The sequence below is a fragment of the Camellia sinensis genome, chromosome 8 (genome assembly GCF_055761805.1).
Source record: "Camellia sinensis isolate YWXY chromosome 8, ASM5576180v1, whole genome shotgun sequence".
NCBI classification, from domain to species: Eukaryota; Viridiplantae; Streptophyta; class Magnoliopsida; order Ericales; family Theaceae; genus Camellia; species Camellia sinensis.
The window spans coordinates 175,225,984-175,298,072 of record NC_138968.1 but is presented as its reverse complement, the minus strand read 5'-3'; the positions used below and the strand labels follow the sequence as shown (position 1 = coordinate 175,298,072).

General features: G+C 36.4%; 3 protein-coding genes across 4 annotated transcripts; 2 read left to right on the top strand and 1 right to left on the bottom strand.

The window, feature by feature from the left end:
* Positions 1-22,966: 22,966 nt before the first annotated feature.
* BEH4 (BES1/BZR1 homolog 4) lies at positions 22,967-27,439 on the top strand. The gene is made up of 3 exons (XM_028247064.2): positions 22,967-23,857; positions 26,245-27,023; positions 27,107-27,439. Exons 1-3 carry the CDS (start codon positions 23,642-23,644, stop codon positions 27,108-27,110), a joined length of 999 nt encoding a protein of 332 aa, XP_028102865.1. The 5' UTR covers positions 22,967-23,641; the 3' UTR covers positions 27,111-27,439.
* Positions 27,440-30,906: 3,467 nt separating this feature from the next.
* On the top strand, positions 30,907-37,571 carry LOC114302097 (uncharacterized). Its single transcript, XM_028247067.2, has 7 exons — positions 30,907-32,833; positions 33,156-33,395; positions 33,875-33,964; positions 35,436-35,585; positions 35,677-35,801; positions 36,744-36,873; positions 37,311-37,571. The coding sequence occupies exons 1-7, from the start codon at positions 32,288-32,290 to the stop codon at positions 37,440-37,442; spliced, it is 1,413 nt and encodes a 470-aa protein (XP_028102868.1). The 5' UTR covers positions 30,907-32,287; the 3' UTR covers positions 37,443-37,571.
* A 4,022-nt stretch (positions 37,572-41,593) lies between these two features.
* LOC114302094 (putative LRR receptor-like serine/threonine-protein kinase At1g53440) lies at positions 41,594-66,356 on the bottom strand. 2 transcript variants are annotated; one of them, XM_082884168.1, is made up of 25 exons: positions 65,847-66,313; positions 59,436-59,595; positions 55,571-55,683; positions 51,146-51,217; positions 49,865-49,936; positions 49,712-49,783; positions 49,561-49,632; positions 48,597-48,668; positions 48,452-48,523; positions 48,253-48,324; positions 48,032-48,103; positions 47,855-47,926; positions 46,925-46,999; positions 46,714-46,779; positions 46,501-46,569; positions 46,371-46,409; positions 46,222-46,271; positions 45,731-46,098; positions 45,360-45,555; positions 45,151-45,285; positions 44,326-44,444; positions 43,956-44,166; positions 43,633-43,870; positions 42,810-42,960; positions 41,594-42,296 (listed from the first exon to the last, which is right to left on the bottom strand). In XM_082884168.1, exons 3-25 carry the CDS (start codon positions 55,675-55,677, stop codon positions 41,868-41,870), a joined length of 2,901 nt encoding a protein of 966 aa, XP_082740294.1. In that variant the 5' UTR covers positions 55,678-55,683; positions 59,436-59,595; positions 65,847-66,313; the 3' UTR covers positions 41,594-41,867. The 2 variants fall into 2 exon arrangements, with proteins under 2 accessions (XP_082740294.1, XP_082740293.1); XM_082884167.1 differs by lacking the exon at positions 55,571-55,683 and having other exon boundaries at positions 65,847-66,356.
* Positions 66,357-72,089: the final 5,733 nt, after the last annotated feature.

Sequence of the window (72,089 nt, the reverse complement as noted above, 5' to 3'; positions counted from 1 at the left end):
ATATCATACCTGTAAAAAATCAAGTTGATCGGATATCAGAAAGTATGTGTTTGAAAAATTGAACTAAACACTATTTTTTAAAGAATTTAATAAACAGTTTTCCGAACATATGCTTTCTGATATCCGATCAACTTGATTTTTTACAGGTATGATATACTAAATAAATTATAAAATATGAACGGTTCGGATTATCAAAATTGGGCCTAAAAGTAGACCCGAAGGCCTGCAAGGACGGACGCAAGCACCGAGGCTGCAAGGAGAGGATCCTCACTCCCAACGTTCCCCCACTGTCCCTACCAGTGGTCCCCACTTCGACTCCATATAGGCCCTTATTAACGTGAAGAATGCCACTCTGTTATTGTCTATGAACTGCCCAATATGTCCTCCATATACAATTATTTCATTCGAAATTTTGACTCAGTTTATTTATTTATTTTTAAAAAAACTCTTGTAAAAAATATTTTTTCTACATTTACACTTTTTTGAGAATTAATTACAAGACTAATTTATTGTCTAAAAATAAGTATGTAAAAACATTTTTTTTGACAAAAAATGATTTTTTCAAATGAAAGTTTTTTTGGATAACAAAGAAGTTCACTTTTAATTACAATCAAATGAAATCTTAATTGAGATGTTAAAATTAATGTACAATAATGGTGTGGATGGGGTCGTCATGGCGGCAAGAGGGATGACGATGATGATGGTAAGAATGACAACAATAGTAGTAATATTTTTAAGATTTTAATTTGGAAAAATGTTTTACTCTCTCTAAGGTCTCATTTAGGAATAAGTTATTTTAATAATTTTTTAATTTTTTAATAAAAAGATTTGTAGAAAAGTAGAGAGAGTGATATGATAATTTGTAGATATTTTTTGACTAAAATATATAATTAACAAACGAGACCTAAAAGTATAAAATGTTTTTTACTTAAATTAATCATGAAAATTTTTTTATTTCGACATTCAGTCCAAAAGTCTAAATTTCAATTTTGTTTGTCAAAAGGTCCAAGCGCTTTAATAGTTTGTCCAAAAGGACAAACTCAAGTCAAATGACCAAAAAAACCCTTACTTATATATATATATATATATATATATATATATATCATATACACCACTAGGGGTGTGCGTAGTGCAAGTCGGTGTGGTTTAGAAGAAAAATAGAAACTGTACGGCGGGTGGCGGATTGATAAAAGTGTCATTAGAAATTGTCATTTTTCTAATCAAAAACTGGCAGTCGGTTGGCAAATAATGGTGGATTTGGCTTGATGGTTTAGATAGATTGGCGGTTTATAAAAAATATAATTCAAATTACAAAACTTAAATCAAAGAGTAAAAAGATCTAATTTATAAATTAACTAAAAGAGTCAAAATTAAAATATTCATCTAATATAACATTAAACATTAATAAACTAGTAAACTAAAAATCGAACAATCCAAACAAATTATACAATAACAGTTTAACAAGGCAATAAATACTAAAAAAAATAGTATCATCCAACATCCAACATAATTTTGAAAAAAGTTCTCAAAAGTTAATCTAGTCATCAAAGTCCACAAACAATTCAAAAGTTGAAAAATTAATCTAATCATCAAACTCCACAATAACTTCAATCATTTACAATTGCTTCAACCAAACTTCAAAAACTTCATTAATTTGTAGACATAAGCAAAGAAAACAAAAATAAATAACAAAAAAACTATCATCAAAATCATTATTAAAAAAAAAAAACAATATAACAAAATAATAGTCAAGAATAAGAATTAAGTCTAATATCAAGAACTTTAAAACCAATCTAACTTGGAGACAAATTAGTCTTCAACAATAGTTGCTTCTTGTGTAGTAGATGATGCAAAAAATTCTAAAAAATAAAAAATATTTTAATGTTATTCAAAATTACATGAAAACCAAAATCAATATTGAATAATTAACTTAAAATAAACATAAGTCAAAAAAGTTACCTGACTCAATTTCTTCATATTGTTCAACATCATCCATACATTCTCTACGGTTGATTGGAATTGATGAAGACTGTAACCAAACAAATTAGAACCTTCACCATCTTCGACGTCAAAGAAATCCTAAATGGGTCAAGCACACGCCCACTAGTACTAAAAGCTTACTCAAAGGCCACTGTAGAAACTGGGACAGCCAGCATATCTCTTGCTATTAGAGAAAGAACTTTATACTTATTGTCATTAACCTTCCACCAATTCAAAATATCAAAGTTTGGAACTCTTGGGTCTACACAATCATGGGATCTTCATCTTCCTCTTCATCAATTTCCATCACTTGAGGGGATATACTTGCATTTGAAGGTGCAACATTAGCAACATTGTTCTTTTTAACATAATGATCAAACAAACGCTCCAATGTTGCCTTCACGCTCGCCGCTAAAATTTCTACCTTATCATTTTCATACACTTTACTGAATGAAAACTTAAGATATGTTAACTTGTAGCGAGAGTCTAACACAATGGCAATTAGCAAAATTTTCCTAATATTTGTCGTATTTCAATTTCATGTTGTCATCCATATTACTCAACACTGCATCTCCAATTTTACTCAATTGAACTAATTTAGTTGCACCGATACAAGTTGATGAAAAAAAACATTAGATGTCACATGCAAAGACCCTGAAAGTTGCAAAGTCACATTATAAAAAAGTCTTAAAAATTTCACAAAGACTCTAGCTACCTTTGAATCTTCTTCTTTAGGATATGAAATGAATCTTTTTCCTTTCCTTTTGCCTCTTCCACTATCATTCTCATTTACATTCTCATTTTCATCATCATTCTCCATGAAAAATAACTTGAATCGTGGATCGCCCTCTTCTAAACACTCAAATGCTTTTTGGAATTTCTCGGCTACCTCCAATATCAAATAGGTGGAATTCCACCTTGTTTGAATATCAAGGCATAGCAAACTTTTACAATTAATCTTTTTATGCTCCACACAATTTTTAAAAGTTTGTAGCCTAGCTGGAGATGACTTTACATATTTCATAACTTTTCGAATCTTGGCAATTGAGTGATATTGTTCTTTTAAATCATCACAAATAATTAAATTCACTATGTGTGCACAACATCTCATATGTAAAAACTTATTTACCAAGATAGTGAAATGCCAATCTTTGGTTCTTCTCTTCAAAAATGCAATAGCGCCATCATTATAGCTTGCATTATCAACTGTAGTAGTGAAAATCTTATTAATCCCCCAGTCTTGCAAGCATTTGTCTAATTGTTTACCAATTGTCTCATCCTTATGATTAGGAACTATACAAAAACTAAAAATTCTTTTGTGCAAATTCCAATCTGTAACGCCCCAAAAATACACAATAGATGCAACCCAAAACATATATTAATAATCACATAAATCAGAGTAAATAGTCCTTTCATTACATGAAGTTAACAATACAAAAGAGTTTGACAAAAAAATATGCCCTATTAGCTTACACTTTTCCAAGCCTTGACTTGGTTGTAGCAAAAGTGAGCTTAGCTCATTACATCTTAAGCCCTTGAATTTACAAAAATATATAATCAAAATAAGAAGCTCTTACTCCTGAAAATCTCTTCCATGCTATTGCCTTGGTGGAGGCATTCCATCAGTACCTGAAAATGTTTTTCCCAAATCGGGTGAGCCACAGCCCAGTAGGAATCATCTAACACAATATATGAGGTTTAACAGAGATATAAGTAAAAAGTGCATAAACAATGCTTGAGATAAAACTTTCACGAATGTATATACTCATAAGATATCAAATTCAAGTCTTTATCCATTTTTTTTCAATTCATATGCCGATCACTTATCTTTCACAATTCATGAGTCAATTTCATTATTTCTCAACAACCAAACTGAAGTTACAACTCAATGGTTTTCAAATCATACAACACATACACATAAACACTTCAAACTTCCATTTTATAGATATTTCGTCTGCGCGCAGTCGTCAAACGGGATCCATGTAAACGTAGACTATACAAGCACTAAAATTGCCATTTTACGGATATTTTGTCCGCGGGCTAGGCACCCGTGTATAATTTTGAGACTTTCACCCAAGACACTCCCGCCAACTTAATTATAATGGAGTCTATCCCCTTTCTCCTCCCAAACAATCATTCATACATATGCAATGTATATAAACACAAAATCAAACAATAGACTACATCCCCTTTCCACTCCCAAATAATCATACATGTACAATTGTAGATACCCCATTTTTGACCGACCTTGAGACTCAGACGTCACCAGTTGAGCGCTCGGTGATATTGCATATAGTGCTCGTTCAGAAGTTTCAGAGTCTTGGCTGCGAGCCTTGCCTCCGGACTTCCGAACTCTTTCATGCTTTGCCTCGGTTTGCGAACCAAGCCCTGTTTTCTCTGTTTTCTCTTCCCGAAGGGAGGGAGAGGTCTCGTAGATCATCTCTCAGTGGCCGTAGGCTACGTTTCGTGGTCGTAGGCCATTTTACCCGTTTGGAGTCTGGTTTCCGGTTTTTCGGAGCCGTTGGCCGTGTGCCTCGGTTCGGGACTGCTAAACCACCTTCGTTTGCTCCGATTTTCGGCACGCATCTTATTTGCTCCCTTTTGAGGGACACTATGGCTCGAGAGACCAACTTCGTGGTCGAGCACCACTTCTGGTGCCTAACAGTCAGTTTTCAAGGCCTCGGGCTGCGCGTTTCGGCCCCCGAACCTTCATTTTGCATCGGCTTGAGTTCATTTTTGGCAGGGACCTCTGTTTCATTGTTAGGAAGGTCGTAGAAGGGTGGGAGGCCAGTAATTGTTCTGACAACCAGTTTTATTCCTCCATCGCCCTCCGTCGCCCGTTTTTCCCTACTTGAAAGCCAATGTTGACCACCCTAAGGCCACTTTTTCCAGCCTTGTGTTGTACACACCTGGGAGGCCACCAATATCACATGGCCGGCCAGTAATTGTGTGTGACCCTTTTGAACCCCTCCTAAAAGTAGCCTTTTCTCTCTCCTGGTTTATCCTCTCCAATTTTTGACCACATGGTTGTGTTGTGCACACATGGGAGGCCACCAATCTGGGGTGGCCGGCCACTAATGCTTCTTGGGCCTTTTGACCCTTGGTCGGCCGGCCATGAGGAAGGCCGACCGGCCACCTGCAACTCCAATACCTGGCCGGCCATGATCCCCTCCACTGGTACATTACAAATATGTATTTTGTTTCCCCCTAGATTGTGTATCCAGGGGGCTGCACTTTTGGGGAGAAATTTGAAATCCATTCCCCCCCCCCCTTTTTCCCCCCTCTTTTGCCTATATATCAGGCCCTCCAGCTCCCATTACAGGGGTGACAAAAAATTGTTTTAGGCTCTTGCATTACATCTCTCTCCCTCTCTACTCCAAACACCAAAATCCTTCAAATCCTACACCATTTTACACTACACCTCATAGCACAAGGCCTCCATACTCCATACCAGCAACTTGAGGCTGTCTTTCAGAGCTTAGGAGCACCCAAACTTGGTCCAAAGGCTGTCAAAGATTGGTTCTACAAGGGTGAGTCTTCATTCTCCTCTTTTTGGCTCTATTTTTGCATACAATCTAAGCTATACTTGCTTGCATATTTGGGCTCCGACCCTAACTGAAAATACCATTATTTTGAGCTCCTTTTCATGTTTGTTTAAGGGCCTCTCCCTGTTTGAGGCTTCCTTTTAACACTTGCTTCTTTACCTCTCTTGTATGCCTCTATCTTGCATAGTATTTTAGGCCTATTTGTAAACTGTTTTGAGCTTGGTTATAAACTGTAAAGTGGCTTATTTTGAGCCCCTATTCAAAATTGTTGAAGGGATCTTCACTGTTTGAGGCTTCCTTTTGTTACTTGCCTCTTTATCCCTCTTTTGGCCTCATTTTTGCATGTTTTGTTATCCCCTTGTGCTTGTATTTTTAGGCTCTGGTCCGAACTGTAAATAGCCTTATTTTGACCCCCTCTTCATGTTTGATCAAGGGTATTTTGCTGTTTGAGGCTCCCCTTTTACACTTTGTGTTTAAACCTCTTTTTAGGCCTTATTTTGCATAGTATTTTAGGCTTGCATGTGCACTGTTTTGGGTTTGGTCACTAACTTTAAAATACCATTTTTTTGGCCCCTCTTCAACTTTGTTGAAGGGACCTCCTCTTTTTGAGGCCAGAAACCATCACTTGCTTCTTTGTCTCCCTTTTGGCCCATTTCTTGCACATTATTTTAGGCCTGTTTTTGTTTAGATCCGTGGCTTGTTGTAAACTTTAAAGTGCTTCATTTTGAGACCCTCTTCAACTTTGTTGAAGGGCTCTTGGCCATTTAGGGCCAGCAGCTGCTACTTGCTTCATTACCTCTCTTATGGGGCCATTTTTGCATGCTAGCTTAGTCCTATTTGTGTCCATTGTTTGACCTTTCTTAAAACTATAAATATGCTTGTTTTGGGACTGTCTTGATTCTGTCTTCACACTTCATGTTCAAATAATGCATGCTTTGCATAGCCATAGGTCATTCCATGTACCTAATTTCATGTTTCAGGGCCATTCCATGCATCGGGTGCCATATTGCCATGCTTCGGGACTGTTTTGCATCATATTTTGCTACTGAAATTTGCATTTTTTCATACCATGTTTCATTCCTTGCCATGCCTTGTTAGAGTGGCATTTGTGCCTTAGGTTCGGTCCTCAGTTTGCGTGCATGTGTGCGCGCATTTCGAGTGTCTCATTTTCATCTCATGGCCTCTTATGTGAGTGTGGCTGAGGTCTACTCATGTTGGTGTAAGTCCCTTGTGCATTGTGTATGCCATTTCATTTCATAGCATTGTGTATGCTAGGTTGTATGTTAGAGCATCGTGTATGCCATGTTACATCGCGCATTGTATATGTCATTTCATAGCATTGCGTATGCTAGGTTGCATGTTAAAATTGCATTCATGCATGTCATGCATATTGCATTGTGTTTGGGATATGCGTTAGCCCGAGCACGGGAAACGAGGTACGTTTCGTACTTTAAGTGACGGAACGTGTCTCAATTCCTAGTCACCGACACTCCGGATTACCCATGATGGAGTTTAGGTTTTGTTGTGTTTATATGTGCATTCATTTCATATTGAGTCGTGCAATTCGACTCTTCGGCCATCATGCATCGAGATGCATGATTGGTGGCACGAGGATCGAAGCATGCATACATTTGTGAAAATACATTGCCATGCCCCTTTTCTTCTCTTTGTTGCAGCAAATCAAGAATCAGCAGTCTTCCGGGGCTTGGCGCGCTTTCCAAAAAATTATTGCAAAACAAAGGCTAATTGGGGCATCACAGTGGATTTCCGTGCAAAGGCAACCCAGATATGCATTATTCATCATCTGAAGAAGAGTCAAGACAGTCCCTGGCTTGCATGCCAGTTTATTGTTTTCTTAGTTAATTTGGTAATTAATTAGGATTTTTGTACATATTTGGACTGTATTATTTATTTGGACTGTACTATTTATTTGGGACTGTATATTATTTTATTCAGACCCTCTGCGCGAGGGCAATGTTGTAATAAGTGTGCGTGTGTGTGATGTATGTCTTCCAACCCCACGTCTTTCTCCCTTTTATTTACCAGCTTATGATGGTTAGATTAGGGCATGTTTCAATTAGCATACAGTATGATAGCATGTTTGCATTCATTCATCTGTTTTGCATGCACCGGGCTTGGCGCATCATACTAACTGCATTGTATTTTCAATTCCAAGTTGAATACATGTTAGCTATAGCATTTCATATGCCATGTTCAGAATAGCCGAGCCTGCTATAGTTGCATTTTTGCATGTGTTGCATTAGGCATTTCTGTATAGTTAGGATCATGCATGGATTTCTAATTAGCTTCTGTTTTGGCTTGGAGTACTCGGTAAGTTTTATGCTTTAGCATCCTTGCATGCGTGTGAGTGACTGCCATGAATAGCATGCTTACTATGAGGCTAATTGCTTATGTGATATAACTGCCTGAATGCCTGTGGGTGGAGGTTGGGTTATTTGGATTGGAACAATTCATCAAATGTGTGTTTTAAGCCCACTAGATAGTGGCAAAATCATGTTTTCTAAGCCCACCTAAGGGTGGCAAATCCACATCTTAGCCTACTTGCGAGTAGCACCATCAAACCATTTTCAAACAAACAAACATGAAATGTTTTGTTCCAATTCAGACGATCCAGTCTATACTTGTATGTTGTGCGCATCACATAGTAATCTAGGCTAATAACCGGAATAAGAACGCATAATGTTTTCAAAAATAGATATCATGGTTAGTAGAGGTCGATCTTTGATCGGGCGAGCGGGGGTGCTCACGAAGTGACCTTCCCCAGTCGTACCCAAGTTCCCAAGCCAAGGCCACTTTGATGATGACGAACACGTGGCCTTAGGCAAACGAGTCAGGGTTTCCTAAATTTTCCCAAAATAAAATATTTAGGTGGCGACTATGTATCTGGCAAAGTAGTCCATGTTTGGCACTTCTTTCAAAATCTGTTTTCTCAATACGATTTGCTGGATTTGGACTCTTTGGTTCAGACTTAGAACCGTGACAATTTGAGAGTCCTGAGCTATAGTGAGCCCAATATCGAACGGAACGGGGGGGACTCGTTCCTTCCGGGGCGTTCGGGGGACGTCTACAACAATGTATATAGACATGGCCATATTCAATGACAACCATCGAAAGATTAGTTGCAATTCGCCTAATCCACATGCCAATTCTACAACAATCAAAGCTATCCTTTACCAATAGCCCAATACAGTTATATCTAAATAGATATTCAATCTCAAACTGATAATTTATTCTAGACATCCAAAGGTGTGAAATAATATATGTTCTATTCCACTATTTATATAAAGATCATCTAATTTCACATTTTCAATATCAATTTCAATCATTTATACAAAATAACAATTTGATTCAATTAGGGGAAAAAACCCCGTTTTCCTAAATACCAACCCAAGTACCAAAATCCACCACTTTGACACAACATGAACATATTTTCAGCCTCCAAACTCATTTATTCTATAATCACCAAAAACCCTCTTTTCCACTTCACTTCCAAACCCTAAGTTTGATCAAACTACTCCCAAATCCCACCATAGTTAGACAATAACAAATAACTAAGCTAAAAACCATATGAGAGTGTAGAAAAACCCCTACCTCAAAGGAAAAAGATGAGCCAAGCAAGAGTGAGACTCCAAGAACGATGAAACCCACTTTTAATCGGATCAAAATGAAGATCTTGATGCACTCTACCTTTTTCTCAAAGGCACTAGGGTGGAAATCCCAACGAATCTAGATGAAATCTTAAAGAAAATGTGAGTTTTAGTGAGAGAATGTGTAGATCTAGGTTTTTGGAAAGTTTTAGAGAGAGAGAGAGAAGAAAAAGTGATTCAAAATGTCATCTTCACGGATTGATATACACGCAACCCGCTCAAGCGCCAGACACAAAGGTCCGCTCGAGCGCAAGAAGCGAAGCTCGAGCGTAGAATACACAATTCCAGAAGTTTTGCAGACGAAGGACCCTGCTCGAGCGTGAGACTGGACGCTCGAGCGTCCAATGCACTCTCCCAGTATTTGCAGAACTGCAAAAATACTAAAAATTGGCAAATCCCATTCGAGAGCAAGAATGCTTGCTCGAACGGAGAAGCCAAAATCTGGACAACAAAGGTTTAGAAAAACAAGAAACCAACATGTTCCAAACGCACAACTACAACCCGATAACCAAAATATAGGGGAAATAAGGAAAACAAGATATGAATAACTATTCTAAATCATACCAACCTAAGTTTGGAATACAATAGATAACGGATCAAAACCGGGATCACTATAACCTCCCACCTTAAGAAATTTCGTCCCCGAAATTACAAATCAAGTTCGAAACCAACATTAGACCATTCACAACAATGTCATTCCCACAAATTTAATACCATGACCCATTCTCCGGTCATCCACTATCATCGACTCGATGTATAAGTCCCACATAAACATGAAATTTACAATTTCCCAAAACGTTTACAATGTTAATCAAAATTTGAGTTTTTTTTTTTTTTTTTTTTCAAAATTTTCACAACATATACAATGCGTCCAAAAGTGATACAATAACCACAATATTTCATATTTCCAAAACATATACAATATTTACATTGAATTCATATTTCCCAAATGCCCATAACATATACAATGCTCTTATAATCTAATACATATACAATGCTTATACTTTTCATCATCATAATCAAAATCTCGTTACATGTTTAGATATCAACAAACAAGTCCGGATAGTTCTCTCGAACTTCGAATTCACGCTCCCAAGTCGTCTCCTCAACTACGTGATGTTTCCACAATACTTTTACTAAGGGAATTGTCTTGCCTCGCAAGACTTGGTCCCGCCTATCCAAGACACTCACCAGTCTCTCCTCATACGAGGCATCCTCATCTACCTCCAAGTCGATCCAATCCAACACGTATGACAGATCCGGCTCATACTTTCGAAGCATACTGATGTGAAACACGTCATGTACTCTGAAAAGTTGTGGCGGCAACGCCAACCGATAAGCAATCTCTCCGATCCACTCAAGGATCTCAAAAGGCCCAATGAACCGAGGGGCCAACTTCCCACTCCTTCCGAATCTCATCAAACCTCTCTTAGGTCATATTTTCAAAAACACATGATCTCTCACCTCAAAAGACAAGGGCCTCTTCCTACGGTCGGCATAGCTCTTTTGGCGACTCTGAGCTGTAGCTAATCTCTTATGAACAAGTGCTACATTCTTCATCGTTTCCCGAACTAACTCTGGGCCCAACAAAAGTGCATCACCCACCTCGCCCCAACACACCGGAGATCTACACGGTTGGCCATACAAGGCCTCAAACGGTGCCATACCAATACTCGATTGGAAGTTGTTATTATAGGAACTCCACTAAGGGCAAGTGCCTCTTCCACGAACCCTTGAAGTTAAGGACACAACCCCGAAGCATATTCTCAAGGATCTAGATAGTATACTCGGATTGCCCGTCAATCTAAGGATGAGACACAGTACTAAAGGTCAACCTAGTGCCCAAGGCGCTCTGCAAGCTCTGCCACAACCAAGCTGTAAAGCGCGAATCTCTATCCGAAACTATTGTCACAGGGACTCTATATAACCTCACTATGTCCCTAATGCAAAGGTGAGCAAGGTGGTTGTACGGGAAATCCCATATCGGTCTGTGAGGGACTACTTTCCCACCTTATAAGCAGACTGGCTCCTCTTACCTTGCATAGGCCTTTTCTCCCAGTGGGGGAGGAACAAAACCATGCGGTCGGAATACCAAAGCAGACAATATGTGCAAGGCACGGGGACCGGTGGCTTTATTTGGCGCCGTCTGTGGGAACTCCCTCCGAGGTGACCGGAGCCAGCGCGGCTGGGGGCTAATGTGCGGGAAAGCCCACATCAGTCTGTGAGGGACTACTTTCCCACCTTATAAGAAGGTTGGCTCCTCTTACCTTGCATAGGCATTTTCCCCCAGTAGGAGAGGAACAAAACCGTGCGGTCGGAATGCCAAAGCGGACAATATGTGCAAGGCACGGGGACCGGTGGCTTTATTTTGCCTTGCACATATTGTCTGCTTTGGCATTCCGATCGCACGATTTTGTTCCTCCCCCACTGGGGGAAAAGGCCTATGCAAGGTAAGAGGAGCCAGCCTGCTTATAAGGTGGGAAAGTAGTCCCTCACAGACCGATGTGGGATTTCCCGCACATTAGCCCCCAGCCGCGCTGGCTCCGGTCACCTCGAAGGGAGTTTCCACAGACGGCGCCAAATAAAGCCACCGGTCCCCGTGCCTTGCACATATTGTCCGCTTTGCCATTCCGACCGCATGGTTTTGTTCCTCCCCTACTAGGGAAAAAGGCCTATGCAAGGTAGGAGGAGCCAGCCTGCTTATAAGGTGGAAAAGTAGTTCCTCACAGACCGATGTGGGATTTTCTGCACATTAGCCCCCAGCCGCGCTGGCTCCGGTCACCTTGGAGGGAGTTCCCACAAACGGCGCCAAATAAAGCCACCGGTCCCCGTGCCTTGCACATATTGTCCGCTTTGACATTCCAACCGCACGGTTTTGTTCCTCCCCCACTGGGGGAAAAGGCCTATGTAAGGTAAGAGGAGCTAGCCTGCTTATAAGGTGGGAAAGTAGTCCCTCACAGACCGATGTGGGATTTCCCGCACAGTGGTCTACTGAATCGTTTGCACGCATAGCTATAAAGTGCGCCAACTTGGTCAACCGATCAACTACTACCCAAATGTCATCACTACCCTGTTGAGTTCTTGGAAGAACCACAATAAAATCCATCATGATATGCTCATGCTTCCACTCGGCAATAGACAAGGGTTGCAACAAACCCGCTGGCCTCTGATGCTCAGCCTTTACTTGTTGACAAGTAAGGCACTTCGATATGAATACAACGACATCATTCTTCATATCCCTCCACCAAAACTGGTGGCTAACGTTGTGATACATCTTTGTGCCTTCTGGATGTACCGCAAGGCGTGAATGATGAAACTCTCGGAGCACTTCCTCTTAACAAGAGTCTAGCACGAACAAACGTTCACGGTATCTCACACTCTGGTCAGGATACACAGTCAAGCCTTTTTCTACCTTCCCACTGCAAATCTTCTCTCGAAGGGTTTCTGCCTTGTGGTCACCCCTCTGTGCCTCTAACACTCGGTTCACAAGTGTAGGTTGAGCAACTACTGAAAATAAGGATGTAGACTTGACAGACTCGCCAAGATGTAAGTCAAACTCACCAAGAGTATCGAACATCTTCCACTCTCGGATGGCAATATACGCTATGCTGCTAATGGATTTCTTACTCAAGGCATCAGCCACCACATTGGCCTTTCCCAGATGATAGTGCAACTCAAAATCATAATCCTCAATGAATTTCATCCACCTTCTCTGCCTCAAGTTCAAGTCCTTCTATGTAAACAGATATTTCAGACTCTTATGATCAAAAAATACCTCTAATTTCTTACCATACAAATAGTGTCTCCAAATCTTTAAGGCAAAAATCACTGCTGCTAGTTCTAGGTCATGGGTAGGGTAATTTCTCTCATGAGTTTTCAACTGCCGTGAGCCATAGGCTACTACCCTCCCTTCTTGCATTAATACTAGGGGTGAGAAGCGGATATACCGATCCACTAAAACCGACCGAACCGAACCGATCCGCCGCATTTTGGACGGATGCGTGATAACGAGTGGACGGTTGTGGATTGATTTTCTCTAATCCGCCAATCTGGCGGACGGATGGCGGATTTGAGATTCCTTTGGCGGCAACTGAACCGCCGAACTGCCAAACCGAGAGCATCTCTAGTAATTTATAAGATTTTGTGTTTTCAGTTTGTTTAAATATTTAGTTTGTGTTTTCAATTAATAAAGAGTTTAAATATTCTGTTGAAAAAAAGTTTTCAACTTAAATATCTTTTTTGAATTTAAAAAAAAAAAACGTATTATTTATTTATGCTTTTTGGTTTTTAAATCTATCTCTAAAAATAATAAATAAAAAATATGATATATGCAGGTTGGTTTTTGTTTTCAAAAACAAATATAGATGTAACAATACAGAGACATACAATCTCTACTACTGTTATGTTCATGGTTTTGGTGGCTTGAATTGCTTTTATATTTTAAGAACCACAGATTGTAATACTTTATATGGATAAGGTATGCTGTAATTGTAGTATATGGATGAGGCATGCAATGATTGTGATATTCTAAAGTTTCAAACTTTCTTACTTTGGATGAGGCATGCAGTGATTGTAATATTTTTTTAAGTCATTGACTGTAATACTTTCTTTTTTTTTTTTTTGAGGTAGTACACAAGTTGAATTATGTTGAAAATTTATAAAATTTTAAACCGCCAAACCGATTCGCATCCATTCGCCAAACCGTCAATCCACTCAATCCACATCCGCCGGATTGGTGGACGGATGCGGATTGATTTTCTCCAATCCGCCAATCTAGCAGACGGATGGCAGATTGGAGGTTCCGTGGCCGCAACTGACCCGCGCCCACCCCTAATCAATACACAACCCAGACCTTCCCGTAAGGCATCACAATAAACTGAATAACCTAAACCCCTCTTTGAAATAATCAAGACTGAAGCGGTGGTAAGTCTAACCTTAAGCTCTTGGAATGATTTCTCACAAGTCTCGTTCCACACAAATTTAACTCCCTTCCTCGTTAGTCTAGTCAGAAGTGAAGCTAGTTTGGAGAAATCCTTCACGAACTGATAGTAATACCCGGCCAACCCCAAGAAACTACAGATCTCGAAAGCGTTCTTAAGTTATGCCCAATCTTGCACTGCCTCTATTTTGGATGAATCTACAGTCACCCCTTTTCCAGATACTACATGGCCTAAGAATTTACCCTCTTTTAGTCAGAACTCACGCTTCCCAAACTTAGCATACAACTTATGGGCTCTAAGCAACTCAAGCACTACTCGCAAATGCTCTTCGTGTTCCTCCTCAGAGGGTGAATAAATCAAGATGTCGTCCATAAAGACGACTACAAAACGATCTAGGAACTCATAGAAGATCCGGTTCATCAAATTCATAAACACTGCTGGAGCATTGGTCAGCCCAAAAGGCATCACTAGGAACTCATAATGGCCATACCACATACGGAATGTTGTCTTCGGAATGTCCTCCTCTTTTACCCTCAGCTGATGATAGCCCAACCTTAGGTCTATCTTAGAGAAACAACAAGATCCCTTCAATTGATCAAACAAATCATTTATACGAGGCATTGGATACTTGTTCTTAACAGTAACCCAGTTCAACTTCTAATAATCAATACAAAGTCGTAAGGCTCCATCTTTCTTTTTAGCAAAGAGAGCCGTTGCTTCCCAAGGTGATGTACTAAGGCGAATAAAATGTTTACCTAACAATTCCTGGAGTTGAACCTTCAATTCACTCAACTCAGTAGGTGCAAACCGATACGGTGCCATAGAAATCGGTGTCGTGCTAGGCACTAAATCAATAAAGAACTCAATCTCTTGATGAGGTGGTAAACTAACAAGATTCTTGGGAAAGACATCCGGGTAGTCAGAAACTACCCTTGGCAACTTAACCCAGACTTCCTCACAGTCACCACTCAAGAAGCTAGCAAGGAGACAACCGAGTTCACTCCGCCCACGTGGATCATATACCGGTGATAAAACTCTATCCACCCAGTCCCCCAAGAAATAAAAGTGATCATCACTCAAGGTACATACAATAACTCTCTGATGGTAGCAATCTATAACAGCCCAATATGACGATAATCAGTCCATACCCAAGATGACATCAAAATTAGACATATCAAGCAAAACAAATGCAAATGGAAGTCGACGACCAGCGATCTCAACGTCACAACCCCAATACCCCTGTTTCAGGATAACTTCACCACCAATAGGTGACTCTACGCAAATAGGAGATGCAAACCGTGCCAACTCCAAACTCAAAACCGATGCAAATACAGATGAAATAAAAGAATGGGATGCACCCATATCAATTAACACATTGGCAACTGAATTGCAAAACAAAAAGGTACCTCTCACTATAGATGGAGTCGTTACAAGATCTAGCACGGTAACAGCATACACACGCCCTGTAGGTCTCTGTTCAACCTGTTCACCCCTCGGAGCATACGCCTGATGCACTGACTGAGGCGAAAAGGCTCCCTGATTGGCCCTTGAGGCCTGTGCAAACTGTGCTAGCTGGTAACTCTACGTCTGCCTCGAACTAGACGCACCAGATGTGCCACCCAACTATGGGCAAGACCTCTTCAGGTGCCCTGCCTAGCCACACTAATAACAAGTGGGCGGTTATCCTCTACCCTGACTCTGGCCCTATGAACGAGCCAAAGACGAAGTTGCTTGCTGCCCTCTTCTTCTCTGCGGACAAGCTGAAGACTTGTGGCCCAACTGACCACATTTGAAACAAGTCATATCCTCCTGCCAATCTCTCCTAGAACCTGAACTTGACACTAGAAAGGTAGACCTCGACTGCACTCCCTAGGACTGCTGAGAGTTAGAACTCCTCTGCCTCTTACCGTCCCCCTGACTATCCTGACTCCTTTTGAAGCCCCTTATCCTCTCATCCTCAACCTGCATGATAATCTCGAGATGGGCCGCCACCAACACAAGGCATCCATAGTCTCTAATCATAGATCTGGTCACTCTGACTATGAGCCCGGTCCTCAGCCTCTTCTCAAACTCTAGACATCGGCACTCCTCAGTTACCACTAACTTAGGTGCAAACCTAGAGAGGCCAGTGAATGTGGCTTCAAACTCAGCCGCTGGTGTGTTCAACTGTTTGAGCTGAGAAAACTGATCCATCAACTTCTCCCTAACTATAGAAGGCAAAAACTTCTCCTGGAAAGGGTCAACGAACGCCTCCCAAGTTCCTCTAATGCGTCCCCGCGCATATTTCCACCACTGACCCGCGTCTCCCTTAAATTGGAAAGACGCCAAAGTCACTCTTAAACCTCCATCTTCGATGCCAAGCATCTTAAATATCTTCACTATCTGTTCTAGCCACTCATCAGCCTTCAGTGGCTCCTTTGGTTCACCCACAAACTCGTCCGGATTCGACCGGAAGAACTCTCTCTTCAGAAAAGATGGCCCTACGTCAGCTATTTGGGCCTGGACCTGATTCTTAGCCTTGAGAATGTCCATGGACTCTTGCAAAGCTCCGGTCATTTCACGGGCTAAAGCACTCCTGGCCTGCTGACCTACTGGCTCGGCCACATTGGCCTGAGTAACCCCTTTTTCCTGTGCCAAAATTTTATCCAATATGGGCACTTCGTGCTTTCTAGGCCTACCACGCTTGCCACCACGATCACATCCTGACATCCTAATAAAGGTAACACAAGAAATTAGCACATTCACAAATGTGCCGAAACTAACTCACTCGCGTCCTAATACGTTGGACAATAGTAATCCACTCCACATAAGCAAATAATCATGTAAACACATACGAATTTCCTTCCTGGATAATGATTGTCTCGTGGCGTTACTAAAGTTTTAATTAAAAACAACAGTGATCAAGTGCTCTTCTAATAGGACCTCCAGGAATCCGTAGACCCAATTAGTATCTTATGAACTAAATCTCATAACCACATAATCACATAAGCATGTTGTCATATAAGCGCATACTGTTTATACTTAAGTCTTTAACAAACGAGACAAACCCATTGTGGTACTAATCACTTCTCACGTACCCAAAGTGTTCAAACCCGGTACGCTCTGATACCAAGTTGTAACGCCCAAAAAATATACAATAGATACAACCCAAAACATATATTGATAATCGCATAAATCAGAGTAAATAGTCCTTTCATTATATGAAGTTAATGATACAAAAGAGTTTGACAAAAATATATGCCCTATTGGCTTACACTTTTCCAAGCCTTGACTTGGTTACAGCAAAAGTGAGCTTAGCTCATTACATCTTAAGCCATTGGCTTTACAAAAATATATAATCAAAATAAGAAACTCTTGTTCCCGAAAATCTCTCTCATGCTATTGCCTTGGTGGAGGCATTCCATCATTACTTGAAAATATTTTTCCCAAATCAGGTGAGCCACAGCCCAATAGGAATCATCTAACACAATATATGAGATTTAACAGAGATATAAGTACAAAGTGCATAAACAATGCTTGAGATAAAACTTTCATGAATGTATATACTCATAAGATATCAACTTCAAGTCTTAATCCATTTTCTTTCAAATCATATGCCAATCACTTATCTTTTTCAATTCATGAGTCAATTTCATTATTTCTCAACAACTAAACTGAAGTCATAACTCAATGGTTTTCAAATCATACAACACATACACATAAACACTTCAAACTTCCATTTCACGGATATTTTGTCCACGGGCAACCGTCAAACGGAACCCATGTAAACGTAGGCTATACAAGTACTACAATTGCCATTTTATAGATATTTTGTCTACGGGCAGCTGTCAAACGGGATCCATGTAAACGTAGGCTATACAAGCACTACAATTGCTATTTTACAGATATTTTATCCTCGGGCTAGGCACCCATGTATAATTTTGGGACTTTCACCCAGGACACTCCGACCAACTTGATTATAATAGAGTCTATCCCCTTTTTCCTCCCAAACAATCATTCATACATATGCAATGTATATAAACACAAAATCAAACAATGGAGTACATCCCCTTTCCACTCCCAAATAATCATACATGTACAATGTATATAGACATGGCCATATTCAATGACAACCATCACAAGATTAGTTTCAATTCGCCTAATCCACATGCCATTTCTACAACAATCAAAGCTATCCTCCACCAATAACCCAATACAGTTATATCTAAACAGATATTCAATCTCAAACTGATAGTTTATTCCAGACATCCAAAGGTGTGAAATAATACATGTTCCATTCCACCATTTATATCAAAGATCATCCAATTTCACATTATCAATATCAATTTCAATCATTTATACAAAATAACAATTTGATTCAATTAGGGCAAAACCCCCTCATTTTCCTAAACACCAACCCAAGTACCAAAATCCACCATTTTGACACAACATAAACATATTTTTAGCCTCCAAACTCATTTATTCCATATTCACCAAAAACCCCTCTTTTTCACTTCACTCCCAAACCTTAGGTTTGATCAAATTATTCCCAAATCTCACTATTGTTACACAATAACAAATAACTAAGCTAAAAACCATATGAGAGTGTAGAAAAACCCCTACCTCAAAGGAAAAAGATGAGCCAAGCAAGAGTGAGGTTCCAAGAACGACGAAACCCACTTTTAATCAAATTAGAATGAAGATCTTGATGCACTCTACCTTTTTCTCAAAGGCACTAGGGTGGAAATCCCAACGGATCTAGATGAAATCTTAGAGAGAATGTGTAGATCTAGGTTTTCGAGAAGTTTTAGAAAGAGAGAGAGAGAAGAAAAAGTGATTCAAAATGTCATCTTCACGGATTAATATATACGCAGTCCGCTCGAGCATGGAAAGTGACGCTCGAGCGTCAGGCACAAAGGTCTGCTCAAGCACAAGAAGCGAAGCTCGAGCGTAGAATACATAATTCCAAAAGTTTTGCAGATGAAGGACCCCGCTTGAGCGTGAGACTGGACGCTCGAGTATCTAATGCACTCTCCCAGTATTTGTAGAACTGCAAAAATACTGAAAATTGACAAATCCCGCTCAAGCAGAGGAACCAAAATATTGGCAACAAAGGTTTGGAAAAACAAGCAACCAACCTGTTCCAAACGCACAACTACAACCCGATAACCAAAATATGGGGGGAAATAAGGGAAGCCAGATATGAATAACTATTCTAAATCATACCAACTCGAGTTTGGAATACAATAGATAACGGGTCAAAATCGGGATCGTTATACAATCATTATCAATCCAATGGTCGGTGACACACATATAATTTAGATTTTGAATTGATGTCTAAGTGTTAGTGGTTAAGCATACTCATTGCTTCCTTAGAACTTTCTTCAAATTTTTCTTTTTATCAAGAAATAATTTCAAACAATCACCCATAACAGTAGTGCGAGAAAGGACACAAAACTTAGGTTGCATAACTAGACAAAAAATTTTAAACCCTTCCTTCTCCACACACCTAAAAGGTAATTCATCAATTATAATCATCTTTGTTAGTGCTTCCCTACAAAGTTTTTCATCATATCCTACTGTTTTGAGAGATCCAATCCTCCGACTATCATGTTCCTTCTCCTCTCTTTTTTTTTTTTAACAAAAGAAAGAGTTTTTTTGTTTTTTGTCCACTTCCTTAATAGGAGACTTTATACATTGATGCTTAAGGTGGTTCCACGTATTACTAGTCCCATTTTATTTTCGACAAGCACCATAATCCTTACCACAATAATTACAACCAACCCAAGATTTATTAGGCTTACAATCATCAAGTAAGGTGAAGTGTTTCCAAACCTTAGATTTCTTTTTATCTAAATTAATACTAGAGCATGGACGATTTTTACCAGAATTTTTGACAGGCAGTGTAGTAGTGGTAGAACTGGCAACAGTAGTTGATTCTTCAGGTGGTGTAGGAGGGTTTCCACTATCAAAGCAGCCATCATTTGTATTTCCTTCGTCCATTCTTTGATGATAAGTAAATAAATAAAAATTATCAATATTAGTTTTAAATAAAAAAAATTAAAAAAAATGAATGAAAACCACTCTGCTTTGAAACAAAACAAGGCTATACAGTGAGTGGTGAGTTGTTATATATATATATAGAGAGAGAGAGAGAGAGAAAGAAATAGAGAGAAAGAAAGAGAGAGAGGGAGAGAGAGAGCAGAGCAGAGCAGAGCAGAGCAGAGAGAGGGGGAGAAAGGGAGAAAGGAAATAATAAAGAACAGAGAGAGAGAGAAAGGAAATAACAGAGAACAGAGAGAGCAGCGAGAGAAAATAGCAGAGAGAGCAGTGAGAAAGAGAGAGAGCCACGTAACGACAAGTAGGCAGCACCGATTGGCAAGGTAAGGAGAAGGCAGTAAGGGCGAGGCTAACGACGGTGATAGAAAGGCTACCAATAAGTAGGTAACGCCGATCGGCAAGGTAAGGAAGAGGAATGAAATGAGATGTTGTGCATAGCCCTAGCAAGGATGAATCGATGATCAATAAGATGAAATGTTTGAGTGTCTATTAGGTTTAATTGAGAAATAATTATGTGTGAGTGAGTATATGTATGATAGATGTAATCTAATGGCTGGAATTATTCTTGCTGGATGTGTATTTAACAGTAGGAATGTCGGGTCAGTTTATATGGCGGGTTAGAAATTTCCAACCGCCACCCATGCCGACCCACCGCTCCTGGGACTCCAACCCGCTCGCCAACCAGAATTGAAAAACTGTGCGGTTCAGAGTGATTTGGTGCGATTTTGGCGGTATTATGCACAACGCTATACACCACCATTCAAACCCTTTTAATCAGATCTGTCTCTCTCTTCTTCTTATGCCGATGGTCCTAACCCCTTTCTCTCCTTGTTAGTCTCTCATCTTCTCCATTGTCGCCCGTCGGCATCTCGTCGTCGCTGCCTACTCATTTCCGTCACTGTCCCATCATCATCATCGCTACCAAATGAGGCCGTTGCAGAAGCCAAATCTGCCATCGCTTAGTCACCTCCATGCCACTGGTGGTTCATTTTCCACTCTGGTGGTTCGCTGCTGTGTCATCATTGACTCAGTACTTTTGTCGGAGCCATCATCGCAGAGAAAAAGAGAGATGCTCGAAGAGAGAGAGAGAGAGAGAGAGATTGGTCACCGACGACCCCAAGATCTATAGAACCGCTAACCCTAACCCTAGATCTAGACCACTACTGACTTCATTCTTGTTCTCTCTCTTTTCTTTTTTTTTTCTCTCTCTCTTCTCTGTATCCGTTGATCTAGACTCTTCTTGCCCTTTGAGGCTTTGTCACCGACCACACATTTCTCTCTCTGTCTCTCTCTGTCTCTCTCTCTCTCCTTTTTCTCCAATCTCAACAAGGCTTCGACGAGTTGACTCAGTCTCCGCCGCCGTGAGCTTTGACGAGTTTCAGAGACAAACCTCTCTAATGACGAGCTGTACTTTGCTATGGAAAGAGCTCCCTAATCACTTTTCATCACTCGAAAAAAGCATCCAAAGGTTTTATATGTATGCATTTATATAGGAATGGTGAAATCAATAGAACTAGTAAGATATCTATATATATATATATATATATATGTATACATGAGTGTGTGGTGAAATCAACATAACTAGTTAGACATGCATATATATATGTATGTTTATATCTGTGTATTTTTTTTTTTTATCAGATAGCATTTTTGTTCTCTCTCTTTTTTTGGTAGTTGATTATTGTTGTTGATAATGATAATGAATGTTGTTGATGAAGAAACAGATTTGAAATAGACAGATATTGCAACAGACATGGAGAGGGAGCGATAAAAGAAAGATTTGAACAAATAGGGGTTTTGTATTTCAATAAATAGGGAAACAAATGAACAGATATGTTGTTGATGATGGTGAAACATATTGCAACAAATAAGGAAAGGGAGAGAGAAAAGAAAGATTTGAATATATAGGGGCTTGGTATTTCAATAGATAGGGAAAAAATGAACAGATAATAAAATTTGAAAAGATGTTTGAATAGATAAAGGAAAAAAATTGAACAGATAAGAAAAAATTGAACAAATAGATATAAATTTCAACAGATAGGTAAAATTTTAAACAGATAATAATTTTTTTGAACAAATAGAAAAAAATTTGCTCAGATAGTCAATGAATAAAAAAAAGTCAACAGATAAATTAAAGGATAAAATTAAAAACAAAATATCCTTCAAAATAAGAAAAATGTCTTCTCATCAAATTATTTCACAAATGGTAGACCTCTCACTAATAAAAAAATATTCACTAGACTTCATGCTTTACAACCTCTTTAGATTGGATTTATCACCCATTTACTTTCTTTTTTTTCTTCATTTTTCATCATGTTAAAAAAGAGAAATTTAAAAAAAAAATTAAAAGAAAAATAATTTTGATAGAAAACAAATAGAATGTTTAGGTAGTGTTTGGTTTACTTTTCAAAACTCAATTCTGTTTTTAAATAATGATTTGGATGAAAAATGTTAACCAAACATATTTTTAAAATATAACTCAAAATTACTTTCAAAACTCATTACTTCTCTTTATTATTATTATTTGTTATTATTCAATTAATGATTTTTTTTCTCTCCTCTCTCTTTTCTCTTTTCACATTCTCACATTTTATGCATTAATTAATCAAAAAAAAATACAAATTATTTAAAAATTATTTTCAACACTCATAATTATAAAAAAAAAAATTCAAATTATAATTTAAAATTTTAAAATTTAAAATATAACTTCACACGCAAATCATAATTCTTAAATTAAACAAAACGAATGGATTTCGCGAGCATAGCAACGATCAGGAGGTCACTTTTGTCATTCACTCTATACAATTCTGGACTCGGCTGAACGGGTGCAGTCCTAGCAGTGGTAGCTTCGTAAATTAACAAATCATGCATGGACAATTATTAGCCCTCAATGTATTTAGCTCACCAGGTACCACCTCCTCTCCTCCAATACGCCTCCATATCCCACAAACCAAGTCTTGGTTTCTCTTCCACTTTTTCCTTCCTTGTTTTCTCACAAAACCACTAATCGCTTTCCGAGCGATTTTCCGATCTCTTCCTAAATTCCACTCCATTCTATCCAGAAACCCGATCTATGTCCATCGATTTCTCGAGCTGTTCCAGCCGCTGAAATTCAACAACTTTTTTGTTTGATTTAATTTTTTTTCCATATTATGCTAATTTCTAGCTGAATTTGGTTTGAATTTTTGTTTCTTAAATTAGTTGTTTTTGCTAGATGAGAATTAGGAGCATTTATGGTTGAATTTCTCTGTTTCAATTCAATTCAATTCAGCAGCTTCATTATTTACTTTTTCTTCAAGAAAAACAGCGCAGTCTGATGCATATTTATTGATCCAGAAGTCGAAACCAGTCCAGTCCAGTCTGATCAAGTTCTTGTTTGAGTTTTTCTCAGTTCAATTTCTCTAAATTCTCATTTGAAAGATAGAGTATAAATACAAATATATATATAGATAGAGGGGGAGAGAGAGTGATGACGTCGGGGACGAGGCTGCCGTCATGGAAGGAGAGAGAGAACAACAAGAGGAGAGAGAGGAGGCGAAGAGCGATCGCGGCGAAGATCTTCGCCGGACTGAGGATGTACGGGAACTACAAGCTGCCCAAGCACTGCGACAACAACGAGGTCCTCAAAGCCCTCTGCGACGAGGCCGGTTGGACAGTCGAGCTTGACGGCACCACCTACCGCAAGGTACACGTCACCACTCTCTCTCTCTCTCTCTCTCATCAAAGTCGAACCGTCATTCCTTCAATTATTATAGCTCCGCTCTGTGGGTGCTTAACTACTTGTTTGTTTGTTTCGCGGCGCATTTTAGCACCTCAGACCAGTCGCCCGAGCTCGGCGCATTTTAAGTAATTTGCTCTTGAGCGAGAGTGCGAGACAAGATATTTCGAGTCGATCCGTCTTTCAATTATAGCTTCTGGCGCATTTTAACTGATCTCGGCGCAGGTTAGCTGTTCGGACGTCCGGCACGGACCCGTCGCGCCATTTCGCGGTTGCGTTCTTTGCTAACGTGCGCCGGGCGCCGGCTCAGTTTGTTTATAAAATTTTCTAATGTAGTGGTTCATTTTAGCAATTTGTTGTGGAGCCGAGATTGCGAGACGAGATACGCTTCCGTAATTTGTGTCCGTTCTATGATGAGGAGATAACAGGTGTTTGTTAAGATTATATGTTTTCCGGGCCAGAGAGGGATTAGATTCTTTTACGCTGCTTTTTATACCATCACCGGCGTACGTTAGATCTGGTTGGGACTGTGAAAATATGTTTTTCTGTTTCCCTTTTTCTTTTTTATTGTCTTTGTTTGCTTCCGTGGATCCGTGAAGCTCAAGATTCCCTCGTTCAAACGCTCTCGATGACTGTGAGACTCGGTTAAGCCTGAGAGAACCTTGAAACTACTTGCATCATGATAAGACGATAATGCCCTTGCTGATTAACCCAAATGGTTGCTTAAACTTCCTTTTAAGACTCAAAAGACCTAGATTTATGATGGGTACTTTTGGTACACAGTATTAACACTTTCTTTTTCTTTCTCTATCTTTCTGGATTTGGGGCAACATCTTTTGGTGAACCCTTTACTTTGTTTACTGCAACTGCCCCTTTTTAATTGCCTAAAAATAACAGATCCCTTTTTCAGTTCTGTTTATATCCAATTTGGTGATCCATCTCTATCCCTTGCTGTTCTGATGAAAAACAGTTTCATTGTTCAGGTTCAATAATTCATAGTACACTAAATCAACCAAGCCTCTAAATACAAGTATTGAGGGTTTTTTGGTCCTCATATATATTGACTGGCAAATGGGATTTTACAATTATTAGCTCCCTTTTTATTATGTTTTTCTCCATGTGACATGTTTTAGCACACTAGTAATAACCTTATTTATCAATGGAATATTAGTTATCTAATAGACTGAGTGAAAATACTAATCTCCATGTGACATGTTTTATAACCCTGTTTATCAATGGTATATTAGCACACTGTATTGAAAAACAAACTTCTAAAATGGACCTTGACATCTTTTTATTACTGATGGAGGAAAGGAAACATAGATAGGTGGATTGGTTTTAGGTAATTGTTCTTTGTTGACAAGTCCGCGGGACTACATAATGAGAAAAAAGTTGCGTCCTTCAATTTCCCTGCTGGTAGTTACATAAATATGGTTGACATTCAGTAGAATTACAGCGATTTTTTTAGATAACTCCAATACGTAATAAGATGAATTTACTTTTCTATGGAGAGTGCCTAAACTGTAATGTGTTTAATAAATAATGTTCTTGCCCCACTTTCCATGTATGTTTTGACTAGAATTTGAGCTTGGCAGGCATATTGTATCTTCCTATTTTATCTCCTAAGCATACATGGTGCCAGTTTTTTCTCGTTAAGATATTTCTGAACCTGTTCTAAAAATTAGGAATATGCCCAACATTGTAATATAACCAAACATCTAAGATGTAGTTCTGTTGGGCAATATTTTATATATATAGAAGGCCACTAATCATTTCAGAGTATTCATTGAGGTTGATTGCAAACTATGCAGTTCAAAATGACAACCGTCTTTTCCTCAGTTCAATCATTTCGTAGGGAAGGGATAGTTGTTATTACAAACAAAATACAGAACAAGTACTTTCTAGGGTTATTGTCATTCCAAAAAAACTACAGAACCAAGTTCACAATCAATTTGTTACAGTGTGCGTGGAGCATGGTGTTGGGAGATCATAAATGTTTATGTGTTGCCTAGATGACTGAAGAGAGAGGGATGGTTTTACCATAAATAAACAATGTAATTGGGTTATGACATGAAGAGAGCATATGTTTAGCTGGTTGGTGTCATCCAGAGAAGACTAATGACACTATCGGCGAGTAGTGTACTGGTTGCGTAGGTGGAAGCGCAATGGTAAAATTAGCCTTGCATTTTTTAGGCTCCAGTCCAAATGCTTAATTTTGTATTTTTGAGTGCAACTTCTGAAATTTGTCATAAGTTGATGGCTCTGGTACAAACGATAGTCAGATTCATGGTCATCCTATATTTTCTTTACTTGTCTATTTCCTTTCTATGCTAATCAACTTCCCTTTCGTGTAGGGATGCAAGCCTGTGGAACGCATGGATATTATGGGTGGATCTGCATCAGCAAGTCCATGTTCATCTTACCAACCAAGCCCCTGTGCATCTTACCAACCAAGCCCCTGTGCTTCTTACAACCCAAGCCCAGGCTCCTCTTCCTTTCCAAGCCCAGCTTCCTCTTCTTATGCTGCCAATGCTAATGTAGATGGCAGTTCCCTCATCCCATGGCTCAAGAACCTCTCATCTGCTTCTTCATCAGCCTCCTCCTCCAAGCTTCCCCATCTCTACATTCACTGTGGCTCAATTAGTGCTCCTGTCACACCGCCATTGAGCTCCCCAACTGCCCGAACCCCTCGACTCAAACCCAACTGGGATGACCCTTCTGCCCGTGTAGGCCGGGGTGGCACTCACTACCCCTTGCTTCCTTCTTCTACCCCACCAAGCCCTGGCCGTCAGATCCTTCCTGATTCAGAATGGTTTGCTGGGATTCGAATCCCACAAGGCGGACCAACATCTCCAACATTCAGCCTCGTCTCTTCAAATCCGTTTGGCTTCAAGGACGAGGTCATGGCGGGTGGTGGGTCTCGTATGTGGACACCTGGGCAAAGTGGAACTTGCTCTCCTGCCATCGCAGCAGGCTCTGACCATACTGCTGATGTCCCTATGTCTGAAGTGATTTCAGATGAGTTTGCTTTTGGAAGCCACACAGCAGGGCTGGTGAGGGCGTGGGAAGGAGAGAGGATTCACGAGGACTGTGGTGATGATCTTGAGCTTACTCTTGGGAGCTCAAGGACCAGGTTTGTTGTTGCATTTGGTTTTCAATTTCACTGATCAAATTGAGTGTTCCTTTGTTTGTTGCTTAATCTATATCGTGTTGCAGGTAAAGAAATGCTGAGCAGAAAAGATGGAAGGTTTTGTTTGGGAAAGAATAGAGGCATGGTTCGAGGTGAGGTCGTTGATGCTTGGGGCGGTTTCAAAACCCTTTATTTGCTTTTGATCCTTGTTAGTTGACATTTTCTTGAAAGCTTTAAGAAACAGAAGTTTGGATTCCTCTGAGTTCTCATTTGCCATTGAAAGCAATGCCTGCCTAATCAAAACTTGAAATTGGAATGTATCTCAGTGGTTGAACATGTTTTTGAATTGGGATTAGAGTGAACTTCCTTGTACATTCTTTGAAATTATAATGTGTTGTCTACTTTGACCATTATTCCAATCTTCATTTCTTACTTCTGTTATTGATTAATTGATGCAATCATTTCTTTATGGAATTGCAACATGGAAAAAAAAAAAAAAAAAAAAAAAAAAGGTTGCAATTTTTTGAACAGATAGATAGAGAGCATGTGTGGACCAGAGCACCACTAGCATGCCACCGAAATTCTAGGAATTAATGGGAATGGTTCAGGGTTAGGTATGTCTATAAAAACTTTCTTTTTGACCAAATCATGTGTTGGAATAGTGATGCATGAAAGTGTACTGATTATCTATGGCAATATATAATGATTTGGTCAATGAGTAATTGTGAAACAGATCAAGTTTATCGAGCCTAGCTCAAAAAATTAATTAGATTCAAAATTTATTCAAGTTTGGACTTGTTTATATACAGAATTGTTTTTCAGTAAACTTTTAGCGACTATGTAAGTGTAACTAGTTCTACATGGACTTGGATGATGGTTCTTCCCCTTCCAAGCTCTATAGGAAAATGAGGTAGCATTCACTTGAGCAAATCATTGTGGGACATCCATCCCTAAGAATCATTGTTGGGCACTTGGTCTAACAACTTTTTATGGTTCTTTGCAATGGCTGCTTTAGCTTTAGCTTTGTGTTTATGAGTTTTTACCTTGGCTCGACCTTTTTTTCATTTTACTTTTCTGTTAAAAACAAGCTTTACTGTTACATGATTCCAGATGTTGAACCTGGTAATAGCCAGGATTAAAGGTAGGCCCTCTCTCTCTCTCTCTCTCTCTCTCTCTCAATTTGATTCCATTTCAGTGAAAAAGATGAGAGGGAAAAAAAAAAGAAAAAAGAGACACGGAAAAGCCAGTAGCACCTTGTCATCTACCATGCAATTGCAGCTAATTTTAACTTCTTTAAATAAGAAAGCTGTGCCCTTTATCAAAGAGATAGAACGTTATATATGGTTAGATTGTCAAAATTAAATTGGCCCTAAGGTTAAGGATCTTTATCCTTAAATTCTTGTTTATTTAATTTTTAATTTTTTAATTATTTATTTATTTATTTGTGTGGTTCCAATGCACCTTCAATCATTGAATTATATGAAAATCTAACCCAGTTGAAATCACCATTTCAGTCAAAAACCTATCAAAAACCTTTCTTTTGAGGCGCAATGAATTCTAAAATTTGTTTTGACCATGTAAATTTATGTGCAGTTGGGAAAGTTTGTGTGTCACAACTTTAGTATACATATAATTGAGAACTTGCCTCTTTTCTTGAACTTCTTTGTGCTGTATAGTACAACCACTTGTCTACCAATTGCTTTTGTATTGAACAAACACTAGATACAATTCATGATAAATGGAAAAAATAAAATATTTCGGCGTACTAAATCTTTCGGAACCTCCGTATCAATCACCTTTGAAGTTTCTGGTATGAGTCTGACAGTGCGTAATAGAGAATGGAAGCTGCAGGAGGCCGAGGCAACAATCCAAAAAGAATATCGGATGCCTTAAGGGATTGATTATCATATAATCTAGAATTTTATTGGGTTGCTCGCAGATGGTGACAACGCTCACTTCAAGCAAGCATCCAACAAATGCACCTGAGAAAACCAACAATAATTTCATCAAATCCTTCATCCTAATGGCCTTTAATGATGCTATGTAATACACAAAAGAACGAGTATCAAAACGAGCCTCATTCAAAGCAATCTTTAAAAACACATCACGGAAATGCAAAAAAATGCAGAGTATGTACACCAATCTATGCTTAAAATTCACAGAAAGAACAAATGAGCAAGTGCATTAGAAACACATGCTTCAAACAAAAACACACAAGGGCCAAAAGCCAAGAAACAAAAGAAGTCCCTATACGTGTTTTTTCTGAATCAACATACAACAAAACCCATCAATTGCTATGCACGTCTGTGCATGAGAATTTGATGACAACAAAAAATACCTATTTCTGACTTACAACAATTATTTTTTATTTTTTTTGCACAATTACTGTTTTACCCTTCATTGGTTAACATCAGTTAATCGTAGGGGAGGTGCCACCTATTTGAAAATCATATGCAAGTGTTTTTTTCAACAAGGAATGTAGGTGAAATTAACCTTTCTTAGAGTTTTAAAATCATATAAAAAAACAACAGAACCACGCCAAGGTTCATTTAAGATTGAGCAATACTAGGTATCATGAAAAAAATTTCATGAAAATGATCATGAAAAATTTATGATCCTTGGATTACAGTTAAAATAAAGCACCATACACTAATTAAGGTAATCCAATGGTCATAATTCTTTCATGACCATTTTCATGAAAGTTTTTTCATGATCCCTAACTTTTTTCTTTAAGATTTTATAGACCAGCATTGACCTCAACACAATAATTAAATGAATTAATAATGAAAATGAAACATAGGCCTAGTATGTCCAAAATGTGCATCTCAACAAATAAAAAAAAATGTTATATGTATTAATTAGTGTACTAATTAATATATCAACTGATGATGTGATATAATTTAAGAGGTTTTTAGTATTTATAATTTGTATAATGAGTGGAGTCAATAATAATATTAGGAAAATGTTAGAGGTCCCAAATTTTCTACCAAATAAATGACCAAATGTCTCACATGGGTGTGGGGTCCACAAAATTGCGGACCCCACACCCATGTGAGACATTTGGTTATTTGTTTGGTAGAAAATTTGGTGTCCCTAGCATTACCCATAATATTATAACTAGTGTTGGTACACTAATTAATATACTAATTGATGCATGCAATACACCGGAATAAATATTGAAGAACTTCTCTCTCTTTTTATCAGCCTGTAATGGCCCGCAGTGGTGATGGGCAATGGGAGGCAGAAAGAAAAAGAAATAAATATTTGTTTAGTTATAAGAATTTTATATATTGTTTATATACTTTTTCAAAAATAAAACAGATATGAAATAAAAATTTTGTTTTTAGTTTTTAATTTTTTTTACAAAAAAAAAAAAATTAAGGGTAAATTATACTCACATTCCTTGAGATCTAAAAAAAAATACAATTAAGTTTCATAATTTTAACATATTTATATTAAATTTTTAAAAAAATTTTAATCGATATAACATTTGACTCAATTTTTATTGATAATTTGTTAATCATAGATGAAAAAATTAAATTTTTTTTTTTTCAAATCTCAATAAAAATTAAAAACATAGGGGTTGTTTAGGTAGCTCATGAAAAAGTATACTGATTGTCGTTTTATTCTATTTATGTTACATCATCTCTTATTTGAGTCATATCACATCTCTATCACATTACATATATTTTTATAAAAAATAAAAAGTTATTAAAATAATATATTTCTAAACAATCCTATAAATATGTTAACATGGCAAAGCCCTTGTTTGGGAAGATGATTAGGCTAAAAATAGCACACTAAAAAACAAACAGTCCCGATTGGGAGCTCAAATTTGAGCCCCCCGAATTCCCTGAATTTCAATTTTTTTTTTTTTTTCAGAAGAAGAAAATCAGAGGAAGAAGGAGGAGAAGAAGAAGAAGAAGAACTGGAGGGGAAGGGGCCAACAAAATCGGGCTGGAGGCGGAGGCGATGGCGGGGCTGGGGCTGCGACGAGCTGCTGCTGCAACGATCGGAGCTGCTGCGACGGCGGGGCTGGGCTGCGACAACGATCGAGCTGGGCGACGATCGGCGATCGGTGAACCTCTCTTCTCTTTCTCTCTCTTTCTCTCTCTTTCTCTCTTCCCCTCTTCTTCTCTCTTTCTCTCCCTCTTCCTCTCTGCGACGAAAATGGAAAATGGAAAAACGACTGGAAAATGGAAGAAAAAAAAGAAAAAAAAAATGCCCAAAACGACGTCGTTTTGGGCATTTGGGGGATTCGGGAGGAAAAGTTTCGATCTACAAAACATTAATAAAAAACAAAATAGACATAAAATGTCATATCTAATCTATAATTATTTTATTTTTTCTTACAATTATCAAATTAATTAGAAAAAAAATAAAAAACCAATAAACTTCCCAAACATAACCCTTTTAACCAAATAAAAATATAAATAGCCAACTTCTCATCTTCTCAAACAAGGACAGGGTGTATTTATGAATGGAAAATGTTTGGGATCCTATAAAAGAAGATTCTTGTGATCTCTACTGATGTATTGATTATTTATGTATTTAAATTTTTTTAAGAGTTATATCTGACAGTAATATGAATAATTCAGATCATTTTAAAAAGTTGGAGATTGTATTTTATGGGCCCCATATCATAACTGTTTATGAATTTGTAGGTAAGCGAATAAAACCTGTGATGTTATTGGCGGGCACAGGGCACCGAATTGTTAGGTGCTCCACGGCCCACGGGTGACCCACGAGTCGGGCATTAACACCAACGTGGCGACAACGGAAGCCCAGTGCGCATTACGCACCCCTCACCCCCCACCCCCTGCGATATTACGCCGACGACGAACGCATCAATCACCACCTCTCTCTCTCTCTCATTACTTCTCACGCTCTCTGCGAAATTTCTTACTCACAACTCCCCAATCCAATTTCTATCCGCTCATTCATCGCGCTATCGTCTCTGCAAACCCTAGCTGTTGCTGTTGTTGTTCTCTTCGAATCTGGCTTTCAGAGACCCAAGAATTTTGATTTCACGCCCTTCGAGCTTCGATTCGTCAGTTTCTGAGGTAAAACAGCTCTCAATTCGCTTGTACTTTAGCAGGATCGTGTTTCCAACTGCTGCTGGACAACAACCCAGATTTTTGAAATCCTCAATTTCAGCACACACAAAAAAAAAAAGTTGAATTCAAGCTCTAGATTGATTTGCTCAGTTTGATGAATTGAAACCTTCAAGATTATGTGAGAATATTAAGTTTCAATAATCAAGAAATATGTCTGTGGAGAGATCATTTGAAGCATGGGAAGAGGTGCAACGTCACGGCCAAGATTTAGCGGACAGGCTAGCGCAGGGCTTCACGGGTTTGATTCATTCTCACATTACTCCTCCTTCATTCCCATGGCCTAATACCCAAAAACCCAATCTAATTGACACTGAGTTCCCAACCCAAAGGGATTTTGGGCTTGCAATCGATAACTCTGGAATTAATGGGGTTTCAGCGATTCTTGATATTGGGAACAGGTTAGGGCAAGCCGGGGCGGACTTTGGGGCTTCCTTGAATGGCATGGTTGAGCAGTTGTTTAGGAGGTTGCCGGTGCCGTTTCGGCAAGATGAGAATGTGGTGGCATCTCTGCGGACCGAGCTGAATAACCAAATGACTGATGTGGGGGGTATAACTATGCAGGAGGATTTGGGATCTTTGGCGGAGCGGTTTAGAGATTTTGGGTTTGCTGAAAATGAGATGAGTTTTGCTGGGTCAATGGATGAGGAATTGTCTAAGTTTAATTCGAAAACGACTGGGCTTTTTGGTAGACCACAGGTAAATTTATACATAATTTAGTTGTAGTAGTTGAATTATAGCAAATATGTTGAAAGGCAATTGGGGAGATTACTTATATGATGCTGCTGTTGTGATTGAAATGTGTACTTTGGATCAGAATAAGCGGCCGAACTCGATAATATGAACTGTCATTTTTCATGCAAGAAAGTTTCCCTTTTCCTTTGCCTAGTGTGGAGGGTGCATGACTTCCTATCTTTACATGATTTTGAGAACATGTTACGGATTCTCATTTATCTTTTCTAAAGTACCAGTGTAATTTCATTTGATTCATTTTTTTAAATGTTAATTTCTCTGAATGCAGGGGACTATTAATGTGACATCTACATATGACAGTAGGACGCATGATGTGGAAGGTTCTTTGGTTGCAAGGGGAGACTGGTGGAGAGTAGAGGCATCACAAGGTAGTTCTACAGCAGGAAATGAGAATTCCTCGCTCTTCCTTGTCCAGCTTGGACCAGTGCTTTTTGTTCGTGATTCAACACTGCTTTTGCCCGTTCACCTGTCAAAGCAACACTTGCTTTGGTATGGTTATGATAGAAAGGTATGGCTAATTTACAATCAACCTAACATGAGCTATGTGTGACACTTTTGTTGTTTATAATGGAAGTGAGATGGTGAAGCATATGGGCTTTGGGTTATAGTAGGGTTATTTGAATTGGTGTGACATTAATGTTTCCCTTAATACATGTTCATCCGAACTAAGCCACTTTTTTCTTGTTCATAATTGTCAATTGGAAAAAGGCAATAGAAATTATTTAGTTCTATTTTCATGACCATTTGTTTATAACTTGACAGCGGTTCTTTAGTTTCATTTCATTCTGTGGTGTGGTTTAGTTTGCAAGCTTCTAAGAGTGTAATGCATGCACACACAAATTGGTCTTCCTTTTCATTTTAGTTTGATATTTTAACACTGTAATCCTGACCTGGCTTACTGATCCAGATCCTTACAATTACTTATTCTTCTGTGCTTTTGATCCTTCCACAGACATATACCTAACAGTTGTTTTGATTGATTGGCAGAATGGAATGCATTCTCTTTGTCCAGCTGTGTGGTCTAAGCATAGAAGGTGGCTGTTGATGTCAATGATCTGTCTCAATCCTTTAGCGTGTGTAAGTTTGAAACAATGATTATAAGCAAATACACTGGTAGGATGTGGTTGGTGTCTCATTAGTTCTTCTTGATCAAATTATGTACCATTTTTACTTTTAGTCACCTATATGAATGAGTATTGAGGTGAAGCCTTGAAACCATTGTAGCCAGAATAAATGTATGACAATATTGAGATTTTACTAAGCGATTGACAAATCATGATGAGTACAGTAGAGCTCTTCATGACTAGGTAACTCTCTAATGTTTATCACATTTTTCTTCTCTGGTGTCAATGAAGATGAAAGAATGCCAGGCAGGAGCAGATTGGGCAGGAAGGGGAAATTTTGGTTTTAAATAATTATGTGTCCCTTTCTACTTTAGGGAGCTTTGGTGTTTGTGATGGGACTGATCATGAAAGGCATATTGTCAACATACCATTTTACTTGCCCAAGTTGATATATTGTTCCTGTTAAGTGTCAATGAATAGTTTTCACTAATTCCCCTCATCATATTTTTCCTTTTGGATAAGCAATTTTTTTTTTTTTGATAAGTAAGCATTTTATTACCAAAAGGAAAAGATATTACATCAAAGCTCATTATGCATACCCTGGTACACGGCCCAAAGGGCACACTTCTCCCTATAAAGAAAACTCAAACCTAACCTACCTTAGCAGTATCCCTCTCAACCCCAATACATGGTGGACAGATAAAACAAAAGCTTGCACAGCCCACATAGCTTATCCCTATGCCAACCAACATATAGGGTATGTTTGGTTTGATATGGAGTGAGTAGTTTTTAAAAATTGTTTTAAGGAGAGAGTTTAGAAATTTTTTTAGTTTGTTTGGTTGTGTATTTTGAAAGTAGTTTTGGAGTTTTGGAGTTTGGAATCATTTGATATTTTGTTGTAATTGAGTAGATGTATGTGTGAGAAAAAGTGATTGAGAATGAGAGAGGAAAGAGAAAAAGTTATTGATTGATATGTAAGAGAGAGAAAGTGATTTTGGATATTGTTTTGGAAAAATTACAAACCAAACAAGTTTTTTAGAAAAATTTTCCCAAAATCACTCTATAAATCCAAACCAAACATACCCATAGTATCTTTATCCTCTTGCACTGCATGGTCTTAAAAATAAACAAATCCCATCGGTTTTGTCACCCTAACTAGAGCAACAAACCTGAAAAAGCAAACATATGTTAACCCCCCCCCCCCCTCTAAAAAAAAAAAAAAAAAAAAAAGGAGTGAACCATTATACATTCTGGATTGTCGCAACTTGCGAGTCAGTTGACTTGGAAGGGTGGTGGTTGGACTTAGAAAAACCCTAAAGATTTTCTATCATGTTTTCATGCCATTTTTATAAAATTCAAATTCTCTTTCTCCATTTTTCATGGATCTGTGTGTCAGTTTTCTTTTTTAGGTTACTACAGCCAAATTTTCTTGTAATATCAAACTTCTTGAAATGGGATGTCTAACTTTACCTCTTCCGCTTCAGTCATTCATGGATTTGCAGTTCCCAAATGGTCAGTTCACCTATGTATCCGGTGAGGGATTATCCACTAGTGCATTCCTACCATTTTGTGGGGGTCTGCTTCAAGCTCAAGGTCGATATCCAGGAGAGATGAGGTTCAGTTTCTCTTGCAAGGTTAGCCACTAAGATTATAAGATGTCATGACAATATAGATCTAATTTAACTTTATTCCTTCATGTCTAAACTGGTTTAAATTGTTTCACAGAATAAATGGGGAACACGAATCACACCAACAGTACAATGGCCTGACAAATCGTTTACCTTGGGTCTTGCACAAGCTTTAGCTTGGAAGAGATCTGGTCTTATGGTGAGGCCAACCATCCAATTCAGGTATAAGTCTTTGCTTTGTGTTTTTTGATTTGTAATTTGGTATCCATCTTCTTGAGTTTTAGTGGAAGAGGTCATTGATTTTCTAGTATAGTTATCTGAAATATATTTTGACCGAGTTTCCTGAAATTCTGGATTTTCTTTCCTCATCTGCAATGTTTATTTTATCCACTCTTCACTTGATACCAGATCCATTATCCAGTTATCTGAAAAATAAGCTTTCATTGTCTCCTCTGTCCTACTGTTTTTAGTTCAACATGGAGTCATTCTTCCAATCAAAATTTTGTGGTGGGTGGAATCTACTGATGAACACATAATCCTGAACTTTTCTGTTTCCTTATGCATGTATTGTAGGCAGAAGTAATTATATTTTCTCTTCTCGTGTATTCGAAACCAGATTGACCTGTAGTTCTTTGTATGCTACATGATGTTCATTGTTCTCATATTCTCTTTTATCTTTTGGTGTGGGCAGCACCTTTTTGGTCTCAGGCCACCCAAAATTTAAAATAATAATAATAATTTAGAGATTAACGTATGGTCACTAAATTCTTCTATTTTCTTGCACGTTTCATAGCTATTGGGAGCAAAAGTAGTTCTTTTCTCTTGTGCATTTCGAAACTTGATTGGCCTGTTTCTTTTCTTGTTACTGCATGCTCGACCTTTAGTAGATGCTCACTATTCGCCTATTCTTCTTTCTTCTTGTGGTGGGCAGTACCCTTTTTGTCCCAAGCCACCAAAATAAATATATATAAAAAAAAAAAAAAAAAAACTACAGAAAATGTTGAAGCAAACGTGAGCAAAAATTATTATTTTCCCTTGTGGGTTCAAAATTTGGTTGGCCGGTTGGTCCTGTGTTCCTTTTGTGTCTGTTTCTTCATGCTTGACATTTGGTATGCTACATGAAGTTCACAGCTCATCAATTCTTTTTTCTTTATACCCTGCCAGTGTATGCCCAACATATGGTGGAAGCAATCCTGGGCTGCAGGCAGAGCTTATACATTCTGTGAACGAGGAATTGAATCTGATTTGTGGTTGTGCTTTCATGGCACATCCTTCTGCATTTGCATCATTATCTGTAAGTCAATTCTGTACATCAGCTTTTCTTCTGTGTTTCATCCGTAGTGTATAAATTCCATGCAGAATGCTATCATCTACTTCCCCTGTATGGTTGAAGCATAAATCTCATATTTAGGGTCTATGCCATGTTGGGTTGTAATACTTGCACTCATTATTCATCAGGAGGCTATTGGGACCCTGAATACCTCCTTCCCTCCCATCTCTCCTCTTAAAGAAAGTCCCTTTTTTTTTTTTTTTTTTTTGAGGAGATAAAATACAATGAATATTCCTATCCTAAAGGGATGGGGGACTAGTGAGACTTGATCCCTACCCATTTGTCTCAATTTTTGGCATTTTAGTACTCCCAAACAAAAAAAAAAAAAACTAAAGTTTTCAATCACTCAGTTTATTAATTTTAGGTCTTTTGCTTGTGATATCTTCTATTGTGGAATTCAGCTTGGCAGGTCAAAGTGGAATGGAAATGTTGGGAGCTCAGGGATAGTTGTGAGAGTTGAAACTCCACTCAGCAATGTTGGTGGGCCTGGGCCTTCATTCTCTGTTCAGTTGAATAGTGGTATTGAGTTTTGATTATACTGCACCCATACTGTGCAGTTAAAAAATTTGTATATGGAGTAATGGTCTTGAGAGCTCAGAAATATACAGTAGTGTTCATGTGAACGTTCAACCAATGTTTATATGAACAGTTGATTTTTGTCCCCTCGCCCATGGTAAATATGTTTGGATTCTGAAATTCTGGTGGTAATGCTTTGTCTAATCACATTGAGGGAGGCTGAAGAATTGCAATTATGAAAAATAGTGACATGGTAAATTATAATTACATGAAAATATGTCAACTTGTGTATTCATGAAAGTGCATAGGAGAGGAAGCACACTGGGTTGATTGATAAATGGACAAAATAATGTGAAAGAGAATTGATGGACAAAATGGTGTGAAAGAGAACTGTTGGAAAGAGAGAGAGAGAGAGAGAGAGAGAGAGAGAGAGAGAGGGAGTACCCCTGGTTATTTATTTATTTATTTATAGGTCCTGCTAACTATCGCTTCTTAAAACAGTTTAGAATTTTAATACACATTTTGCAATTTTTATACATTATGTATTATATATATTTCAAAATTGAATACAATTTTGATTCATATATTTACATTAAACACTAGGCATTTTATTTATATTGACAATTTCATTTCAAAAAGAAAGATTAAAAAACAAAAACATTTCCATGGTGGTTCATTCATTCTTGAAAATTATTAGTTATTACAAAGAAGTTACACTGACATACCTCGAAAACTGACTCTGCTAAAACAGATGCACAAGATTTCAAAGCAATTCTCTCCAACAAAATCATGATCCTTTTCAAAATCAAAAGCTTCTATACAACGAAATTTTATTTCGGTGAGACTCCATTTTAGCACCAACTGCTCTCAGCCTTCCTCGTGGCATAATCAACGGTCTAAAGAAAATTAGGACAATCATCAACTCTGTCAAGAATGACATTAAACTGATCCACACAAAGATGGTTCTCTTCCGATACCAATACCATATGATCTTCATAAGCTGAGGAAGCTCAGATTCAAGAGTGAGGGTTGCGGCATAAATCTGAGGAATGCCAGCACCGAATTGGTGCTCTGCTCGCGGTTCTATTGTCACTTTCAAGCAGGCAGTTGCCTTTTATCCTTCACTGAAATCATTGGATTTAAATTTAATGTTCAGAATCTGTGTTTCTGATTGGAAACCGGCAAGAAATGGAGCAGTCTTGAAAATAGTTTCGATAAAGCAGATAGGCGGGCTTTTGAATCGGAGCATAGTTGGATAGCTTGAACTGGCTGTGATTTTGCCATTTGCTGAGAGGAGGTCCACTCTAACCTAAACCATACAGAAAAATGGTGGGCATGGCATGAGGGTTTTCATTACAGTTGGTTGTGTATCAATTTTAGTAGACAACAAAACAAACACTGAGTACCAATATTTCTAAGAACGTGGCGGGTCCATGGCATACACCAACACTCGTCAAACACCGCCCGATCATGTGTTGGCTATGTCTAAATGTATCTTATTAACTTAAACTTTTTTTTTTAAGACATGATTTGAATACTTAGAGATACACTTGTCTATCGTTTAGACACGTCAAATATGTAGAAGTATAAATTTTACACAAATTCTTCACGTATCATGTCCTATATTTTTTTGAAAATTTTCATGTTAGTGCATCCTTATCATGTCCGTATCCATACTTGTTAGGGCAAAAAGTGAAAATTATGTCTCCATTAATAAGTGTATGCCTTTACAAGTAGCACAAAACATTTGAAAGGCAAATTTCTAATCCTATTTTACCTTAAATAGAAAACTTCTTGAGAATTCACTCAATGTATCACTAACAATAAACATGAATCCAACAAGAAAATGAACCAAAAACTAAAGAAGAAAACAAGCATCACAGCGTTCAAACAATAAATAAAGCCAAAACAGTAATCAAAATCGTCAGACACACCATACCTGAAATACCCCAAGTTTCCTGTTATACTCAGATTCAGGCATTGTCAAAGACACAGTCAACTGCAATTTGTGATTATAAGGAATAGCACGCCACCCAACGCTCTCCACAGTTTCTACACTCTTCCTAGAAACCATGCTGGAGAACATGCCTGCACCGGTAGAGGCCATAACGGGCACAAAAGCAACCGGGTTGGCTTTGGTGTAATTGAAATTCAAGGTCTCAGTGGTCTGTATTGGCTGTTCCAGTAGCCTTCTCATTGCCAGACCACCAAGTAAAAAACTCGACACAAGCAATACAACAAGCATAAAGCAGACATAGACTACCCGAAAAAAGGCCCAACCAAACCTCATTGCCAGATTCATAACTGATTTCTGTCGAATACTGTAATAATCACCTCACATTCTCAACAATCTCTTCGTCAAATGATCTCTAATTCTTATTAGAGTCTGAATTGGAAACATGAAAAACATGAATGTAGAGTAGAATAACCAAATGGATACTGTGAAAAAGCTAGTGAAAAGATTGATTTGAAACCCAATTAATTTAAACACAGAGATTGCAAAGAAAGCTAAGAAATTCAGAGGAAAATTCACCACTTTTGAAACATCTTTGTAAGAATTAGAGAAGGCAAATGTATCATTATCAAATCGCTTTGAACTTGGCTGAAGCAGAGGGTATTTTTTCTCATAAGCCTTACAAGCCTCTGAATTCCCCTCTGCACCATCGTCACTTGGATCACTACATCGGTTCACAGCCCATTTTCGAGCCATTAACACTCTCTCAGCTCCATGAAGCAGAGAGTATTTCACCATATCAATCAAAAACTCTCCTGATTTCGCGTAATTTTTACAATCAAAACCGAAAAATTCACTGCGATCTCGGACTGACCCATGATGTTCGCCGATGTCATGAATGTTTTGATGATTTTTGGAGTCATCCATGTTGATTATAGTTGGAGATTTGGAATTGGTTGTTCTTCAATGGAACAGAGTTGATGGTGGGAGAGGGAAAAAAAAATGGAGGGACTCTGGAAGTTGGGATTAACGGTAACAGGGACTTTATAGGAGGGAAAATGATGATGTGGCACAACTGTTTTTTTTTCTTTCTTGGGATGCTAAATGAGATTATGCTAGATGGACGGATTGGATTGTCTTATCAAATTTCCAGGTAAGGGATCAGGATAAGTTATGCTGCAGGGGAACACACATCTCAACACTGCCTTCTAGAGTCCTGACCTTACTCTGTTTGGCACACACACCCAGATTACATCATATTGACAAATCCAATTTTCAATTCTAGAATTCTGATCCTGTGTGGTCAGTCCATTGGAGATCAAATATACTGCTAACAATAAAATTTAATCGACTGCAGCTCACATGGTCGTCTACGAATTCTAGAGAGCAATTGTTCAGCAGTTTCGAACACTACTACTTAGCTGTGGTGCTTTAAAGGTAGTGTGGAGACAAAAACATCTACTTAATGTGTTACGATTTTTTATTGGCCGAGAATAGCACGTAAAAAATGTCTTTTAGCCATCCTGAGAGCATTTAATAATTTTTTGAATTATAGAGTGCAATTATAAGTTTCAGAATACGACGTAGATTGCCTATGTGATAATTCAAATCAATTACATAGTAAAAAAATTTACAAGTAGGACTGCTAACTCATTTTTATTAGGTAGTTGAGAAACAAATAATAACCTACTTAGTTTGTATTACAATTTTTTATTTGACATAAGTACAATATAGACAATAAATATAATATTCCAGGAGTATTTAATAACTTTCCACTCTGCAGTGTTATAAGGGCAAGTTTATTGAAAAAGTGTTCTTATCCATAATGTTATTAATACATTTACAAGTTTTGTGTAACGGGTCACACTAATATTATGTTTGGTTCATGAATTTCGAAAGAAAAATGAAAATTTAAATAAAATGTGAATGAAATATAATTACATTTTACACATTTTTTTTCTTTTATTTTCTAAATTTCTATCTAAATTCTTGGTCCAACAAAAACCTAAGTTTGTAAATTTGTTAGTAAGATTGTTAACAAGGCAAGATTACAGAGTGTATTGAAACTCTAGAGAGGCTACAGCACCAGTATGATATCTCTATGTATTTCGAATAAATGGAAAAAACAAACTCGGCGACTGAATATAGATCAATCTAAAGTCAATTTTGCAATAAAAATTAAATTTAAAAAAAAAAAAAAAAAAAACTGTCTTGTGAACTGCACCAATCTCCCAATTTGGCATTTTCGTAACAAACAAATTACACCACACAAAAACAAATACAAGGACATTTAAGCCTATGAACCTTTTTCTAATACAAGAAATACCTCTAAAACGTGTTGGTAGCGATGAATATAAAAAAGACTAAAAAGAACAATATTAATATCATTATAAATAAACTACAAAAATTTTGAGGAGAAAAAAAAAAAAAAAAAAGGAGGAGCCTCAAAAAAGGTTTGTAGTTATGTATGCATCATATATTCATTTTATCATTCTAAATTTACATCATAAAGATCCGGAAGAAGCTTGCTAGATGAAGAATGGTCCCGCACCTCATTGATACTTGGGATAGAAACCGAGGAATCAATCCATGGCCCATCCATTGATATGCTCCTCTGCACTTGACTGTCTACAGAGAACGTAGAGACGTGTGTTTGGCTGTCCTGCGTTAGCCTCTCAAAGGCTTTAAACCTCATGTCCTCATTCAGTGAATTGCGCTTGATCACCGGTGCTTGTATGGGACTTTGGCCTTCGAGCATACTCACCACGGAAGACATGGATGGCCTGAGGGAGGGAGATATGTTGGTGCACAAGAGAGCGACATTTAACATATTCATTACCTCTTCCTTAGGGTAGTCTGGACCGAGATTGGAATCCACAAGTGATAAAAGATTTCCCTGCTCTTGCAGGACATAGGCCTTCAATCGTATGCAGAAATAAAAAGCTTTAGTTATCTCACATAAAATAAAACTACGCAATTTTCAAGCATTAGCATAGGAAAATTATATAGATAGGTGGTGTTTTCTATCAAGAAGCCACATGAAATGAGATCACATCTTTTTTTCTGTTTTTTTATTTTTATTTTTAATTTAACGATTTTTTGGGATGCTGAGTCCAGCACATTGCAAAGATTTAAATGCATAACCTCCTACATCTAAAATTAGTTTCATAATGCATTTGAAATGCTATCATTAATGAAAGATCAATATATTATGCCTATTAGAGATTTAAGGTTGCAACTTCAATTTTTCCACTGAATTTAGTTTTAAAGTTGGATTTATTTATGTAAAAAGTGACAGAAATGTTTCATTTCCAAGTTTTTCCTAGTGCACTCTAAGTCACATATAACTGAGAGGAGGACCAACATGAAACATTTGCATGTGTAAAACTGAAAGAGTTGGCAAAGAAAAATGAGAAAAAGCATAATTTACCCAATCAAGAAGGTAAACAAACTCCTCCCTCGGCCTGTAATTTGTGTTGCTTTTTCCAGTGACAATCTCTAGTGCAACAATTCCAAAGCTGTAAACATCTGCTTTATCTGTTAAGTAACCTCTCATTGCATATTCAGGAGCCATATATCCTCTGAAAAAATGGAAAAACAAAAAATATCATCAAAACAGCAAATTATAAATCACTTCTATTCAAGCAGAATAGATAGTAATCTAATTATGAATAACAATCAATTAATCAACCTATGATCTCTTCTATCTAGTTTTGATAGTCCATTCTTGATAACCCACAGTTGGAAAGGAGTTTGGTTCACCACAAATATTTATCTTACATAAAAGGGTGTACTTTAGCTGGTTTTCAGAATTGCAGTTTGAAAGAAAAACCAGTCAAAACTGCTTATCTACCACCCAGCAGCAACTAACAAACCAGTGCAGAACTACACCTCCAATGATGTGAGTGTCAGATGTAAAAAAAAAAAAAAAAAACCCCTTAAGAAATAAGGTCACTCATCATTCCAAAAAGAGAGAAACAAAAATAAAAAAGCAAAATTCTTACAGCCCATAATTTCAGACTACCAATACGATATCAGTTATGCAAATCCAGGTAGGGCTTAGTATCCATTGCATCATTGGGAAAAGGATGGTAATGGTTAAACTAAATTATAAATTAACTAATTTCTAGTAAAATACGTATGTGCATTAATACCCCTTTGAAGTGAAGAATTAACTACATTTGTGTTCAACACCCATTGCTATTACTATATAAAGAAAAGTAATATTTCAAGAAGGGTGGAGAAAAACAAACATTGTTCCAGCAATTCGTGTGCTGATATGGGTGTTCTCCTCTTCATCAAGTTTGGCCAAACCAAAGTCAGATATCTTGGCATTCAGATCCTTATCAAGCAGCACATTGGTGGCCTTAATGTCTCTGTGAACAATTTTCAACCTTGATTCCTCGTGAAGGTAAGCTAGCCCCCTTGCTATCCCCACACATATCCTTTTTCTTGTTGGCCAGTCCAGTTTTAGGCAGTGCTCCTCACGACCTAAAAATGAGAGAGTGAGGTATTTCAGTATAATCATTCTTAAAATACATAGAATGGTGTACAAAGATGATAATGAAGCTCTTACCAAAGAGTGCACGGGCAAGACTATTGTTTTCCATATACTCGTATATTAGCAACAACTGGTTTCCTTCAATACAACAGCCGTAGAGCCTGACCAGATTTGGGTGTTGTAAGGCAGATATCATGCCTATCTCATTGACAAATTCACGATTTCCTTGCTTTGATTTAGCGGAGAGCTGCTTAACAGCGATAACAGCACCATCTGACAGTACTCCCTGAGATCAATCAGCATTAATGTCAGAATAGATAGGATATAAAAAACAAAAATTCCTCTGCATTGCTGCCTTAAAAGGATAGTTGCCCTAAATGTTGCCTGACATTGCTGTCAGGTTTGCAACCGAAGGCCAAAAATTAATTACTTGCATAAAAAATACCTTGTAAACTGGCCCAAATCCTCCTTCACCAATTTTGTTCGCATGGTCAAAGTTACTGGTTGCAGCTTTGATTTGTCTCAAGGAAAAATAACCTGTTTGCAGATCGAGTGCTCGAAGTTCTGTAACAAAGACGGGAAATAGGAATTCCCAGAAAGATATTAGAAAACTATAGTAAACCAACAACACGGCTAAAGAAAAGAAATTCATCTTTCTCAACCTATCTTAAGGTTGTTGCAATGCTATATGAACTATGACATGACTGATTTTACAGCCATCTGATCTCACCATTACATTTTGTATCAGTAGCCACCTACCTCATGTAAGTTCAATTACAGAGGTTCAACTATTTTTCTATCACAATCTACATAGATCAAACTCTGTGTGCTAATGAATCTTTTATGGACGGAAAATTCCCACCGAAGGCAGCATTTATTTCATTTCTAATCAGCATGAAATTATCTATAGGCCAATTTATACTCATTTAGGAGCAGTAACCTAAGTTTTGTGACACTCATAAACAGATCTGTACAAGCATTACATGAACAGACATGCTTAAATGTTTCAAATTTCCCAATTTGCATTAATTTTGTGTGAAGATGCCAAAACAGAGGACCAATTTTCAGCTGTTCCTCTCATCAAAATGAAGACTAGATTGTGTACTGTACAGGAAGACTATTATCTGATTTTCCCAAGATATTTTACCGATGCCATGTCCCATGAAAAGCTCAAACATCTATCTCATTTTCAAAGTGGTGAACTGAACATGCATTAACAATCAGATAGCAACAAGAGAAAATTTTCACATGCAGGAGTGTCAGATCTCACCTTTATCTTCGAGGTCTTTCCCACCAAGGTAACCCTTCATTCGGAGTACAACTAGGATCAACACAAGGAGCACACATGAAGCAACCACAATGCCAGCAATAGCTCCAGCAGATAGTCCAGTATGAACTTTATAGTCTACAAGAAAGGCGATGATTAGTCACATGACAGGGAAGAAGCAAGAAAAGTGTAACCCAAAATAGAAGATGTACTTGGTGTCACTGAAATAGCAGATATAAGAGGTCCATATATTCCCTTGTCGGGAATTGAGGTAGTTCCTTTCCCTAACCAGTATAGGTGAATCTCCAGAGTGCTACCATTAACGTAAACATCAACCTCCTTTGTGATGTTCTTGCCGGCACCTCCAGCTTCCTCCATAATATTGAAGTCCTTCCAACGTACTTCCCCCTGAGAAAGGAGTGAAATTATCACTACTACCAAAGAAGCAAAGATAATTTATCAGAGGCTCAAAAATCGTTAAGTGCTGAAAAGAAAATAGCCCGTAGAGAAACTGATGTTCGTACAAAGTCACTAAATAGTAAATAAGTTATGCATGAAGTCTACTAGCAGGCTGGCATCTTACTTGGATTGATATATCGAAGATGCGCCTGCCGAGGCTGTTAAATTTCTGATCATCAGAGAACATTATTTCAGCAAAATGGAGGCGCACGTTATACCAACCCTCGCGCAAGCAAAGCCCATAATACTTCAATGAAATAGGGGCAAGGCGGGCTGTACTGTACAAGTTACCACCAGGCAAATTCAACGAGAATTTGTTGTCTGTTATTAAAGGCGCACTACTCTTGCCAAAGAAAGACCCTGTGCTGCTATAAGCCCATTTATCTGAAGAAGAGAAAAAGGATGATTCACCCTGTGGGTTTTTGTCCTCTTCATATTCATGTCGCTCAAAGGATGTTTGATCTCCTCCGCAGTTGATGAACAAATCATGGTCTGTGCATAACACAAAAATCACGATACAAGATACTTTGGCAAAGATGTCTAGATAGTAAAGAGTTAATAGTTTGCCACTACATCATTAATAGCAGAGCTTGGCAGGCTTAATTTAATACTTACATTTGGGTTTTGTTGGGCAAGGCAAGCCCTCCTGCAAGCACCAATGAGCTCTACAAAAAGAATTTAGGTTCAGTAACTGCGAAATTTTCAATCTACTGATGTTTAAATAAGTAAAATAAAAATACACCTTAGTAATGTAAGGAACTTACGAGTTGTCGATTGTAGGTGGAACAGTGGAAACTAAATTCCTGTTGACCAATATAAAAGGGTTGATTATTTGTAGGTGAGATGTAATATTGTAAATGATGTAGAACTAATAACCAAAAAAAAAAAGCTTACACGGATGATGACTGGCAACTAAATTGATCTGACGATGCCGACTGTGTAAAGTTGTTGTAAGATATATCACTGCAATAGGAATTGTCATGACATTTGTGATGAGGTTCTGAGTGATCTAACTCAACCTTATTATGCTTCGAGAATTGAAGTACGGTAAATGCATGTGTGAATTGTGGCAGGAAAAATAAAAAACAGGTTTGGAAAAATACTGACATTTTATTCTTGCTTTTGGGAATCCAATCAGGTACTTCTCCAGTTAGTGAGTTGCTTGTCAAAAACCTACATCCGTAGTCAATATATTATGTCTCACATTGAATAGAAATCAATTATGATACAAACAAGAAGCTTGAGAAATAAGTACAAGAAAGAGGTACAGAGTCTGTAAAGGTTTGGACATACAACTATTCCAAAACTAGTTACTTACATGAATTCTATACCCTTATCCAACCCCAAAAATGTTGGCGGAATTCCACCAGTCAACATGTTAAAGCTCAGGTCTCTGCAAGTAAGAAGCACAAGTCACCTACATGATATAAAATTACCTGCCAGAAAGGGGAAATTGATGTGATCTAATCTACTCCACTTTGTTCCCCTAGACAAACTCAAACCTACCGTAGATAGAAACTTTTTAAAAAATGAAGTAATGAGAACAAAATATATATACTAACTAACCAAATTAATTTATTTCACAAAATCCTAAGAATGATTTCTATATTCCCAGCTGGGGCTAAAAGGTATAGATGAATTACAGTAAACATTCAACATAAATGAATCTTAAAATGTTGGTTTCAGCTCAAATTTTCCAAGTTTATATATCTATACTATTATATATGTGAACAACTCACTTTAGTCTCTTGAAGCCTACTCTCTTCTTTGGCCAAGTGGATTTCTTTATATCAAAAAAGGAAAAAAAAAAATTATAAAGTAAAGTGAACAAGATTTAAATCTAAGATCTTGGGTTTGGAAAACAACATCCTTACCACTTGATCAACAAACACTACATATATTTCTAATTCAAAATCAAAATCAAAATTTATATTTTACAAATTTAATAGCACACCCATCGAGCGGGCTTACACCGCTAGTATATATATATATATAACTATCATAACAAACAAGACGCCTAAACATTGTACAACTTTTTTGCTGTAGTGAGTATTATCCTTAACTAAAATGATAACAAATAATATAACATGCCAACTGAAATAACTTGTTCAACCCCTTACTTCCAGATTACAAGCATAAATTTGTCATTTCTATATTAGAGATATCAAGCCCGCATGCAATTATATATATATAAAAAAAAAAATTTTAAAAATGGCATCTGCAAGAATAACAGTTAGAATGAACTTACAAAGTTTTGAGGGTTAGCAATTGACCAATGTCAGGTGGGATTTGACCAGTAATTAGGCAGTTTCTCAGTACCCTGTGCAACAAAAATGAAAGAAGCAACTTGGTAAAGGTGACTGAAACACAAATTGATGACGTAGGATTGCATTCTTCCCATGAATTGTATTCTTATTCAACTTACAGAACTTTCAATTTTTTCATCCCCTCCAGATCAGGGATTTTCGTAGTTGATCCATTCAAATCTGATATTATCCTGAAAATTAAGATGCATCAATCAGATCAGATTTCTTCATCTTTCTACATCCTCAAATCCAGAACCATCATAAATTCGGTAACTTCTTTTTGGTTGAAATGAATTTACTATATATGAAAAAGTAGTTACTAATGTAAATAAGTCCTCACAGCTCAGTTATGTCTTTCAGCTGGGATATGGTAGAAGGAATGGGGCCATCCATGGATGTGCCTTGTATGTACCTGAAACAGATTATTAACCAATTATTTGTGATATTCTTAGGTAAAATTAAAATTTAAGAGAAAGCTTGTTAGAATTCCACAGGTCAGGAAAAGATTGCTGATGAATGGAACAACTAATGATACTCACATTTTTTCAATTTTTGTCCAGTTCCCAATCAGAGGAGGTATCTTCCCAGACAGTACAGTCCCATCTATCCTACTGCAATCAGTTGAAGAAGTTTTAGAATTACTAAAATTTAAGACCAATAATTGTCAAAACAATAACCACTTACAAATCTGTCAAGTTCTTCAAGTTGATGAATTTGTTTGGAATTGTTCCCGTAAAATTGTTAGCAGAAAGAACGCTGCAGCAAACCATTCGCTATGAATTCCAACAATATGAAAAAGATAGGAGTAGTGGCAATGATGACTGTGCCTTGACATATCACTTTTGTCACAATCAACATTACAGGGACATCTAAAAGACAATGCCCAATTTATGGAAGAGGGTTTTGACAATGCAGCCTCAGATAGAGCATGCCATACATATTGATAGGCACAATGGTTGAATGCTAGACAAGGCAAGAAATGCAACAACAGGAAAACCGTTCCATAATTTATATTCATAAAAAAATAAATAAAAAAAAAGAAAAAAAATATATCACAAATTCAACCAGACGAATGAAAATTTCAAAATTAAAGAAAGAAAGAAAACCACTAAAGAAACTCCACAAGAGAAATAATACTCATGACAACAACATAGCATACTTGCAATTAGATTGCAAGCTTATCTCCCAAAGACCACCATGATCTTTGGTAATTATATAATTATCAAAATAGTCTTAAAAATTCATTTGGTAATTACATAAGGAGGTTAGAAACAAGCCCTTAAGGCATATCTTCCAATCTAGACTTTACTCCTCAATGATATTTTCATCTTTTCTGGATTTTATCAAACAATGAAGGCATATTTTCCAATCTAGACTTAATTCCTCAACAATATTTCTACCTGAGGAGCTTTTCATACAATATTTGAAGACCACAGCCGGACTAGATCATGCATACAAAATCCTTCTTCCTGATCATACAGCTGTTTCTTAACAAATTATTACTCTATCTACAATAAGAAAGGCATTTCAGATAAGAAACTTTGGCAGTGACAGCACCACAACGTAACCCAATATATTCAAGTGCATACTTCAAAAGAAAGAAACCGTAAATTTTAAACAAATAGAAAAAAGGGATTAGCAGTCTTACAGCCTGCTCAAGCGGCTCAAATTTCCAAGCTTTTCAGGAAGAGATCCACTAAGCTGATTTTGTTCCAACACCCTGGAAATATAGTTTGTTTTAAAACCAAGGCCATGATTGATCTCTTAACCCAGTAGACAGCAAATTATTGATGACTTACAGCTGCTCAAGAGTATCAATATCTCCGATTTCCACAGGAATCACACCATTAATGCGGTTTCCCCCAAGAGCCCTGTAGTGTAGCAACAGTTGAAGTCCAGCCAACCAGTCTAACTGATAATACATATCCAAAAGCATGCAACTAGAAACTTACAGAATGGTGAGAGATGAGAGCTTAGCAAAAGTCTTTGGAATTGATCCACTGATATAGTTGCGTGAGAGATCACTGTGTTGATAAAGAAATCTTTCTTAGTTTCAAAGTGGTCATTGCATTAAAAGGTATCTATCTTCCATATTGGTTAGTTTCAACAGGGATGTTAAAGGGGCCATATAAATGGTAAAAATAGAAAGATGACAAAAAGGTTGCAGATGATTGTATTGTATTTAAACATCTGTAGAAGAGTTCCTTTCTACTTTATTGGCTTGGTTTCTCAGCTCAGGGTGACAAATAAATTTGCTAGGTGGTTTGAATTTATGGATGTAGGGCACATTGGACGTGTGATGGAAATTTTGGCAAACAAATCAGCCTTATAAAGGTAATAAAATATTAAGTTAGTGGCATGACAATACCACCTCAATCACCATAATAATCCCAACATTCCCTCAGTGCATAGTTGCTAAGAAAAACCAAATAGACTTGCATAGATGTAAATGTAATGAAAAATTTCTCTAGTCATGTGCAGCAGATATCTACTTTCATTTCCTTGGGGCATCCAAGCTCGACATAAGGGTTTAGCCTTCGTGATCTGCTAAGCATAAATCCATTTATATAAACAACGTAAACAATGGGCACATGAACTAGGGGTGGCCAAACCTTGGACCGGGCCGGACCGGGTTTACACTACATATTAAGAGGATATTCCCAAGCTTGACCCAGACCGACATCGCACCTAATGCTTGGCCTTAAAAAAAAAAATCAAATCCCAAGCCCGCTCATTTGACCCAATAGATATAATGTTTTTTTTTTTTTTTTAAATTTTGTCTTCAATGAATATTAAATTATTTAGAGTCTTTTATTTATTATTTGAATTTGGAATGTTAACAAAATTCAATGATAAAGTAAATATAATTTTTAACAAATGTTTTAATTTAAGTCCTAGAAAGAAGTATATATATACTTTTTTTGTCTTTTATATTTTTCCTATTTTATTTTATAACTAATATAACGTAAAATTATAATCAATATTTTATAAATGGCCAGACCAGGCTAGGTTGGGATAAAAAAAACTCTTTATCCCAAGCCCAACCTGAATATTAAATGGGCACAAAATTTTAGCCCAACCCAGCGCTATGGGCAAAATAATTTTTTCAAATCCTAAAAATATTGGGTTGAATTGGGCGGGTTAGGCAGGCCAACCAGCCAATAGCCACCCCTACAGTGAACCAATGATTCAAATTCATAGTTACGCCAATTGAGTTCTGAAATGTCACTTACATTTCTTGCAGATTACTAAGATTTGCAAATTCTTCTGGTAGAATTCCTGCTAAATCTAGACCCTTCAAGCGGCTGTAATCCAAGGAAACCAGAGAGTAGCATAAAGTTAATAATCAGAGGGAAATACTTTGGGATTGTAGTAATTCATACATGTGAGCGTAGTTGTTAAATTGAGAATTGAATCGTGAATCGTTAAGATTTCATACAAACTACAAAAAACAAAAAACAAAAGAAATAAATTGATTTTGCCGCATGCTATAAAATAGTTCTTATATAAGGACATGATTACACTATCTAATTAGGAAGACATTACCTTCATAGCAATAGATGCAGGTCCAAATCCTAGCAATCATAAAATTATCAAAAACTATTATATGATCTCTCTTGACATTCAAAAAACAGACTTAAAATCCTTATATAGAGTATAATAAGAAGAGAGAAATAAGCAGAATCTCTTTTTTAACAAACTAAAACACTTTAAAAAGTATGTATGCCTATTGTTCAAAAAAGTTAGAAATGAAAAAACAATTATGGAACCATTGGATTTGACTTACCTAACTCATGTAATATTGAACCATATATATTTTACCAAAAATAGCAATACATAATTCATAGGTGCAAGTTATTTTAACCTAAAACATCCTTATAAAATGTATTATGACATTTTTTGAGAAAAAAAATGTTAAGAGCATGTTGAGTCTAACCGAATCTTATTAAAAATCCACTGATCATCAAAATAACAACAAATCAATTGGTTATTTTTGTACTAAACATTGTATTATGTCATTTTCATCACTTTAAAAAAGAGGTAAAAAAGAGTTGAAATCTGTCAAACACTATAGTTTCAAGAATAGCATGAATTGTAAAAGAGTGAATCGATTGTGAATTGTGTGATTCACCTTAGATTCTATTCTATCCCAAAATAGATTTACCTATAGATTCATATCGATCTAAGCATGAATCGTGAATTCTAAAATTCTAATAACAGAGCATGTGAGGTTTAAAAAATTAATATGGTTTATTTATCCAAAAAAAAAAAATTAATTAATTAATATGGTCAGAGATAACCATTAGTCAATAGGTCTAATTCAATAGTAGAATTACTCTCTGCAACTTATAGTTGAAAGTTCGAAATCAACTGCATTAGATTGCAAATTATGTTCCATAATTTCAGTGGAACAAGCTCTTAGCAATAAAACTGTATCATAACCTACTGCATTCGCAACCAAGCTTTCAACTTCTAATAAGGACTACATTGCCAGTGCGATGCCTTGATAATAGAAATTAAAAAATTAAAAAATCATTTTTGATCATGCCAATTTAGTGTAAGATTTCTGAAAGTTTTTTGCATATTCAATTGCGTAATAATACAAAGAATAGATCTGATTATATAGTAAACTTAACCCCAAGACTAAAGAAACACTGTCATATATATACATCTAAAACACTGCCATATATAAACCTAACCTAATAGGAACACTACCATAAATATACACCTATACAATCTCTCAAAAAACGGAAACACTACCTACCCTAATATTCTCAGAAAAGGAAACAGTACCTAACCTAATATTCTCACACCTCTGCTCAAACTCAAGATGTTGTAGCAGAAAACACTGAGAGTTTGCCAAAAAGAAACTGAAACTGAAACTGAGCAGTGGTGGAAGTCTTGGTAAAAAAGTCAGCAAGTTGTAGAACTGAAGAGACGAAAGGAAGCGAGATAGAGCCGGACTGCAGATGGTGACGGATAAAGTAACAATCAACCTCAATGTGCTTGGTCCACTCATGGAAGACAGTGTTACGGGCAATCTGAATAGCACTACAATTGTCACAGTAGAGGGAGATCGGAGAAGACTGAGGGACACCCAAATCAGATAAGAGATAACAAAACCAAACAATCTTAGCAGTAACATGAGCCGTAGCACAGTACTCAGCTTCGGCAGTGGAGCGAGCAACAACAGTTTGTTTCTTACTTTTCCAAGAGATCAAGGAATCGCCAAGAAACATACAGAAACCATACGTGGACTTGCGATCAGTAACATCACCAGCCCAATCAGAATCAGCATAGGCCACCAAATCCAAAAAGGAAGTAAAGGGCAATAGTAAACCCTGAAATAGAGTACCTCGAAGATAGCAAAAAATTAGAACCAAGACAGCCCAATTTGTGGAGAGAGGAGCAGAAACAAACTGGCTAACCACATGAACAACATAGGTAAGATCAGGACGAGTAACCGTCAGATAGACTAAGCAACCCACAAGCTCACGATATAAAATGGGATCATCTAAAGGGACACCATCAGTAGAGTTAAGCTTCACATTAAGCTCAATAGGTGTATCAGAAACCTTAGTATCAGTAAGACCAACACGATGAATGACCTCATTAGCATATTTAGCCTGAGACAGAAAATAATCCTTTGGAGAAGAAGCAACCTCAATACCAAGAAAATACCGCAATGAACCCAAATCCTTTATCTCAAAGGTGCGGAAGAGATGCTGCTTAATTTCAAAGATAGCAAAAGAGTCAGAGCCAGTGATGATCATATCATCCACATATAGTAAGAGAGCAACAAATCCAGCTAAGGTATGCCTCAGAAACAAAGCAGAAGAATGAAATCCAAGCTCAGTAACAGCAGTCTGAAAGCGATCATACCAAGCACAAGGAGACTGCTTCAAACCATACAGAGTACACCGAAGACGACAAACCTGCCCAGAGAAGTGAGGAAGGTAAAGGGGTGGACGCATGTAGACCTCCTCAGTGAGATGACCATTAAGAAAAGCATTCTTAACGTCCATCAGATAGAGAGGCCAATGTCGAATAGCGGCAATAGAAATCAAGATACGGACAGTAGTCATCTTGGCAACAGGAGCAAAAGTTTCCTCATAATCAATACCATACTCTTGCAACTTGGCAACTAGGCGAGCTTTGTATCGCTCGAGAGAATCGTCAGAATGAGTTTTGACTTTATAGACCCATTTGCAACCAACTAGATTCTTGCTAGCAAGCAACAGGACCAACACCCAAGTGTTAGTCTTCTGCAAGGCAAACAACTCATCCTCCATAGCTTGATCCTGACAAACCTCCTTGTAAGTCTGAGATTTTGAAAAAGAATGAATAGCAGACAAAAAAGTACAATAGGAAGCAAAAAAACATGTATTAAACCAACCCAACCTGTTTGGAGAATGACGCACTCGAGTAGGATATCAGTGTGCAGCAGGATCAGAGTCGCTAGAAGTAGGAGGATCAGCAGTAGGGGCAGAGACAACTGGTAGAGGGAGAGCCTGGCGACGAGAATAAACTAAAAACGGAGAATGAGGAAGAGAAGGAGCAGGTTGGGGAGAAGGAGGAGAAAATAGAGCAAATTCATGGGGTTCAGTGGAGAAAGACTCAACAAGAGGGGTGGCAGGAGGAGAAAAGGGAACAAGTTCAAGGGGAACAGTAGAGATGTACTCATCAGGAGGGACCTCAGAAGGAAATGGATTAATATGAACTAAATCCTCTTTGGAAACCGGAGCAATGATAGAAAAAAGCTAAAAGTAAGGCAAACGTTCAAGAAAAGAAACATGACGAGAGACATAAAGACGACGGGAAATAGGGTCGTAATACCGATAGCCTTTTTGAGTAGGACTATAACCCAAAAAGACACAGAGAACATACCCGGCACTAAGTTTGGTTCGATCTTTAACGGGAAGAAGGACAAAACAGGCAGACCCAAACACAAGAAGGAGGAAGGAGGAAGGAGGAAGGAGGAAGAAGGGAGTAATTAGGAATTTGGGAGAACAAAGCCTCATAAGGAGACCGACCAGAAAGAATGGGAGTAGGCATATGGCTGAGAAGAAAAACAGCAGTAAGAACTGCCTCCTCCTAAAACGAAGCCGGAACTAAGGCAGAGAGAAGAAGAGACCTAGCTGTCTCAATGAGGTGGCAGTGTTTACACTCGACTCGACCATTTTGGCAAGTGTATCTGTACAGGAAATTTGGTGAATGGTACCCAAATTGGCCAAATACTCACAGAACTCATTTTTAAATATTCCTCACTCAAGTCAAACCGTAACACTTTAATTGTAGACCCAAACTGAGTAGTAATCATAAACTGAAAGGTACGATATATCTGATAGAAATCGGACTTATAAGTCATAAGATAAACCCATGTATAACAGGTGCAATCGTCAACAAATGACACATAGTATGCAGAACCCTCTTTGGTGAGAACAAGAGAAGGGCCCCAAACATAAGTATGAACTAAATAAAATAGTGTATCAGATATAGAAGTACTTTTACGAAAAGGTAAGGTTGTCATTTTGACAAGTTTACACCCCCGACATTCAGTAAGTTCACTAGGAGAAACTTTACCCAATATACCTTATTGAGACAAATGCCCTAATCTAGAATGCCACAAGTAGAAAAGACTGGACAAAGAATCTAACTGAAAAGAGAAAAAGGCAGTCAGAGAGGTTGTCATAGGCAGATGCAAGCTATCCACTACATAGAGGTCTCCAACTCTACGGCCAGTCCCAATTTGCTGCTTGGACATCCGATCCTGCACAGAACATATAGAAGAAGAAAAAATAACATTAAAACCGGAGGCATCAAGCTGACTAATAGATAATAAACTGACAGATAACTGAGGATCATAAAGGACAGATGGAAAAGAGACAGCAGATGTTAAGACAGACCCAATAGATATAACAGACATACCAAACCCATTAGCAGCATTAACAGTAATAGGAAGGGGAAGGGGAGTACAATTTTAAAGTAAGAAGAAATGGGGAGTCATATAATGAGAGGCACCAGAGTCAAAAATCCAGACAGACGAAGAGATACCTGAAGAAGCCCCAAGCAAACCTGAACGACGAGAGGAACAATGGAGGCAGATGGGGATGGTTGGGAGGTGGACAGTATATGCTGAAACTGACTAATTTGAGCAATCAGGGAAGCCAAGTTAGGATCAGGAGCTGGAGCAGATGCAATAAAACTTGTGGAAGGCTGAAAAATATTCGAAGAAAGGGCGCAAAACTAGATCGAAAACTGCTGAGAAGACGTGGCAGACATACATCCCTTCTTGGGACAATGATACTTCCAATGACCCCTCTGATGGCAAAAGGCACACTCATCAAAAGCTAGAGGCATCATAGTACCCAGAAAACTGAGGGGTTCAAGTGCAATCATACAAAATAGCCAAACCAAGGGTTCAAGTGTAATAAACCCAAAATAGATCAAAGTAACCAAATCAAGACCAGATGACCCAATGAACTAGTCGAACAAGAGAGACAAAGAGAGAGAGCAGCCTGGTGTCGCAATTCCGAAACCAGATTGAACTAGAGAGCTCGCGATGGGTCGCGATACCAGAGCACAAGAAAGAAAGAACTTCGGTCCTCAGAGGATCAGCGAACAAGGATTACCCATGAGAACCAGTTGACGAACCCTAAGTCGACGAAATCAAAGGAGAGAGAAGATCAGTAGTGAGAGGAGTTCCAACTGAAGGTCACAAACCAAAGAGGGGTCAAGACGGATGGCCTTTCAACTAGCGAAGACGAACCACGATGGCGACGAGCTAGAGCCAGAAATCGCAAGGTCCAGAGCTGTCGGACAAACCAGAGATGCCAATCGTAAAGGAGTTACGAACCAGACTGGAGAACCTATGTGAATCAGACAACGACTCAAATAGAGGATCAGACGAACCAAACCCAATCTCGAACTAGATGGGTCGCATGTATTTAGAAAGTTGAACCAAAGAACTCAATGAAGCAGAGAAGCTTGGACAATGGCTGCTAGGGTTTCAAACCTAGCTTTGATACCATGTAAGATTTCTGAAAGTTTTTTGTATATTCAATTGTGTAATAATACAAAGAATATATCTAACTATATAGTAAACCTAACCCCAAGACTAAAGGAAACGCTGTCATATATATATATATATATACCTAAAACACTGCCATATATATAAACCTAACCTAAAGGGGACACTGCCATATATACACCTATACAATCTCTCAGAAAAAGAAACACTGCCTAACCTAATATTCTCAAAGTAATTTCTTAGAAGAGGGCTGCAGCAAGAAAGACAAACTGGTGGCAGCAATTTGCTGCAACCATGTATCAGCAATAGCAGGTTTCTATCCAATAGAAGTATGCAAATTATTTTGATACATTAGAAGTTTGGATAGCACAATTTGCTCCCCAACAACCCACTTTTGATATTTACAACTCTACACTATGGATAAGTCTGAAATTTGTTTCATATTTATTTATCAATCATCAAACAATAATAACGAAGCTTATCATTGTTCGCCATTGAAGTACAAGTACTTCGCAACCCTAGTTATATTATAGGAAAATATCTCTTAACAGAAACAAATCAAATTTTACTTTCAAGCAAGTTAGATAATTGAATGCACGGAAAAAATCTTCATAGCTCAATTTAAAAAAAGATGGCTTGGCCACAAGTTATTTCATTATGCATATGTCAGCTATGCCTTGCATTGCTATAGCACATACACTAGTACTAGTCTATAACCAAACCAAACCAAACGAAGCCTTAAGTCCCATCAAATGGGGTCGGCTACATGAATCCTTCTTCTCCACGCGGCCCTATCAAAGGTCATTTCATTAGTCAAATTAAGTAGATTCATATCTCTATTTATAACGCTAGTCAACGTTAATCTAGGCCTATCCCGTCCCCTAACACTTCCATCTACCGTTACAGCATCGCATCTCTTCACTACTGCCTCTGTTGGTCTCCGTTGAATATGACCAAACCATCTCAAACGATTCTCTCTCAACTTATCTTCTATCGGTGCTACTCCTACCCATTCCCGAATACACTCATTCCTAATCCTGTCCTGTCTAGTCTTACCACACATCCACCTTAGCATCCTCATCTCAGCCACACTCATCTTATCTACATGTTGTTTCTTAGTTGCCCAACACTCCGTCCCATACAACATAGCTGGTCTAATAGCCGTTCTATAAAACTTACCTTTTAGTCTAGTGGGTATTCGTTTATCGCACAATACCCCAGACGCACTTCTCCACTTACACCATCCCGCCTTAATCCTATGAGCCACATCTGCATCAATCTCTCCCGCTGTTGTGATAATCGACCCTAAATAACGAAAATGTTCACTCTTAGGCAGTTCTTGGTTCTCAATCTTCACTTCTCCTCTGCTTTCATTGTTACTGTTACTAAATTTACACTCCATGTACTCTGTCTTAGTTCTGCTTATTCGAAACCCTTTAGATTCAAGAGCTTTTCTCCAGATCTCCAACTTTGTGTTAACTCCTTCTCTAGTCTCATCCACTAACACAATATCGTCTGCAAAAAGCATACACCATGGCACGTCATCCTGAATATTTATCGTCAACTCGTCCATAACTAAAGCAAAAAGATAAGGACTTAAGGTAGATCCTTGGTGTAACCCTACAGTGATAGGAAATTCATTTGTTTCTCCAGCTGGCGATCTAATAGTGGTCACCACCCCTTCATACATGTCCCTAATCACGTCAATGTAGCCTTTTGTCACCCCTTTCTTCTCTAACGCCCACCATATTATATCTCGGGGCACTCTGTCATATGCTTTCTCAAGGTCGATAAACACCATATGAATGTCTCTTTTCTTTTCTTTATACTTTTCTATTACTCTCCTCAAAAGATAGATCGCTTCCATTGTTGACCTACCAGGCATAAACCCAAATTGATTCTCTGACACCTCTGTTATGTCTCGCAATCGATGTTCCATCACCCTCTCCCACACTTTCATTATATGACACATTAGCTTAATTCCTCTATAGTTGTTACAATTCTGGACATCACCTTTATTCTTATAGATTGGTACTAAAATACTCTTCCTCCACTCATCTGGCATGTTCCTAGTCAACAAAATTTTGCTAAACAACCTAGTCAACCAAGCAACTCCCTTTTTACCCAAACACTTCCAAGCTTCAATAGGGATATCATCAGGTCCTAAAGCCTTATTTGATTTCATCTTCTTAAGTGCAATCTCCACTTCAAAATTTCTAATCCTGCGATAGAACCTATAGTCTTGGTTTATCGTATTACTGATTATTTCTTCCCCTATTGTCGTACTTCCATGTTCCTCATTTAACAGTTCCTCATTTAACACTAGTACTAGTCTATAAAAGTAGAAAATATTAATTTTGTGCATTTGATACCACAACTTCTTTGTTATTTTCCAGAAACAAATACTATATCATTTCTCATTCTCTATTTGCATGGCCATGCATCTAGCAAGTCTACTATAGGTAAAGTTCAATAGGAAAACTAGCTCATACATGTTTGTGACATGGCAAACAGTGGAATTGCAATTGCAAATAACAGTGGTCTCACTCCCATCAGTGCCATTTATTTGAAATGTGCCGCTACTGCAGAAACTTTGGTTAACAGTGAAATGTTTGATCTGCAGTCTTGCTGATATTGTTTCAAGAGCTTTCACTGTTGCACAAAAGGAGGTGAAAATTTGGTTAGGAACAGTGTGAAGCAAAGAATGACAATACCAAAACAATATCTGACCATCTCTTTGAATTTCAATCCTTATATGACCATCTTATAAAATTTAAATCTAATGACATTTTTATTGGTACTCCTTGGTTAATTTTAATTTTTTATTCTTTTGGTAATAAATGCTTACTTACGCCAAAAAAATCCAAATCACAAGTACTAATAATAGTAGTAGTAGTAAGTAAGTAACAATCCTAAACTAGTTTGCAATGAAACTTAAACTAATAAATTTTTCCTTATAAACTAAATTAATAAAAGGGAGAATATCAAATTCTTGAAAAAGAAGAAGAAAAAACATATTAAGAATTTGAGTTAAAGACAAAACCTACGTTGTTTACTTGCGATATACCATGGTCTCATTGCAATGTGTACAGTTATTAGGATTTTGCAATTTGACTTTGGTTGCATAAAAGTTTATGACTTCATTGGATTGTAAAAATATTTTGTTATATTTTTATATTAAGAAATGCATGCACCTAAAATGAGAAAGATAGTTATACATAATTAGATTCAACATTATTTCAGAAAACAATCATAGATAAATCTCCTATTTGGAAAAATAATAAAATATTACATTCATATAACATGCACGTCACTGGGTCAAGCTAGCATGAATATCTCATTTTTTCCATTAGTTGTTAACTTAACACCCGTATGTCACCAGATCACTATGAAGAATAAACAAAATTTGGGGAACTATATCATTAATTAATTCCTTAAAAAAAAAATCCAAGCAAAACAGAACATATATAAAGAGAAACTTCAAACAAACTGATGTTTTGGGCCTAGTGGTATTATGAGAGTTATTATGAAGTGAACCGGTTAAAATCTCATCAACTATAAAATTAATAAAATAAATAAATAAATAATAATAATTGAAACAGGGGGCCACAGCTAGAGTGTAAAAATGGGCCGCTCATCCTGGGCTTCTGCTGAGCTTAATCACACTTGGGGTTGGCTTAGAGGGCTCATGCCAAAATCCCAAGTTAGAGCAGGAGAGGGAGTGGATTGCCCCCTATTCCCAGCCAGGCCCAACTTGGCCTTGGAATGGGTTGTAAAGTAATTTTTATATTTTTTTTCCAAAAAATTCGAGTCTGCTTCAATTGCCTTAGCCTAATCCCTACCCAAAGGGGTCCAAGCCTGAGCTGGCTTTCCCCTAGGCCAGGCTCAAGCCAGCCCAAATGCCTCGGACCCTTTTTCCATGCATAGTCAGAGTCCCCTTTGGAGCCCAAGTGGGTCTGCGTCTGCTCATATGCCTCACACCACCTACTCAAATGATAGGAGGGCATTGCTTGACCGTTCAAACAATATCAACCCTGCAAAGTTTTGTACTTCATCTCATTCTCATATGGGAATTGTCAAAATGTACTTGGCATGACTTATTTGAATTGTCTGGTCAAAGCAATCTACATTAATCCATTCCTTTACATGTCAAAAATGGTAGGCAGAAGTCAATTTGGCTGTGCTCCTATCACAGCAATGAAGCGTACAATTGTGCTCCATGCATGATTGACAAAATATCAATTAAGATTTTCCATGCAACAACTATGGGGAACCAAATTCTTTTTGACCAAATCAAAGCCTAGAGCAAGTTCTGAGGTCATTGTCACAAAGTAATAACATCAAAATTATAATTTGGCAAATGCTAATTTTGACAGTGTTGTTTCAATGATATAAATACCATTTTAACACATTCATATTGGTTATTTTTGTTTCTTGTGTAATTAGATCAAAACTCTCTTTTGAGTAAGTTGAGCTGATATAAAAACGACATTGTCAAATTTTGTATCAGATTTGACATAATGTCATTTTTCTTTGGCAGGCTGCCAAGTTTATTTTTTTTTAAATGAAGTTACTATAATTTAATAATAAAAAGTTCACTAAAATTGTTTTTAAGTGACGGTGGATGAGGGCCCATTAACAGCTCATTTCAGTGGCCATCCTCGCTGTATAATATGCCTGGTGGTCACAAGGACCAAACTTGCTATACGACAAAATCAACGCAATTATTTTCCCAAAAACATAAGACACAGAAATATCAAAACAAAATGAAATATAAAAAAGAGCAAAAACAAGAATTATTTACATGGAGACCTCATAAACTATTGAAAAGTATTATTTTGATTATTTAAACTATAAAAGTGTACAAATGAACCCTTTAAACTATTGAAAAATATTTATTTGCCCCCTAAACTATAAAAGCATACAAATTAAACTATTTGTATATTTCATTTTGAACTCTTCCGTCAATGGTACAATTTGTACGTTTTTATAGTTTAGGAAGTTCATTTATACACTTTTATAGTTTATGAGGCAAATTGATACATCTCAATAGTTTAGGGGATCCATTTGTACTCTTTTATAATTTAAGAGGTCAAAATAATATTTCTCAATAGTTTAGGGATCTTCGTATAAATAATCCAAAAAGAATTAGAGTTTAAAATTCTCTTCAATATTACCATATAACATCACCGATTGTTCTAGAGGGTGTTTGGGATGATCTAAATATACTTTTTAACTTTTTATAAAAATATGTGTAAAAAAATAAAAAAATAATATGACCCAAAAAAGATTTTAAAAAAAATAATATACTTCTATAGAGAATGCCAAATATTGCCTAATATAACTTATAAAAGATCGAAAAAAGTCAGGATAAAAAAGTAAGTTTTCAATCACAATATAATACATTATTTTGAAATAGTAGTAGTTTAAAATTGGAGGCGGATTTCCTTCTGTCCATGATCTAAAATTGAGGGTGTTGTTTAAATCGTTTATTTTTGTGGACTGCTCTGGTACAAGGGTTGATTCGAACAGTTAATTTTATCTGGTATTTTGTATATTTTATCTACATAAAAAATTAAATCGATCTAATAATCGAAACTCTTATTCAATTTATCACATTTGTCACTAAAAAAAATAAATAGTTTATTTTTAGGATAAATTACAAATACACTCTCCTGAGGTTTATTTAAAATACGAATTGCTCCTTGTGATTTTGAAAATTACATCTCACCCCTTGAAATTTTTAATTTCATAACAAATAGTCCCTTTTGTTAATAAATTATCGAGTCAATTAATAATTTTTAATGATATCATAAATTTATTTTAATTAATAATTCACGTAATTTTATTATTTTATAAGAGAGTAGTTAGAAATTTATTTTTTTTAGTTAATTCTGTTAAATAAAAAATTTTGAAAATTAATATTTTTCATTTTCCAAATCACATGGAGTAATCCGTATTTTAAACAAATTTTGATGTATTTATAATGTACCATTATTTTTAAAAACACAGTTGTCATTTTCTTATTATTTTACAAATGCAATAAAATAAGTTATAATTATCAAATTGACTTATTTTCTTTAAATGAGATATACGAAATATCAAATATAATGATCGATTTAAATCATCAAAATGGGATGTATAAACTTCACATGCCCAATCAGCTCCACCCCAAATAAATTATTTTTTAAAATTATACTCAATATATACTTTAACAAATAAATTGTTTTTTAAACACATCCGTATCGCTTAAAATTACTCATTTTGTCTCATTTTGTTGGTGTACTATTTTATTTTGGGATGCCTCCAAATGATAGAAAAATTATAAATATATTTAAAATTTTGAAAAAGTAGAAAGATTAGTAAAAAAAAAAAATTAATTTAGTGTAATGATTTTTTTTTTTTGATTACATGAAAATTCTCACTTCTCACATTTTTTACACACAAAAAGACAAAAAAAAAAAAATCAAAAAATCAGCTTTTAGGGTTCACTTGGGATGTGGGTTGGTTTTTTTGGATTTTTTACTTTCTTTTTTAGTAACTTTTTGGTTAAAATATGATGTGAAAAAAGCTAGTATGTTTGGGATGAATTTTTAGTTTTCCACAAAAAAGAAATGTGTAAAAAGTAGAAAGAAAAAAGAATTTTTGACTTTTTAGTATATGTTGTAGGTTTTTTGATTTTTTTAGTGACTTTTTGATTTTTTAGCTAAAAAATGATATTGCTAAACGAGATCTAACCTAGGACTAAAAAGCCTTATTTGGTATAGACTTTTTGGCTTTTTTGACTTTTTTAAGAGAAAAAATAAAATTAAATGATTATGATTTAGATATGACATTTTGTCTTATTGAACTAAAAAAAATATTTTGTCTTTTTGTAATCATTTTAGTTAAAAAAAACCTCAATTCAGCCAACGTTAGAATTTTAGGCTTATTTTGGGAAGATAGTAAAAAGTGATTTTTTGACTTTTAACCAAGCTTTTGGCTTTTTTTAGACAATGATTTGGGAAGTTGGTAAAAAGTGACTTTTTGGCTTTTTTTATTAATGTTTGTTTATGATATCAAATCATAATAAAATGACCAAACTATCCCCATTTATTTAAAATATTTACAACTTCACCTATGTAACACATTTTAACCCATGAGGGTAAAATTGTAATTTCACCATTGGCTAAAAACCAACTTCTCAAATGAAAAAAAGGACAAAAAAGCCAACTTTTGGCTTTTGTTACAAATCAAAAAAAGTGGCTAAAAGCTAACTTCCCAAAATAGCCCTTAGTTGCCTTTTGACAATTGATCTTTTTAGTTGATTTTTTTTACTTTTTTATTATTTTAACTTGAGATTAAAAATTTATTTGATTTAATTTGATTTGATTTTTTTAATTTTTATAAAATAAAAAATAAAATAACTATAATTTAAATGTCATATTTTATCTTATTAAATTATTTAATTTATTTTATATTTTGGACTTTTTTTTAACTAAAAAATCCATGCCAAAGAAGCCACGAAGGATCAATAAATTGAAACGGGTAATAGTCACGATGTTGATTGTGGTGTAAACGAGATGTGGGCCCGCAGTGTTTTCTGTCAGGCAGTGGCTTTCTGTCAAGCACTCTAACTCTACTGGGCCCAACGTTGCAGGATATATTTTACACGGTTGAAATCAATCAGTCCCATCCTTTTTGGTTTCTTGTTCCAAAATTCATACTCTCACAAAATCGAAATATTTATCATGTCGATATATTTTTCACAAATTTTAAGAGATTTTTAAAATAATCTGTATATTTTTTAAATTTGTATAAAAAAAATATATTTAAAAAATAATATGATTTAAAAAAGATTAAAAAAATATACCAATATAAAAAATGTCAAATAATGTCTTAAAATTAAAACACTTATATACTTATTTTTTATTTATTTATTTTTAATACTTTTTTTACATATATATTTTTCAGTACTAACAATAATGTAAAAATTATTTTTTAGTGATTTTTCATAATCAATAAATCAAATCATTTTTAGATTTCAACCAGTGAGAACAATCACATGCATTTTTTATTTTATTTTTTATTAAGTGTGCACTGTCCATGTTTGTTTATGGGTGGCCGGATTGGATTCATATGGCTGTGATTTCAACCATAACTTGTTTGGTGTTTATTTAGGAGGAGAGATTGTTAAAGTGAAAGGTTTAGTAATCTTCTCGAGGAGGGGATTAATTTGGGTGAATTTTAAGTGAGATTAGAAAAATAATGAACGAATTTATATGTAAATTTTTTTTTATCAAATGCACCGGTTTGTTTTAATATTTATTTTATTTTATTTAATATAGAAATTATTTATTTATTTGTTTTATATAAAAATAATTTAACAATTTTATCACTATCTATCTCTTACACTATCATCAAAACAAACACATTTTTACTTAATCACCTCATTAATAATATTTTCACTAACAATTCCTTCATTAATAATTCTATCCAATCCTAAATCCGTAAATATAAAATTGATAGAGCCCTACAAAGAAATAAGGTCCTGTTTGGGAATAAAAATTGAAAGACTAAAATAGTTAATAAAAATAAAAGTAAAAATTTAAAATAATTAATAAATTAAATTTTACACATTAATTAATTATTATTTTCTCTCACAATCATCTATTCAACTATAAAAAAAAATCTAAAAACCATTCAAACACAATTTTTTTTTTTTTATTTCATAAAATAACCCCAAACAAAAAACTATAAAATTAACTAAAATAATCAAGAAACCAAACGAACAGCACAAAATAATAATTACTAAACACAAAAGCATGATGAACGCGATCTCATTCGTTAGTGACAACTCTAAACCGTCACAAAAATCACAGAAATTGAATAAGACTTTTATTCACTAAAAATTTGATCGGTACCTTCTTCTCGGGGCAGAAGTTTAGCGTCGGATCGGAAGTCGTTGAAGCAATTCAAAACCAGAGGTACGAAGACAATACAACAGAACAACTTAGATGCTGTTGCAATCGACTCCATCATCGATTTTTCTAACCCTTTCGGATCGATTATGGCTAACGAAATGTATCGATCAGCAACTAGTCATGTCATACACACACTGTAAGGACTAAATTATATATATATATATATATATATATAGAGAGAGAGAGAGAGAGAGAGAGAGAGAGAGTGAAGAATTTGGAAGGGGGTGAGTATGGAGGTTCCCCTTTTATTAAACAGAAACCAAAGTTGGGATGCGATATATATTATATAGAGCGATATATATTATATAGATATGAATTATATATATATATATAACATGGAAAGAGAGAGGAAGAGGGTGGAGAAGAGATTGGTTGGTGGTTAGGAATGAGTTAAAGCGGGAAAGAAAGGGTTGATAGAAAGTAAATTGATTTTCACTCTTATATTTTAATAAAAAATCTCATTTTCACCCTCTATTTTTAGCTAGATGAGGGGCTGCTGTGCCAAATTAGGCTCCCACCGTGATTATTTTGATAATTTAAATAATTTATTTTTTAAAATTTGCTGGATAAAATATATTTATAAAAAATTAAATTTATCAAATATCGATAACTTTTTTATTTAAGTATATTTATATTTAATTTTATATATAAAATCACACTACTTATTCATTTTTTTAAATATAATGTGATTAAATAAAAAAATTATTAATTTTCAATCAAATTGATTTTTTTAAGATATATGGCAACAGTCACCCTCATGTTCCTACTTTTATGAGTAAATTGCAATTATCGCCCTTGAAGTTTCTAACAATTATAGGGTCATCCCTTATAATTTTAATAATTACAGAAATTTTTTTTGCTTTTTTTTTTCCCTCCTGTTAATTTAACCCAAGCGGTGTTAACTTAGTTATGCAAATGACCATAATACCTTCTAAGTGTAATTTACCTATATATTAAATTATCATTTTATTCCTCACAATTTTATTTTATTTTTTGTATTTCCTTGACCTTGTATTTTTTTTTTTCACTATAAGTTTTTAAACTTTTATAAGTTAAAATAAAAAAATAAAAAATCAACCATTAATGAAATTATGAAAGAATATCCATGTTTCTTATTTGAATTAATTTTGAAATTTAATTTAATAAAAATAATTTAAATGGAAGAAACAAAGAAGGAGATATAGATTTTAGACGTAATAAATAACAAATTATTTGAGTATTTTATTATTTTCAAATAATTTATTTCTTCAAGTAAAACCTTATTTTAATTAGATGTAAGAAATGACAAATTTAAATAGTTTATTATTCTCAAATAATTTCTTTATCTTTCTATCATTTAATTTTAATTTATTGTAACATGATTAGATATTTTTTCACTTTTATATTTTTTTTAAAAAAATTTATTATTGACTCAGTTTTTTTAATATCCATCAACTGGAATTTGAAAATTTTAAAGATGAAAATTAAAATTTTAGAATAATATAGGATTTTGAAAAGATAAAAATGATAAATAAAAAAAATTATATATTTATAGGGTAACATTTGGTATTTTTTATAATTCAATTTTTTTTATTATAAATATGAAATGTTATTGCTAGCCAACATTGATGAAAGAAAAAAAATGATGAAAAAATAGAGGACAAAGCATAGAGAAAAGAATAAATAATAATAATCATAATAATAATAAATTATATGGTGTTGCTATTGGCTAGGGCTGGGCATAGAGTTATCTAATCGGTGAAAATCGCCCAATTTGAACTACTCGCATCTATATGGGCAGTTTTACAAAATTGTTAGGGTGGGATGCGGTTTTTAATTTTCCTATTTTGCCAATTGTGGACAAGTTACAGGTTTCACAAGTACCTGCAAGCACCCACCCACACCAAATTTTTTTTTTTATTAGTTTAAATCTCTGACTTTCGCCCAGTAACACATTAGCAGCCTTAACATCCCAATAAATAATTGAGAAAAGCTTCGTAGCTCGAAACTTTTTAGCTCGATTGGCTCGAAAACTGTAACAACCCTCGTCACTGTTTACCAATTAACTGCCGATTACTGCTAAACTGAAACTGATTATGATTGGTAATTGAACTGATTGAAATACTGAACTGACTGACTGAAATCTGGAACTGATTTGATTAAGTATATCTGTTTAATTGTATGTCTATCTGTTGACTGTTTGATTATCTGTTCATGCCTTTGTGTTTAAATAGCGAATTGAAGGCCTTATCGGCGGCCGAGTCTGAAATTGATTGATGATTTGTGATCCTTAGAATTAATGTGATTTTATGGCATATTCAGTTAAAATGTGATTTGGTATGATTAAATTGGATCAATATTGATAAATTACATATATTGGCTTTAATTATAACTTTGTTATTTGAGTGGGTCACTACACCAAACTTTGTTTAAGGCTTAGTCTTGCATTACACAACTCTTCCTCAGCCATTTTGAGAGCATAGCCGACTAGAGTGAGAGAGCAAGAGGAAAATAGTGTTTTCAACTTGAATTCATCAATTTTAGTTTGGAGATTTGAAGGAAGTGAAGAGAGATTGCATAATTGAGCCTCCTTGCCTTTGATTCAAGACTTAAGGTCGAGATTATACCTTCTTGTTCATGTAATCAAGTCATATGTTGCATGGTCTATGGAAGTTTAGAGATTAAGGACATGAATTAACTTTAAATTGTTGAATTGGAGCTCATTCCATGCATGCATGTTTGAATTGTTGAGTTGTGAGTTGATTTCATGGTAAAATGTTATATGCATGTTCATATTGTGTTTAAGTCCATGATTTCATCTTGTCATTGGAAGAATTGGCTCATTAGAGCATGAAATTGAAGCTTTGGAATGGTTTAAATTCACGCATGTTATATTTGAATTATATTCTTCAAAATTGGTTTGAAATTGAGTTGTTTGAAACACCCTTGGGCTTTGATTTTACAATTGAGCTTTGGAATCATGTTAAACTATGAGTTTTGGGATGTTTTCTGGAAAATTGGCCCAAGAGGATCGAAATTTATGTTTTAAAAGTTGAATTTGAGCTTGAGGTTCAAATCTGGGAATTCCAGATTTTGAACTCACGCTCGAGCAGGGTGACTGGCGCTCGAGCGTGAAATTCGTGCTCCCAGTACTTTGCACTGTTTTGAAGTCCGCTCAAGCGGAATAATTGACGCTCGAGCGGGTGTCGAGCGCCCAATCAAGCGTAATTTTCACCTATCCAGCACTTTTGATTGTTTTGCAGAACGCTCGAGCGGGTAAGTCTACGCTCGAGCGGAAACCTTTGTCTGTTCGCTCGAGCGGAGTAACCTACGCTCGAGCGTGAACCCTGTTTTTTGAAAATTCTGAAAATGATTTTAAAGTGCATCTTTGCATCCTCATCTCATCCTAGGCATTATTAGGCCTAGTTTAAGGCATCTTAATGAGGATATAGATGTAGAACCACACCGAGGCAAATTAGGGATTAAGTTATTATTTTCCCAACTGTGTAGCTTAGTGTGTGTGTTCAATTTGTAAACTGTGTAGGGTTGGCGACTGGGGACGCGCTCTAGCTTTACTGTAGCTCAGAACTCTGTGAGTAACAACTGTGTAAAGATATGTTCAAAATGATTATCTTCTGAACAATTGAACTGTACTGCTTTCTGAACTGATACTGTTAATTGAATGAATGTATGTCCTATATTCTGAACTGTATTGTGGCATCCTTAGCAACTACTGTTTACTATTACTGTTACAGAGATCTTTGTCGGTTCCCTTGTTGGAACCACTACTGTTACTGATTGATGGCCATCATTTACTGTTCGGTCTTTTAAGACCTATTGTTTACTGTACTGTTATGCTAATGGATGTACTACATATGACTAAATGACTGATATACTGAATTAATGAACTGTTTTCATTACTGTAAGGACATTGATTCTTAACCTCTTTACGCATTACGTTATTCACTGGGCTTTAGCTCACTGCTCATATATATATGTAGGTGTACAGGCACCAGACTGTGGTTAGAATCGTCGAGGTAAGCTCCAGTTTTGTCAAGCCAACCACTGTGCCTCACTGCGAGGTTCCGAGTCCGTCAAGTTGTGGCTTAGGGGTGTTTTAATTTCCCCGTTTGTCTCTGTATCTGTTTTGTATAACTGTATAGACTGTTACCGTACTGTTTAATAGGGATTAGGTCCCTAAACTGAATGATTATATATATGTACATACTGTTCTGTACTATTCATGTATATGTGTATGAGAAGTCTTTTTGGCATAAAGACTGTCACAGCTCATTGGACATTGTTTATTTACTGTTTTGGCTTCCGTCATGCCCCTGTACTCTCTTTTACTGTATTACTGTTAAGCAGGCCTTCGGTAATCTTGGATTACAGGCCGGTTACGATGCTAAACCCATAGGGGCGGGTTTGGGTCGTGACAAAAACTCAATCAAATATATTTTTGTCATATTTTTTCTCTCTCTCTCCTCTCTATGTTGAAAAGAAAAGAAAAGTGAAAGTAGAAAAGAGATTTGGGTTGAGGTTTGATTACCAGTAAAGAGCCACACCATCTTCAACATTTTGATGAGTAGCAAAGTTAATTGAAGCTCTATTGTTCTCTATATGTATATATGTATATATATATATATATGTGTATGTGTGTGTGTGTGTGTGTGTGTGTGAGAGAGAGATAAAGTTAGGGAGGCTGAAAGCAAGTATTGAAGTACGAAGCAAGTTAGGAAAGAGGAGTAGCAGAGTTATTATTGCCTAATTCGTGGACATACTTTTTACGGTGCACTCTACAACAATCTTGCTTGGTATTGTTGCACGTTGCTGGTGAGTGAAAGCCTGAAACTGTGCTACCTTGATAAAATTTTTAGCCAAATCGTCTCTGTAGGTAGCAGAGGATAGGTTTAAACAATTGGAAGAGAAAGAGGGTGAGACATTGATTTCTCTCTCCAAACCCCACCTATTGAGAGAGTGATAAATGTTCTTCACAGATAGGAGAATCAAACCCATGTGGTGTTGTTGATTTGTGTTGCAGAGGACGGTGTATCAGACAACAATGGTGGTGATTTTGGTGGCTGGGTAATGGGCTAACACATAGGTTCTGAGCCATGTCTCGGCCACAATCACTGAGTCGATCACTGCTCACAGAAACACCCACAGGAACACCGGTGTGAGACAGTGATTAAAGGACCATTGGAGATGGGTCATGGAGAGTTAGGTGTTATGTTTCCTTTCTTCTTCGTTTTTTCAAATGAAATGTGTGGGGTGTGGGAGTTGAGTTCAGCACACGCCCACAACAGATAGAAAAGTCAAATTCGGGCCATTCGAGCCTCATGTTTTCAAGCTATGTAGCGGGGCTGTAAATAATATTGGGATTACAATGTTCATGAAGATACTCTAGCCCACCAGCTGTGCCTAAAGGCACTTGTTTTCTTGTAGACCAATCTAAAACAGACTCTTTAGGCTTAAGCTTTGCATTCAAAGTTTAAAACTAATCAAGCATCACCAGAAAATCAATTATAAAATTAAATGATCACCAAAATCATACAAAAATACTAGCCATTAAAATAGTGAAAGATTTTGACTGATATGCTTGTGTTAGTTTATGATTTGATTTAAAAATTTAAGATTTTGAATGTTTTGCTTGTGTTAGGAATTGATTTTGTTGTATTTTTAATTTTATAAGTTTTAATTCATTAATTATTGATATTTTAAAGTAATGGAGAAAAACATGCCCAAGTTTTGTTTTTTAAAAGAAAAATCCCAATCCGCAAACCACTCGCATATCCGCAAACCCTATCCGCATAAACTACAACCCGTACTGCGGACAGTTGCGGGTTCAATTTTTTTTCAAACCACAGACATGCGGGTAGGTCCAAACTGCAAACCGAACGGTCCAAAACCGATTTGTGACCACCCCTGCTATTGGCTACAGTAACACTATGAAAAAATGAATAAAAGAATAAATAGCAAGAAAAATGAAACAATTAAAATAAAGAAAGTAGAAAGAGAGGGATAATTTCTCCAAATATGTATTTTTCATACAGAAAAAAAAAATGAAATACCTATATGTATTTTTAAATTTTTATTCAAACTCTAATTTTTCAAAACAATTATTCATAAAATTGGTGGTATTTTTAAAAAATAAAATATATTTTATATTTTGTTTTGTAATTTTCAAAGAAAGGATTGTATTTA

Excerpts from the sequence above, each read along its gene's own strand:
- BEH4 (XM_028247064.2), top strand. The coding sequence starts at position 23,642 with ATGACGTCGGGGACGAGGCTGCCGTCATGGAAGGAGAGAGAGAACAAC. Across the intron at positions 23,858-26,244 it reads ACGGCACCACCTACCGCAAG|GGATGCAAGCCTGTGGAACG; the intron begins GTACACGTCACC and ends CCTTTCGTGTAG.
- LOC114302097 (XM_028247067.2), top strand. The coding sequence starts at position 32,288 with ATGTCTGTGGAGAGATCATTTGAAGCATGGGAAGAGGTGCAACGTCAC. Across the intron at positions 35,586-35,676 it reads GGTTCAGTTTCTCTTGCAAG|AATAAATGGGGAACACGAAT; the intron begins GTTAGCCACTAA and ends ATTGTTTCACAG. Across the intron at positions 36,874-37,310 it reads CTGCATTTGCATCATTATCT|CTTGGCAGGTCAAAGTGGAA; the intron begins GTAAGTCAATTC and ends TGTGGAATTCAG.
- LOC114302094 (XM_082884167.1), bottom strand. The coding sequence starts at position 65,964 with ATGATGGAGTCGATTGCAACAGCATCTAAGTTGTTCTGTTGTATTGTC. Across the intron at positions 49,633-49,711 it reads ATTGATACTCTTGAGCAGCT|GGTGTTGGAACAAAATCAGC; the intron begins GTAAGTCATCAA and ends CTATATTTCCAG. Across the intron at positions 44,167-44,325 it reads GATTTGGGCCAGTTTACAAG|GGAGTACTGTCAGATGGTGC; the intron begins GTATTTTTTATG and ends GATTGATCTCAG.